At 41.4% G+C, this 50,585-nt stretch overlaps 1 long non-coding RNA gene across 1 annotated transcript; it reads right to left on the reverse strand.

The window, feature by feature from the left end:
- Window positions 1-13,814: 13,814 nt before the first annotated feature.
- LOC129528577 (uncharacterized) lies at window positions 13,815-47,590 on the reverse strand. Its single transcript, XR_008673860.2, has 3 exons — window positions 47,070-47,590; window positions 18,581-18,734; window positions 13,815-15,726 (listed from the first exon to the last, which is right to left on the reverse strand). It is a non-coding gene; the product is annotated as an uncharacterized lncRNA (long non-coding RNA).
- Window positions 47,591-50,585: the final 2,995 nt, after the last annotated feature.

The following is a 50,585-nucleotide window of genomic DNA, read 5'->3' on the forward strand; positions in this document are numbered from 1 at the left end:
AGTGGAGCTATCACAGCTCAATGTAGCCTCAACCTCTGGGGCCAGGTGATCCTCCCACCTCACCCTCCCAGGTAGCTTGGACCATAGGTGCACACCACTACTCCTGGCTAATTTTTGGTATTTTTTGTAGAGATAGGATTTCTCCATGTTCCCCAAGCTGGTCTCAAACTCCTCAGCTCAAGCAATCCTCTTGCCTCAGCCTCCCAAAGTGCTGGGATTACAGGCATGAGCCACCATGCCCGGCCAGGTCCTGAATTTAGTTGCATGTGTTTTAGTGTCCTGTTATCTGGAACATGTCTACAACTCATCTTTATCTTTTACAGCATTGACATTTTTCTAAGATTGTGGTTCACCCACCCTTTCTTTGTATTCCTCATTTTGCATTTGTCTGATATTTCCTCATGATTATACTGAGGTTTTGCATTTTCTCCCAGAATACTCCAGGAAATGCTCTGTCTTTTTCTGCCTAACACATCTGGAAGCACATAATGGCCACCAGTCTCCCATAGGTGAAATTAATTTTGATTACTCAGTCGGGGGTATTGCCCGATTTCTCCACTGTATGATTACTGGGGTTGTTTTTTTTCTCCCTTGCAACTTATAGTTTGTGAGGACACACTTTAAGACCATGCAAATATTCTGCTGCTCATTAAAATTTCCCCTAGGTTAAGTATCCATTGACAATTCTTGTCTGATCCTATCAATACTACGATGATTGCAAAATGATGATTCTCCAATCCCAGCACACCCTCTACATTTACCAGTCCTAATAGGCATCCTACTATAACTAAGAACACTCGCTTCTCGCCTTTTTCTACAATTTCCTCAAAATTGTATATGAATGTTTGTGTGCCTGTTTATGTGCACATGTATATGTATGAATATGTATATATGTGTGTATGTACATTTGTATGTACGGGTATGTAGCCCTGGGCCACATAACAATGTTTCAGTCAATGACAATCGCATATACAATGGGATCCCATAAGGTTATAACACTGTATTTTTATTGTACTTTTTGCTGTGTTTAGATACACAAATACTTAGCATTGTATTATAGTATGCAGTACAGTAACATGCTGTACAGGCTTCTAGCCTTGGAGCAATAGGCTACACCATGTAGTCAAGGTGTATAGTAGGCTATACCATCTAGGTTTGTGTAAGTACACTCTATGAGGTTCACACAATGACAAAATCACCTAAAGAGACTTTTCTCAGAATGTGTCTCCATTGTTAAGCAATGCATGAAGAGGGCCCTAACTAGACATCGAATCTGCCAGCAACTTGATCCTGGACTTCCCAGCCTCCAGAACAATGGTGTGTACATGGATATATTTCCTAGTGCTGACTGCTGAAAGTTCCAAGAAGTAATGACACCCAGTAAAAAGGAACAAATCTAGTACCCAGATTTCAGCTTCTAACACCATTCCTTTCTAAAAGGAGACAGAACTTCTTAAAAGAAATGGTTGATTCCAAGGCGGGGATAGGATTGGATACAAGATAAGTCTGGAACATATTTTTATACCAGAAAGCAAGGAATTGTTCCAAAAAATTGATGGGAGTATGTCACAAGGTCACAGGAACCAGATCAAAGTGGTCTCTACGCGCAATTTAAGCACCAAAATAATTAAATACAAGGATGAATTTTAAACCATTAAAAACAAGAATTGAGCTCATACCAACGATGATGAGAGAGAGAGAGAATTAGAAAGGCTTTCTAGTTGCTAGAGACTGTGTGTGTTGCCCCAAAATTCATATGTTGAAATCCTAACCCCCAAGGTGATGGTATTAAGGGCTTTTGGGAAGTGATTAGGTCATGAGGGTAGAGTCCTCATGAATGGGATTAGTGCCCTTATAAAAGAGACCCAGAGATATCTCACCCTCTGCCATGTGAGGTTACAGTGAAATGACAGCTATCTATGGACGAGGAAGAGGACTCTCACCAACATCAAATCTGCCAGCACCTTGATCTTGGAATTCCCAACATCCTTGGTTTCCCTTGATGTTGTCATCCCAACATCTGAGTTCTGGAAAGGTGTAGTGGCTACTGGCCCCCAGAGGAGGGCACACTGCAGAAGTGTCATGACAATGTGAGGAGTTCCACTGACCAGCTCCCCTGTGAAACTGGTGAAAATTACTAAAATAAAATAAAATAAAATAAAGCCTCGAGAAATAGTCCCAAGGGCAAACAGCAAATGAAGAAACATCTATTCAAGAAAACCTATGAAAATTTAATAAGAAAGCAAAAGCTATAAGCCTAAAACATCTTTATGTTAGCCCCAAAGTACATCTATAATAGCCCCCAAGTACATCTTTATGTTCTAGGTGAGGATGAACCCTACAAGATATAGAGGAAGGTCAGTCCTTACTGCGGATAACTGAAACTGTGGGTTTCACTTTCCACAGTTTCAGTTACCCGCAGTCAACCCTGGTCTGAAAAATATTAAATGGAAAATTTCAGAAATACACAATTCATAAGTTTAAAATTCATGCTGTTCTGGGTAGCATGATGAAATCTTGCACCATCCTGCTGTAGTTCTGCCTGGAATGTGAATCACCCCTTTGTCCAGCATATCCATGCTTATACACTATGTGCTCATTAGTCACTGAGTAGCATCTCAGTTATCAAATTAACTGTCACGGTATCACAGTGCTTGTGTTCAAGTAACCCCTATTTTACTTAGTAATAGCTCCAAAATAGGCCAGGCATAGTGGCTCATGCCTGTAATCCCAGCACTTTGGGAGGCCGAGGCAGGCGGATCATAAGGGCAAGAGATCAAGACCATCCTGGCCAACATGGTGAAACCTGGTCTCTACTAAAAATACAAAAATAGCTGGGCGTGGTGGTGCACGGCTGTAGTCCCAGCTACTCAGGAGGCTGAGGCAGGAGAATTGCTTGAACCCAGGAGGCGGAGGTTGCGGTGAGCCCAGATCGCGCCACTGCACTCTAGCCCGGTGACAGAAGGAGACTACATCTCAAATAATAATAATAATAATTAATAATAACAACCCCAAAGTACAAGCATTGTGATGCTGGTATATTGTTATAATGGGTCTATTTTATTATTAGTCGTTAATATATTACTATGCCTAATTTGTAAATTAAACTTTATCATAGGTATGTATAATATGTACAGCAAAAAGGCCAGGCACGGTGGCTCACGCCTGTAATCCCAGCACCTTGGGAGGCTGAGGTGGGTGGATCACGAGATTGGGAGATCGAGACCATGCTGGCTAACACGGTGAAAACCCATCTCTACTAAAAATACAAAAAAAAAAAAAAAATTAGCCAGGCATGGTGGCGGGTACCTGTAGTCCCAGCTACTCGGGAGGCTGAGGCAGGAGAATGGCGTGAACCTGGGAGATGCAGCTTGCAGTGAGCCGAGATCACGCCAGTGCACTCCAGCCTGGGCGACAGAGCGAGACTCCGTCTCAAAAAAATATGTATGTACATATATATATGTGTATATATATATATATATATGCAGCAAAAAAATACTATAAACAAGGTTTTGTACTATACAAGGTTTCAGGCATCTATTGGGGGTAGATGGAATATGTCACCCACAGATAAGTGGGGGACCACTGTAGGTTTTTTTAATTTAAGAATATGGTATTTCTTCCCATTTGTTTAAGTCTTCTTTTGATAATTTCAGAAGTGTTTCCATATACCTCTTACACACTTCTTTTTTTTGGAGACAGAATCTCGCTCTGTCGCCCAGGCTGGGGTGCAGTGGTGTGATCTCGGCTCACTGCAATCTCCATATCCCAGGTTCAAGCGATTCTCCTCTCTCAGCCTTCCGGAGTAGCTGGGACTACAGGCATGCACCACCATACCCAGCTAATTTTTGTATTTTTAGTAGAGACTGGGGTTTCATTATATTGGGCAAGCTGGTCTCGAACTCCTGACCTCAAGTGATCTGCCCGCCTCAGCCTCCCAAAGTGTTGGGATTACAGGCGTGAGCCACCATGCCCAGCCAGCACTTACACATGTCTTAAGTTTAACCCTAAATATTTTTTACTGCCTTTATAAATGGAATTTCTTTTATTGTATTTTCTAACTGGTTGTTGTTGTTTACATACATAAAGGCTATCAATTATTAATTGTGCATCCAGACTACTTACTGAATTCTCTTACAATGTTAGTAGTTTTGCTTTTGATTGCTTCAGCTTTTTCAGCTATACATTCTGTCTGCAAATAATTATAATTGTACCTCCTTTCCAAATTTTATACCTATAATTTTTTCTCTTATCTAGTTGCCTTGACTAGTACCTGCAAAACAATGTTAAATAATAGTGAAGACAGTAGACATTCTTTATTATTACTATACATTAAGTTCTGGGGTACATGTGCACAAAGTGCAGGGTTGTTACATAGGTATACATGTGCCATGTTGGTTGGCTGCCCCCATCAATTCGTCATTTATATTAGGTAGTTCTCCTAATGCTATCCCTCCCCCACCCCCCACCCCCCGACAGGCCCTGGTGTGTGATGTTCCCCTCCCTGTGTCCATGTGTTCTCATTGTTCAATTCCCACTTATGAGTGAGAACATGCAGTGTTTGGTTTTCTGTCCTTGTGATAGTTTGCTGAGAATGACGGTTTCCAGCTTCATCCATATCCCTACAAAGGACATGAACTCATCCTTTTTTATGGCTGCATAGTATTCCATGGTGTATATGTGCCACATTTTCTTTATCCACTATATTATTATGGACATTTGGGTTGGTTCCAAGTCTTTGCTATTGTGAATAGTGCCACAATAAACATGCATGTGCATATGTCTTTATAGCAGCATGATTTATAATCCTTTGGGTATATACCCAGTAATGGGATTGCTGGGTCAAATGATGTTTCTAGTTCTACATCCTTGAGGAATCGCCACACTGTATTCCACAATGGTTGAACTAATTTACACTCCCACCAACAGTGTAAAAGCTTTTCTATTTCTCCACATCCTTTCCAGCATCTGTTGTTTCCTGACTTTTTAATGATCGCCATTCTAACGGGCATGATGGTATCTCATTGTGGTTTTGATTTGCATTTCTCTAATGACCAGTGATGATGAGCGTTTTTTCATATGTCTGTTGGATGCATAAATGTCTTCTTTTGAGAAGTGTCTGTTCATATCCTTTGCCCACTTTTTGATGGGGTTGTTTGTTTGTTTAAGTTCTTTGTAGATTCTGGATATTAGACCTTTGTCAGATGGATAGATTGCAAAAATTTTCTCCCATTCTGTAGGTTGCCTGTTCGCTCTGCTGATAGTTTCTTTTGCATGCAAAATCCCTTAGTTTAATTAGATCCCATTTATCTATTTTGGCTTTTGTTGCCATTGCTTTTGGTGTTTTAGTCATGAAGTCTTTTTCCATGCCTACATCCTGAATAGTATTGCCTAGGTTTTCTTCTAGGGTTTTTATGGTTTTAGGTCTTACATTTAAGTCTTTAACCCATCTTGAGTTAATTTTTGTATAAGGTGTAAGGAAGGGATCCAGTTTCAGCTTTCTACATATGGCTAGCCAGTTTTCCCAGCACCATTTATTAAATAGAGAATCCTTTCCCAGTGCTTGCTTTTGTCAGGTTTGTCAAAGATCAGATGGTTGTAGATGTGTGGTGTTGTTTCTGAGGCCTCTGTTCTGTTCCATTGGTCTATATATCTGTTTTGGTACCAATACCATGCAGTTTTGGTTACTGCAGCCTTGAAGTATAGTTTGAAGTCAGGTAGCATGATGCCTCAAACTTTGTTCCTTTTGCTTAGGATTGTTTTGGCTATGCAGGCCCTTTTTTGGCTCCATATGAACTTTAAAGTAGTTTTTTCCAATTCTGTGAAGATAGTCAGTGGTAGCTTGATGGGGATAGCACTGAATCTATAAATTACTTTGGGCAGTATGGCCATTTTCACAATAATGATTCTTCCTATCCATGAGCATGGAATGTTCTTCCACTTGTTTGTGTCCTCTTTTATTTCATTGAGCAATGGTTTGTAGTTCTCCTTGAAGAGTTCCTTCACATCCCTCGTAAGTTGGATTCCTAGGTATTTTATTATCTTTGTAGCAATTGTGAATGAGAGTTCACTCATGATTTGGCTGTTTGTCTGCTATTGGTGTATAGGAATGCTTGTGATTTTTGCACATTGACTTTGTATCCTGAGACTTTGCTGAAGTTGCTTATCAGCTTAAAGGAGATTTTGGGCTGAGACAACGTGGTTTTCTAAATATAAAATCATGTCGTCTGCAAAGAGAGACAATTTGACTTCCTCTTTTCCTAATTGAATACCTTTTATTTCTTTCTCCTGCCTGATTGCCCTGGCCAGAACTTCCAACATTATGTTGAATAGGAGTGGTGAGAGAGGGCATCCTTGTCGTGTGCCGGTTTTCAAAGGGAATGCTTCCAGTTTTTGCCCATTCACTATGATATTGACTGTGGGTTTGTCATAAATAGCTCTTATTATTTTGAGATACATCCATCAATACCTAGTTTATTGAGAGTTTTTAGCATGCAGGGCTGTTGAATTTTGTCAAAGGCCTTTCCTACATCTATTGAGATAATCATGTGGTTTTTGTCATTGGTTCTGTTTATGTGATGGATTACATTTATTGATTTGGGTATGCTGAACCAGTCTTGCATCCCAGGGATGAAGCTGACTTGATCCTGGTGGATAAGCTTTTTGAAGTGCTGCTGGATTCGGTTTGCCAGTATTTTATTGAGGATTTTCACATTGATGTTCATCAGGGATATTGACCCAAAATTCTCTTTTTTTGTTGTGTCTCTGCCAGGCTTTGGTATCAGGATGATGCTGGCCTCATAAAACGAGTTAGGGAGGATTCCCTCTTTTTCTCTTCATTGGAACAATTTCAGAAGGAATGGTACCAGCTCCTCTTTGTACCTCTGGTAGAATTCAGCTGTGAATCCATCTAGTCCTGGACTTTTTTTGGTTGGTAGGCTATTAATTATTGCCTCAATTTCAGAACCTGTTATTGGTCTATTCAGAGATTTGACTTCTTCCTGGTTTAGCCTTGGGAGGGTGTATGTGTCCAGGAATTTATCCATTTCTTCTAGATTTTCTAATTTATTTGCATAGAGATGTTTATAGTATTCTCTGATGGTAGTTTGTATTTCTGTGGGATTGGTGGTGATATCCCATTTATCATTTTTTATTGCATCTATTTGAGTCTTCTCTCTTTTCTTCTTTATTAGTCTTGCTAGCATTCTATCTATTTTGTTCCCTTTTCAAAAAACCAGCTCCTGGATTCATTGATTTTTTGAAGGGATTTTTGTGTCTCTATCTCCTTCAGTTCTGCTCTGATCTTAGTTATTTCTTGTCTTCCGCTAGCTTTTGAATGTGTTTGCTCTTGCTTCTCCAGTTCTTTTAATTGTGATGCTAGGGTGTCAATTTTAGATCTTTCCTGCTTTCTCTTGTGGGCATTTAGTGCTATAAATTTCCCTCTACACGCTGTCTTAAATGTGTCCCAGAGATTCTGGTACATTGTGTCTTTGTTCTCATTGGTTTCAAAGAACATCTTCATTTCTGCCTTCATTTCATTATTTACCCAGTAGTCATTCAGGAGCAAGTTGTTCAGTTTCCATGTAGTTGTGTGGTTTAGAGTGAGTTTCTTAATCCTGAGTTCTAATTTGATTGCACTGTGGTCTAAGAGACAGTTTGTTGTGATTTCTATTATTTTACATTTGCTGATGAGTGTTTTACTTCCAATTATGTGGTCAATTTTAGAATAAGTGTGAGGTGATGCTGAGAAGAATGTATATTCTGTTGATTTGGGGTGGAGAGTTCTGTAGATGTCTATTAGGTCTACTTGGTCCAGAGCTGAGTTCAAGTACTGGATATCCTTGTTAATTTTCTGTCTTGTTGATCTGTCTAATATTGACAGTGGAGTGTTAAAGTCTTCCATTATTATTGTGTGGGAGTCTAAGTCTCTTTGTAGGTCTCTAAGAACTTGCTTTATGAATCTGGGTGCTTCTGTATTGGGTGCATATATATTTAGGATAGTTAGCTCTTCTTGTTGAATTGATCCCTTTACCATTATGTAATGGTCCCCTTTGTCTCTTTTGATCTTTGTTGGTGTAAAGTCTGTTTTATCAGAGACTAGGATTGCAACTTCTGCTTTTATTTTTTCTTTTCTTTTGCTTGGCAGATCTTCCTCCATCCCTTTATTTTGAACCTACATGTGTCTTTGCACATGAGATGAGTCTCCTGAATACAGCACATCAATGGGTCTTGACACTTTATCCAATTTGCCAGCCTGTGTCTTTTAATTGGGGCATTTAACCCATTTACATTTAAGGTTAATATTGTTATGTGTGAATTTGATCCTGTCATTATGATGCTAGCTGGTTATTTTGCCCGTTAATTGATGCAGTTTCTTCATAGCATTGATGGTCTTTATAATTTGGCATGTTTTTGCAGTGACTGGTACCAGTTGCTCCTTTCCATGTTTAGTGCTTCCTTCAAGAGCTCTTGTAAGGCAGGCCTGGTGGTGACAAAAGCTCTCAGCATTTGCTTGTCTTTAAAGGATTTTATTTCTCCTTCACTTATGAAGCTTAGTTTGGCTGGATATGAAATTCTGGGTTGAAAATTCTTTTTTTTTATTATACTTTAAGTTTTAGGGTACATGTGCACAACGTGCAGGTTAGTTACATATGAGAACGTTGAATATTGGCCCCCACTCTCTTCTGGCTTGAAGGGTTTCTGCAGAGAGATCCGCTGTTAGTCTGATGGGCTCCGCTTTGTGGGTAACCCAACCTTTCTCTCTGGCAGCCCTTAACATTTTTTCTTTCATTTCAACCTTGGTGAATCTGACTATTATGTGCCTTGGGGTTGCTCTTCTCAAGGAATATCTTTGTGATGTTCTCATATTTCCTGAATTTGAATGTTGGCCTGCCTTGCTAGGTTGGGGAAGTTCTCCTGGATAATATCATGAAGAGTGTTTTCTCACTTGGTTCCATTCTCCCCATCACTTTCAGGTACACCAATCAAATGTAGATTTGATCTTTTCACATAGTCCCATATTTCTTGGAGGCTTTCTTTCTTTTTACTCTTTTTTCTGTAATCTTGTCTTCCCACTTTATTTCATTAATTTGATCTTCAGTCACTTTCTTCCCTTTCTTCCGCTTGATCAAATCAGCTATTGAAGTTTGTGTATGCCTCATGAAGTTCTCGTGCTGTGTTTTTCAGTTCCATCAGGTCATTTATGCTCTTCTCTACACTGGTTATTCTAGTTAGCCATTCCTCTAACCTTTTTTCAAGGTTTTTAGATTCCTTGTGATGGGTTGGAACATGCTCCTTTAGCTCAGAGAAGTTTGTTATTACCCACCTTCTGAAGCCTACTTCTATCAACTCATCAAACTCATTCTCCATCCAGTTTTGTTACCTTGCTGGCAAGGAGTTGTAATCCTCTGGAGGAGAAGAGGTGTTCTGGTTTTTGGAATTTTCAGCCTCTCTGTTCTGGTTTCCCCTCATCTTTGTGGTTTTATCTACCTTTGGTTTTTGATGTTGCTGACCTACGGATGGGGTTTTGGTGTGGATGTCCTTTTTGTTGATGTTGATGCTATTCCTTTCTGTTTGTTAGTTTTCCTTCTAACAGTCAGGTCCCTCAGCTGCAGGTCTGTTGGAGTTTGCTGGAGGTCCACTCCAGACTCTGTTTTTCTGGGTATCACCAGAGGAGCCTGCAAAACAGCAAGTATTGCTGCCTGATACTTCCTCTGGAAGCTTCGTCCCAGGGGGGCCCACCAGATGCCAGCCAGAGCTCTCCTGTATGAGGTGTCTGTTGGCCCCTACTGGGAGATGTCTCCCAGTCAGGCTACACAGCGGTCAGGGACCCACTTGAGGAGGCCGTCTGTCCCAGAGCTTGAATGCCATGCTGGGAGAACCACTGCTCTCTTCAGAGCTGTCAGGCAGGGACATTGAAGTCTGGAGAAGCTGTGCCCACAGCTGCCCCTTTCCCCAGGTGCTCTGTCCCAGGGGGATGAGGGTTTTAACTATAAGTCCCTGACTAGGGCTGCTGCCTTTTGTTCAGATATGCCCTGCCCACAGAGGTGGAATCTAGAGAGGTAGTTGACCTTGCTGAGCTGTGGTGGGCTCTGCCCAGTTCAAGCTTCCTGGCAGCTTTGTTTATGCTGTGAGCATAAAACTGCCTACTCAAGCCTCAGCAATGGCAGACATCCCTCCCCCCACCAAACTCCAGTGTCCCAGGTCAATCCCAGACTGCTGCACTAGCAGCAAGAATATCAAGCCAATGGATCATAGATTGCTGGGCTCTGTGGTCATGGGACCTGCCAAGCCAGGCACCAGAGGGAATCTCCTGGTCTGCCAATAGTGAAGACCATGGGAAATGTGCAGCATTTGGGCAGAAGTGTACCGTTCCTCCTGGTACAGTCTCTCACCACTTCCCTTGATTAGGAAAGGGAAATCCCCTGACCCCTTGCACTTCCTGGGTGAGGCGACGCCACGCCCTGCTTCGCTCTCTCTCTGTGGGCTGCACCCACTGTTCAACCAGTCCCAGTGAGATGAACCAGGTACCTCGGTTGGAAATGCAGAAATCACCCATCTTCTGTGTCGATCTCGCTGGGAGCTGCAGACAAGAGCTGTTCCTATTCAGCCATCTTGGAAGAGTTGACAGTAGACATTCTTATACCGTTTCCAACTTTATTATAAATGTATCTAGTTTTTCTGTGATTAAACATGATTCTTGTTTTGCATTGGGAAAAATATATATATTGTTATTTTGAGATTTTTATCAAGAATGGATGGACAGAGATCAACAACTGGCATGACAATGTGAGGAGTTCCACTGACCAGCTCCCCAGTGAAACTGGTGAAAATTATTAAAAAAAACACACACACACACATTTAGGCCAGGTGTGGTGGCTCGTGCCTGTAATCCCACACTTTGGGAGGCTGAGGGGGGGTGGATCACTTGAGGTCAGGAGTTCGAGACCAGCCTGTGCAACATAATGAAACCTCTTCTCTACTAAAAATACAAAAATTGGCTGGGTGCAGTGGCTCACATCTGTAATCCCAACATTTTGGGAGGCTGAAGCAGGCAGATCACCTGAGGTCAGGAGTTCGAGACCAGCCTGACCAACATGGAGAAACCCCATCTCTACTAAAAATACAAAATTAGCCAGGCATGGTGGCACATGCCTGTAATCCCAGCAACTCGGGAGGCTGAGGCAGGAGAATCACTTGAACCTGGAAGGCAGAGTTGCAGTGAGCCAAGATTGCACCATTGCACTCCAGCCTGGGCAACAAAGTGAGACTCTGTCTGAAAAAGAAAAGAAAAGAAAACACACACACACACACACACACACACACACACACACACACACACACACACACACACACAAAACCTCTAGGAATGGTCCTAAGGGTAAACAGCAAGTGAAGAAACTTCTATTCAAGAAAATCAATGAAAATTTAGTAAGAAAGCAAAAGCTATTAACCTTTTAGAAGAAAACACAGAGGTATCTTCGTGATCTTAAATTTGGCAAAGAATTCCTAGATATAACTCCAAAAGCGTGAGCAACAAAAGAAAAAAATAGGCAAATTGGACTTCATCAAAATTTAAAACTTTTGAGCAAGATGGCTGACTAGAGATGCCTGGTGCTAGTCTTCCCCACAAGAAAGGACCATGGCAATAAATAAATAGCTAAGACTTGACTAGATTGTTGAAGGAAGAGCACTGGCATACAGTGAGGAAGTGGAGATGCACATGTGGTGATTGGAAGTACAGGAGGGCAACATGGAGGCACCTGCCCTTTGTAGCCCCATTTCCCTCACCAGGATCAGATCAGCCCAGATATGGGAAGGATTTCCCACTGCAAGGAATAGGTAAGCAGAAGATTCCCACTAGATACATGGCCACCACAAATACCTACCGTCCGTACTATAGGAGAATCTCACAGTCCTCACAAGTCCTAAGCCCAGTTTGGAGAGTTACCAGGAATTCACGTAGCTGCCTTGCCCTGGATTAGGAGCACAAAGTATACACTCCCCACACTCCACCCACTCCCTGTGAGCCAAGCTGCTGTGGCATGGTGCAATATTGAGACCATAGCCACTTCTGCAGTGTGCCCTTCTCTGGGGGCCAGTAGCCACTACACCCTTCCAGTACACAGATGGCTGAAGGCTCCAACCCCAGAGAGCCAGACCCCATGTTGGCTGACCCACTGTGCACACACACATGCTTCCAACCTGAGAAACAGAAACAGCCAAGTGAGCTCACCCCTCGCAAAGCCACGCCATCATCACCACAAATTCTCTCAGCTTAGGCTACTGGGAAACTTGTAGACACCACTAGTGTGGACTATAACTGAAGAAACTACATAGAGATTGCACTACTGCATCCACCTAGAACCAAGGCAAATGCACCCCACTGTACTGACATCCCAAGACTCATTCATACAAATAAACTTTTCTCCTGAAAACCTATTCCATAAAAATAGAAAAGATGACTTTTCCACCAGATATGTAGAAACCAATGTAGAAATACATCAACCATGAAAATGAAAGGAAACATGTCACCTTCAACAGAAAACAGTAATTCTCCAGTAACAGTAATCATAAGAAATATAAGAAATGCCAGAAAGAAAAACAATTAAAAATAAAAATCTTAAAGAAACTTGACGAGGCCAGGCACAGTAGCTCATGCCTCTAATCCCAGTACTTTGAGAAGCCAGGATGGAAGGATGACTTGAGGGCAGGGATTTGAGATCAGCCTGGGCAACACAGGAAGGCCATATCGCTACAAAAATAAATAAATAACTAGCTGGGCATGGTGACACACAGCTATATTCCTAGCTACTGTGGAGGCTGAGGCAGGAGGATTGCTTGAGCCCAAGAGTTTGAGGTTATAGTGGGCTACAATCACACCACTGAATTCTAGCCTGGGCAAGAAGGTGAGGCCCTGTCTCAAAAACAACAATGACAAAAAAAATTCAGTGAGATACAAAAGAACACAAATAGACAATTCAACAAAATCAGAAAAACATTTCATAATTTGAATGAGAAATTCAACAACAACAAAAAAGATAGTATTAAAAAAAGCAGAAATCTCAGAGCTGAAGAATTTAATGAATTAAATAAAAATTTAGTCATACACTAGACCAAGCATATAAAATAATTTCTGAACTGGAAGACATGTGTTTTGAAATAAGACAGGAAAGAAGGAAGGAAGAAAGGAAGGAAGGAAGGAAAGAAGGAAGGAAGGAAGGGAGGGGAGGGGAGGGGAAGGGAGGGGAGGGAAGGAGGGAAGGAGGAAGGAAAGAAGAAAGAGAGAGAAAGAAAGAAAAAGAAAGAAAGAAAGGAAGAAAGGGAGAAAAAGAAACAAAAAAAGAAGAGAGGGAGGGAGGAAGGAAAGAAAAAAGGAAGGAAGGAAGGAAGGAAGAAATACTCCAGGGATGGCCAGGTGTAGTGTTTCATGCCTGTAATCTCAGCACTTTGGAAGGCCAAGGCAGGAAGATGATGAGTGCAGGAATGTGAGACCAGCTGGGCAACATAGTGAGACTCTGTTTCTAAGGGAAAAAAAATTAAAGTAGCCAGACATGGTGGCACAGGCCTGTGGTCCTAGCTATTCAGGAGGCTGAGATGGGAGGATTATTGAGCCTGGGAGATCAAGACTGCAGCAAGCCATGAATACACTACAGCACACCAGCCTGGATGAAAGAGCAATATCCTATCAAAAAAGAAAAAAAAAAAACCTCTAGGGAGGCCTATATCCAGAAGTGAGAAGTGCAAAGACCAGCTCGGTCGGGGAGACCCTAACCCAGTGGTGCTAAAGGAATTAAAGACACACACACAGAAATACAGAGGTGTGAAGTGGGAAATCAGGGGTCTCACAGCCTTCAGAGCTGAGAGCCTCCAACAGAGATTTACCCACGTTATTTATTAACAGCAAGCCAGTCATTAGCATTCTTTCTATAGATATTAGATTAATTAAAAGTATCCCTTATGGGAAACGAAGGGATGGGCTGAAATAAAGGGATGGGTTGGGCTAGTTATCTGCAGCAGTAGCATGGCCTTAAGGCACAGATCACTCATGCTATTGTTTGTGGTTTAAGAATGCCTTTAAGCAGTTTTCCACCCTGGGTGGGCCAGGTGTTCCTTGCCCTCATTCTGGTAAACCCACAACCTTCCAGCGTGGGCATTAAGACCATCATGAACATGTCACAGTGCTGCAGAGATTTTGTTTATGGCCAGTTTTGGGACCAGTTTATGGCCAGATTTTGGAGGGGGGGCCTGTTCCCAACATGTCCCCCTTATTTGATTTGCAAATCAATAAAAGCAAAGGCAGCTTTGACACTGTGAGCTACTTCTCACAGATCCACATCTGCACACTATACAAAGACAAACAATACAGATTAAAAGCACAATCATCATTGAAATCACAGAGCTTCCAAGTGTTTTTATCCATTTTAATGGGTTACTAGCTGCTAATCTGTCTGCAGCTCCTTCAAGCACTCCAGTTTCTGTCATTAAGGTCAGGTGTACCTGGGATGCTTTAAATATTTGTTCTTTTAATTTTGTAATATCCAAAGACAAGTTTGTAGAGTGTCTTTCTAGATGCTTTTTTTATTCTTTCCCAAATTTTGATCTTATAAAGAGCTATTAATAGTTTCCACAAATCCTTATGTTTAGCTCCTACAACGAGCCATATCATTTGAGTTTGAGGTGACACTATACTGCCATGGTTCCAGACAATAGGAACTTTTGCCATACTTCTTATCATTTCTGCCATCTGACCACTTTGTTCAGACCATCTGAACTAGTGTGGCCACGGCATGCAGACTGAGAGGTGCAATTTAAGCTAAACATCCCCTTAGGGGACCAATCAATGATCCCATAGGAATCGTTGCATAGCATCTCTGCCTGTTCTGCAATGCAATCTTACTAAACAAGTTGTTCATTATTTCTGGCCAGGTTCTATTTTGTTTACAAATAGGTTTTTGAGGGTGGTATGCCTCGATTATAGGAGTAGATTTATTATGGTAAATACTGAGATCAGAAAGCATGTGTAACTGTGCCATAGAGTGAAATCATCTAGGCATTATTGCCAGACAAGATTGATAAATATGCCCAATAAGTATAATTGTTCTCTGTGTCAGCCCTTGTTGAAGGAATACTCATGGCAATGGTGATCATCACTGTGATAGTTCACCAAATTACTCATTGTGATTGGTTGTCCCACTTTCCTCAGGTTTTCTTCCATCATCTGTGACAGCTTCTTGATTTGTCCTCAGGTGGATGGCTGTGTTCGACGGGTGTTGCTCATGACAGTTGGGGTCCTCCTCAGTGTCAACCTCAACATGGCTGCAACCAGGGGGTCCTCAGGATCCTCCTGGAATCTCTTCCTCAGCATCTGGCTCATGATAAGGTTTCAGGTGTCTTTATGGTATCCAAATTGGTTATTGATTTTGGCCTGGAGAAACACAAACATAACCTCTACCCCAAGTTATTATTTTACCTATTTCCCAACTTTTTGTTATCGGATCTCTCCACCAAACCAGTTGTTTTGCTTCTGTCTTTGCAGCTGGTTTCTGTAAATGCTGTTCAGCTGCTGATAACATCTGGCCTTTAGGCAGACTCAAAAAATTTAAAGTTATTAATGCTAGATTCAATTGTATATGGGCTGTCCCATAATCCCTCTTTCTCCCCCTTTGTTGTTTTTGTCTTCAGTTGTTCATCTGTATGAAATCGTAACTGAGCATTTTCAATTAACTGTGTGGAATGAACCACATATGAAGAATCAGAAATCACATTAACAGGCATATCAAAAGCAGTCAATACCTCAATTACAGCTACAAGCTCCGCTTTTTGAGCTGAAGTATAGGGCATCTGGAAAACTTTACTTTTTGAGCCAGAATAAGAAGTTTTACCATTACTAGACCCATCTGTAAAACAATGAAAATGCTTAGCAGGCTGCAGGTTGTTTACTGCAAGAATTGTAAATGCAAACCATTCACAGTCTTGCTCATCCAAAGGGATAGTAAAGAAACAGTCTTTCAAATCTATGACTATTAAAGGCCAATTTTTTGGAATTATAGCAGGAGAAGGCAATCCTGGCTGTAATGCTCCCATAGGTTGTATAACTGAATTGATGGCTCTTAAGTCAGTTAACATTTTCTATTTACCTGAATTTTTCTTAATTATGAAAACTGGAGAATCCCAAGCAGAAAATGTTGGGGCTATGTGCCCATTTTCTAATTGAACTAATTTCTCTAAAGCCTCCAGTTTCTCTTTACTTAGCAGCCATTGTTCTATCCAAATTGGCTTATCTGTTAACCATTTTAAAGGTATAGGTTCTGGAGGCTTAACAATGGCTGCCATCAAAAATGATATCCTAAGCCTTGGCAGGAATTTTGTCTTTCTGCTTGAAGTGGTTCTTTCAAAACTTGCAAATTTTTTCCTAGTCCAATACCAGGAACATACCCCATTATATGCACCATATGTTGACTTTGAGGGCTATATAATTGTTCTGGAATTAGAACTTGTACTCCCCATTGTTGTAATAAATCCCTTCCCCAGAAATTTATGGGTACAGAAGTTATAATTGGTTGAATAGTCCCAGGTTGTTCATCAGGCCCTTCACAATGCAAAATGTAGCTACTTTGATATACTTCAGGGACTTTACCAACTCCAACTATTGGAGTTGAATTGAGTGGGTTGAATTGGCCATGCAGACGGCCAGTGCTGTAGAGAAAATGTCCACTCCTGTATCTACCAAACCTTTAAATTTATTTCCCTGAATAGTTATTTCACAGGTAGGATGTTTATCAGCAATTTGATTTACCCAATAAGCTGCTTTGCCTTGTTTATTTGTGCTTCCAAATCCTCCTGTTCATTTAATTTCACTTTTTCCCATTCCCACATATGACACAATCAGGAGCTGTGCTGTGCACTCTCCTGGCTCTGCTTTCCAGGGAACAGAAGTAGATATAACAATTTGAATTTCCCCATTGTAATCTGAATCAATGACTCCTGTATGTATTTGTACCCCTTTTAAATTTAAACTAGAACTGCCTAGAACTAATCCTATTGTCCCTGCTGGCAAGGGACCACAGACTCCTGTTGGGACCTTTTGCAGGGGTTCCCCAGGCAGAAGACTCACAGCTTTTGTGCAGCATAAATCTACTGTGGCACTACCAGCTGTGGTGGGGGACAGGCATTGTACAGGGGTGAGGGAATGACCCAAGCTGGAAATGCCCCAGTTTGGAATGGGGCCCAGGATGGGCCCCTCATGGCTTTTCCTGAAATCAGGTTCCCATCTTTATCAAACTTAGAGTGATTAGCCCAGTGTTTTCCTTTTTTACATTTTGGACATATTTCAGGCTCAGCAGTTTTCTTTTTTCCCCTATCTGGTGGCCCGACTTGCTGATTTTTTTCTACATTTTTTTTTTTAGTATGACCATGCTTCCCACAGTTAAAACAAGCTCCAGGAAATGGAGTATTTTCTTTATCCACTCTCAGTCCTGCCATTGCCCGTGCTAGCAGGTGGCCTGTTGCAGATTACCTCTGATACCACCACAGGCCTTGATATAATCAACTAAATGTGCTTTCCCTCTGATAGGTCACAGAGCAGCCTGGCAATCAGGATTAGCATTGTTGAAAGCTAATAATTGCAACACTATATCCTGAGCAGCCAAATCTGCAATCATCTTTTTAAGAGACTCCTGTAACCGAGCTATAAAATCCACATATGATTCTTCTGATCCCTGTTTTATAGCACTAAAGGAAGGGTATTGTTCTCCACTTGAAGTGATTTTTTTTCCCTAAGCTCTAATGCACGCTCCTCTAAGCTGTTCTATGGCATCATCCTGCATGACCACTTGTGCATCTAAACCAGCCCAGCTGCCAACCCCCAAAAGTTGGTCTGCAGTTATATTAATTTGAGGTTGGGCCTGCGTGTTGTGAGCAGCCTGAATGGAAGCTTCATCTGCCCACCAAGTTTTAAATGGTAAGAACTAAGCAGGAGTTAGACAAGCTTGAGTAAGAGCGTCCCAGTCAGTAGGAATCATCTGACTGGAAACAGCAATGTTCTTTAATAGTCCCATTACAAAAGGAGAACCTGGTCCATACTGATTAATAGCTTGTTTAAATTCTTTGAGTAATTTAAAACAAAAAAGCTCAAATGTAGCTATAATATTTCCCTGTTGAGCTGGGCAGTGTAGTCTAACAGGGAACTGCCAAGCCTCTTAATCACCCTCTCATCTAGCTTGCTGAATTCCTGACTGAATAGAACTAAGAGCGGTCGCTCGAGGTGCTGCTTGAACAGTCACTGGAGCAACTAATTTTTGCCCACTGTCCTCTGGAAAAGAAAGATCTGGAGGGTCAGGCCACTCTTTTTCTTCAAAATAATAATGAGGGGGTGCAGAAGGGTAGGGATGAACCTCTCCCTCCTTTGCCACTTTAGCTTTAGCTGGCAAATAAACCTGCTCTATAACCTCTTCTGTTGCTTCATTAAACTCTCCTTCTTCCTCATCATCAGTGTGAAAAAGTTCCAAGATGGAACGAACCAGACCCCACACCTGTCCCATTGTTACCCTGATGCTTCTGAGCTCCCCTTCTTACTCACCACGGGGTTTGCTTTTAGAGTACTCAGGTGTCCTCCAACTAGTTCCATGTTCTCCAACCATCACTCCGGTGACCCTTCGACCTGGATTCGAGCCCCCATGATGGAGACCACTTGCTGAGACCAGCTTGGTTGGGGAGACTCTAACCCAGTGGCACTAGAGGAATTAAAGACACAGAAATATAGAGGAGTGAAGTGGGAAATCAGGGGTCTCACAGCCTTCAGAGCTGAGAGCCTCCAACAGAGGTTTACCCATGTATTTATTAACAGCAAGCTAGTCATTAGCATTCTTTCTATAGATATTAGATTAACTAAAATTATTCTTTATGGGAAATGAAGGGATGGGCTGAAATAAAGGGATGGGTTGGACTAGCTATCTGCAGCAGGAGCATGACCTTAAGGCACAGATCACTCATGCTATTGTTTGTGGTTTAAGAATGCCTTTAAGCGGTTTTCCACCCTGGGTGGGCCAGGTGTTCCTTGCCCTCATTCTGGTAAACCCACAACCTTCCAGCGTGGGCATTAAGACCATCATGAACATGTCACAGTGCTGCAGAGATTTTGTTTATGGCCAGTTTTGGGACCAGTTTATGGCCAGGTTTTGGGGGGCCTGTTCCCCACAGAGAAGATGATAATCAGCATCATAAAAATATGTGAAACTATAAAACTCACTGGTAAAGCTAATACATAGGGAGAAAGAGATAAGACTCAAATCTTATCCCTACAGAAAACTGCCCAACCGCAAAAGTAAACAGTAAGAGAGTAAGGAACAAAGGATATACAAAACAAGCAGAAAATAATAGAATGCTAGGTGTAAGTACTCACCTATCAAGAATAAAGTTGCATGTAAATAGATTGAATTTTCCCATTTAAAAGATATAGACTGGGCTGACTCTTTTTGGACTCAACCCATCTGCACCCAAGTGAAATAAACAGCCTTGTTGCTCACACAAAGCCTGTTTGGTGGTCTCTTCACATGGACGCATGACACATTTGGTGCCAAAGACCCAGGTCAGCAGGACTCCTTCAGGAGACCGTCCCCTGTCCTCACCCTCACTCCATGAAGAGATCCACCTATGACCTTGGGTCCTCAGACCAACCAGCCCAAGGAACATCTCACCAATTTTAAATCGGGTAAGTGGCCTCTTTTTACTCTCTTCTCCAACCTTTCTCACTATCCCTCAACCTCTTTCTCCTTTCAATCTTGGTGTCACCCTTCACTCCCTCTCTTCTCTTAATTTCAATTCCTTTCATTTTCTAGTAGAGACAAAGGAGACACATTTTATCCATGGACCCAAAACTCTGGTGCTGGTCATGTACTCAGGAAGGCAGCCTTCCCTTGGTGTTTAATCATTCTGGGGATGCCTGCCTGATTATTCACCCACATTCCATTGGTGTCTGATATCTGCAGGGATGCCTGCCTTGGTCATTCAGCCACATTCCCTTGGTGGCAAGTCAATTGCGGGGATGCCTGCTTTGGCTGCTCACCCACATTGCAGCCCAGGGCTGCTCCCCAACCCTTTCTCCATGTCTCTATCTTTCTCTTTAAACTTGCCTCCTTCACTATGGGCAAACTTCCACCCTCCATTCCTCCTTCTTCTCCCTTAGCCTGTGTTCTCAAGAACTTAAAATTTCTTCAACTATCACCTGAACTAAAATCTAAATGTCTTATTTTCTTCTGCAACACTGCTTGGCCCCAATACAAACTCGACAATTCTTCTAAATGGCCAGAAAATGGCACTTTTGATTTCTCCATCCTACAAGACCTAGATAATTTTTGTCAAAAAATGGGCAAATGGTCTGAGGTGCCTGATGTCCAGGCCTTCTAATACACATTGGTCCCTCCCTAGTCTCTGTGCCCAATGCAACTCATCCCAAATCTTTCTTCTTTAGCTCCTGTCTGTTCCTTCAGTCTCCACCCCAAGCTCTGAGTCCTTTGAATCCTTCTTTTCTACAGACTGATCTGACCTCTCCCTTTCTCCCCAGGCTGCTCCTCGCCAGGCCAAGCCAGGTCCCAATTCTTCCTCAGCCTCTGCTCCCCCACCCTATAATCTTTCTATCACCTCCCCTCCTCACACCCAGTCTGGCTTACAGTTTCATTCTGCAACTAGCCCTCCCCCACCTGCCCAACAATTTCCTCTTAAAGAGGTGGCTGGAGCTAAAGGCATAGTCAAGGTTAATGCTCCTTTTTTCTTTATCTGACCTCTCCCAAATCAGTGTTTAACATCAAATATAAAAACTCAGCCCAGTTCATGGCCCGTTTGGCAACAACCCTTAGACACTTTACTGCCCTAGACCCAGAGGGGCCAGAAGGCCAGCTTATTCTCTATGCATTTTATTACCCAATCTGCTCCTGACATTAGAAAAAGCTCCAAAAATTAGATTCTGGCCCTCAAACCCCACAACAGGACTTAATTAACTGCACCTTCAAGGTGTATGATAATAGAGAAGAGTTGCAATTACTTGCTTCTGCTGTGAGAGAAACCCCAGCCATATCTCCAGCACACAAAAACTTCAAAATGCCTAAGCCACAGCAGTCAGGCATCCCCTCAGGACTTCCTCCCCCAGGATCTTGCTTTAAGTGCTGGAAATCTGGCCACTGGGCCAAGGAATGCCCACAGCCTGGGATTCCTCCTAAGCCGTGTCCCATCGGTGTGGGACCCCACTGGAAATTGGACTGTCCAACTGGCCCAAGGCTCTGACTGACTCCTTCCCAGGTCTTCTTGGCTTAGCAGCTGAACACTGACACTGCCAATCACCTCAGAAGCCCCCTGAACTGTCACGGATGCCGAGCTTTGGGTAACTTACAGTGGAGGGTAAGTCCATCCCCTTCTTAATCAATACAGAGGCTACCAACTCCACATTACCTTCTTTTCAAGGGCCTGTTCCCTTGCCTCCATAACCGTTGTGTGTATTGATGGCCAGGCTTCTAAACATCTTAAAACTCCCCAACTCTGGTGCCAACTCGGACAATATTCTTTAATGCACTCCTTTTTAGTTATCCCCACCTGCCCAGCTCCCTTATTAGGTCAAGACATTTTAACTAAATTGTCTGCTTCCCTGACTATTCCTAGGCTACAGCCACACCTCATTGCTGCCCTTTTCCCCAGTTCAAAACCTCCTTCACATCCTCCCTTGTTATCTCCCCACCTTAATCCACAAGTGTGGGATACCTCTACTCCCTCCCTGGCAACTAATCACACACCCATTACTATCCCATTAAACATAATCACCCTTATCATGCCAATATCCCATCCCACAGCACACTTAAAGGATTAAAGCCTGTTATCACTCACCTGTTACAGCATGGCCTTTTAAAGCCTATAAACTCTCCTTACAATTCCCTCATTTTACCTGTCCAAAAACCAGACAAGCCTTACAGGTTAGTTCAGGATCTGCACCTTATCAACCAAATTGTCTTGCCTATCCACTCCATGGTGCAAAACCATATACTCTCCTATCCTCAATGCCTCCCTCCACAACTCCTCCATAACCCATTATTCTGTTCTAGATCTCAAATATGCTTTCTTTCCTATTCCTTTGCACCTTTCATTCCAGCCTCTCTTCACTTTCACTTGGACTGACCCTGACACCCATCAGCCTCAGCAACTTACCAGGGCTGTACTGCTGCAAGGCTTCATGGACAGTCCCCATTACTTCAGTCAAGCCCAAATTTCTTCCTCATCCATTACCTATCTCAGCATAATTCTTCCTGAAAACAACGTGCTCCCCCAGCTGATCATGTCCGGCCAATCTCCCAAACCCCAACCCCTTCTACAAAATAACAACTTCTTCCCATCCTAGGCATGGTTAGGTACTTCCACCTTTGGATACCTAGTTTTACCATCCTGACTAAACCATTATATAAACTCACAAAAGGAAACCTAGCTGACCCCATAGATCCTAAATCCTTTTGCCACTTCTCTTTCCGTTCCTTAAAAACAGCCCTAGAAGCTGCCCCCACACTAGCTCTCTCTAACTCATCCCAACTCTTTTCGTTACACACAGCCAAAGTACAGGGCTGTGCGGTCAAAATTCTTACACAAGAGCCAGGACCACACCCTGTAGGCTTTTTGTCCAAACAACCTGACCTTACTGTTTTAGGCTGGCCATCATGTCTCCATGCAGCAGCTGCTGGTGCCCTAATACTTTTAGAGGCCCTCAAAATCACAAACTATGCTCAACTCACCCTCTACAGTTCTCATAACTTCCAAAATCTATTTTCTTCCTCACACCTGACACATATACTTTCTGCTCCCTGGCCCCTTCAGCTGTACTCACTGTTTGTTGAGTCCCCAACAGTTACCATTGTTCCTGGCCTGGACTTCAGTCTGGCCTCCCACATTATTCCTGATACCACACCTGTCCCCCATGACTGTATCTCTCTGATCCACCTGACATTCACTCCATTTCCCCGTATTTCCTTCTTTCGTGTTCCTCACCCTGATCACACTTGGTTTATTGATGGCAGTTCCACCAGGCCTAATCTCCACTCACCAGCAAAGGCAGGCTATGCTAGAGTATCTTCCACATCTATCATTGAGGCTACCGCTCTGCACCCCTCCACTACCTCTCAGCAAGCTGAACTCATTGCCTTAACTTGAGCCCTCACTCTTGCAAAGGAATTTTGCGTCAATATTTATAGTGACTCTGAATATGCCTTCCATATCCTGCACCACCATGCTGTTATATGGGCTGAAAGAGGTTTCCTCACTATGCAAGGGTCCTCCATCATTAACGCCTCTTTAATAAAAACTCTTCTCAAGGCCGCTTTACTTCCAAAGGAAGCTGGAGTCATTCACTGCAAGCACCATCAAAAGACATCAGATCCCATCGCTCAGGGCAATGCTTATGCTGATAAGGTAGCTAAAAAAGTAGCTAGCGTTCCATCATCTATCCCTCACAGCAGCTTTTCTCCTTCTTATCTGGTCACTCCCACCTGCTCCCCACTGAAACTTCCACCTATCAATCTCTTCCCACACAAGGCAAATGGTTCTTGGATCAAGGAAAATATCTCCTTCCAGCCTCACAGGCCCATTCTATTCTGTCGTCATTTCATAGCCTCTCCCATGTAGGTTACAAGCTACTAGCCTGCCTCTTAGAACCTCTCATTTCCTTTCCACCATGGAAATCTATCCTTAAGCAAATCACTTCTCAGTGTTCCATCTGCTATTCTACTACTCCTCAGGGATTGTTCAGGCCCCCTCCTTTCCCTACACATCAATCTCAGGGATTTGCCCCCAACCAGGACTGGCAAATTGACTTTACTCACATGCCTCAAGTCAGGAAACTAACATACCTCTTGGTCTGGGTAGACACTTTCACTGGATGGGTAGAGGCCTTTCCCACAGGGTCTGAGGAGGCCACCATGGTCATTTCTTCCCTTCTGTCAGACATAATTCCTTGGTTTGGCCTTCCCACCTCTATACAGTCCAATAACGGACCGGCCTTTACTAGTCCAATCACCCAAGCAGTTTCTCAGGCTCTTGGTATTCGGTAGTGCCTGGTTTTACCTCAAACTGCCACCCTTAAGTCTCTGTTTAAGTGGATAGAAGATCTTCATTGACAAAGTACACTCCAATACTTTCACCCTGATGAAGTCCTATTCTTTACTTTTATACTCACTCTTATTCTGGTTCCTATTCTTATGCCACCCTCTACCTCTCCCCAGCTATCTCCACCACACTATCAATCTCACTCTCTCCTAGCCATTTCTAATCCTTTTGGACAAACAATTGCTGGCTTTGCATTTCTCTTTCCTCCAAAATCACCAAGGCCCTGACTTACTCACTGCTAAAAAAAGAAGGGGAGGGGGACTCTGTATATTTTTAAATGAATAGTGTTGTTTTTATCTAAATCAATCTGGCCTGGTATAAAAAAACTCAAGGATAGAGCCAAAAAACTCACCAATCAAGCAAACAATAACATTGAATCCCCTTGGACACTCTAATTGGACATCCTGGGTACTCCCAATTCCTAGTCCTTTAATACCTATTTTTCTCCTTCTTTTCTTCAGACCTTGTGTCTTTCATTTAGTTTCTCAATTCATACAAAACCACATCCAGGCCATTACCAATTCTATACAACAAATGCTCCTTCTAACAACTCCACAATATCACCCCTTACCACAAAATCTTCCTTCAGCTTAATCTCTCCCACTCTAGGTTCCCATGTTGCCCCAATCCTGCTTGAAGCAGCCCTGAGAAACATCGCCCATTATCTCTCCATGCCACCCCCAAAATTTTTCACCATTCCAACACTTCACTATTTTGTTTTGCTTTTCTTATTAATATAAGAAGGCAGGAATGTCAGGCCTCTGAGCCCAAGCAAAGCCATCATATCCCCTGTGACCTGCGTGTATACATCCAGATGGCCTAAAGCAACTGAAGATCCACAAAAGAAGTGAAAATAGCCTTAACTGATGACATTCCATCATTGTGATTTGTTTCTGCCCCACCCTAACTGATCAATGTACTTTGAAATTTCCCCCACCCTTAAGAAGATTCTTTGTAACCTCCCCTACCCTTAAGAAGGTTCTTTGTAATTCTCCTCACCCTTGAGAATGTACTTTGTGAAATCCACCCCCTGCCTGCAAAACATTGCTCCTAACTCCACCACCTATCCCCAAACCAATAAGAACTAATGATAATCCCACGACCCTTGCTGACTGTTTTTTTGGACTTAGCCTGCTTGCACCCAGGTGAAATAAACAGCCTTGTTGCTCACACACACACACAAAAATATATATATATATATATATATATATATATACACACACACACTGGCTGAATGGATAAAAACACAAGACCCAGTCATATGCTGCTTACAAGAACACCACCTTACCTTTAAAGACACACATAGACTGAAAGAGGACAGATAGAAAAAGATACTCCATGCAAAAGGAAACCATATTTGAGCAGGAGTAGCTATACTTATATCAGACAAAACAGACTTCAAGTTAAAAGCTGTAAAGAGCTAAAGAAGAACATTATATAACAGCAAAGGTGTCAATTCAGTGGGAGAATATAACTTGTAAATATATGGGCACCCAACACTGGAGCACTCAAATACAAATTAAGCAAATATTATTAGATCTAAGGGAAGAGACAGGTCCTAATATAATAACAGTTGGGGACTGCAACACCCCACTCTTGTCCCTGGACAGATCATCTAGACAGAAAATCAACAAAGAAACATCAGATTTAAACTGCACCATAGACCTAGTGGACCTAAGAGATATTTACAGAATCTTTCACCCAATTGCTACAGAATACACATTATTTTCATCAGAACACGGAACATTCTCCAGGATGGACCATATATTAGGCCACAAAACAGTCTCAACAAGTTTTAAAGAATCAAAATTATATTAAGTATCTTCTCAGACCACAGTGGAATAAAACTAGTTATCAACACCAACAGGAACTTTGGAAACTATACAAATGGATGGAAATTAAACAACATGCTCCTGAATGACCAATCGGTGAAGAAATAAGAGTAAAATTTTAAAATTCCTGGAAAAAATGAAATACAAATACACATACCAAAACCTGTAGGATACAGCAAAAGCAGTATTAAGAAGCAAGTATATAGCAATAAATGCCTACATCAAAAAACTAAAAAGGTCTCAAACAACCTAACAATGTGCCTCAAAAAACTAAAAAAGCAGGAACAAACCATACCCAAAATTAATAGAAAAAAATAAATAAGGGCAAAAATAAATGAAACTGAGACTAGAAAAACAATAACAATACAAATGATCAATGAAACAAAAGTTGATTTTTTGAAAAGATAAACAAAACTAACAAATCATTTAATAGACTAAGAGAAAAGAGAGAGAACCCATGTAAATGAAATCAGAAACAAAAAAGAAGACATTACAATGTATACCATAGAAATACAAAAGATCATTACAGAATATTGTGAACAATCATATGCTGACAAACTGGAAAATCTGAAGGAAATGGATAAATTCCTGGAAACATACAACTTACCAAGACTGAACCAAGAAGAAACAGAAAACACAAACAGATCAGTAACAAGCAACAAAATCAAATAGTAATAAAAATCCTTCCAACAGAGAAAAGTCCAGGACCAATTGCTCCATTGCTTAATTCTACTGAACCTTTAAAGAATTATTACCAATTATTCTCAACCTATTCCAAAATATTAGATCAGAAGGAATTCTTCCTAACTCATTCTATGAGGCCAGCATAACCCTGATACCAACACCAGACAAGGACACAACAGGGCAATACCTCTAGTGAACATAAATGCAAAAATCCTCAGCAAATACTAGAAAACCAAATCTAACAGCACATCAGAAACATAATACCCCATGATTGAGTGGGATTTATACCAGAAATGCAAAGATGATTCAAAATATGCATATCAATACATGTCACCCATCACATCAATAGAATGGAGGATAAAACACTATGATAATCTCAATAGATGCAGAAAAAGCTTTTTACAAAATTCAACATTTCTTTATTATAAAAACCCTTAATAAATTAGGTATAAAAGGAAAGTACCTCAACCTAATAAAGACCATATATGATAAATCCACAACTAATATCTTACTGAACTGAGAAAAGCTTAAAGATTTTCCTCTAAGAAGTATAACTGGGCAAAGATACCTACCTTCACCATTTGTAGTCAACATAGTGCTGGAAGTGCTAGTCAGAGCAGTCAGGCAAGAAAAAGAAATAAAAGGTATTGAAATTGGAAAGGAGGAAATCAAATTATTCCTGTTTGCAGATGACATAATCTTATATATAGAAAAACCTAAAGGGTTTTTTTTTCTTAGAACCGATAAATGAATTCAGTAAAATTGCAGGATACAAACTTAATATATAAAAATCAGTAGCAGCTCTATATACAAACAGCAAACCAGCTGAAAAAGAAATCAAGAGGGCAATCCCATTTACAATAGCAAAAAATATATAAAATACCTAGGAATAAATTTAACCAAGAAGGTGAAAGACCTCCTCAAGAAAACTACAAAACACTGATTTAAAATAAAGAAAATGAAGATGATACAAACAAATGGAAAAACATCCCATCCTCATGGAATGGAATAATTTATATAATTAAAATGACAATCCTAACCAATGCAATCTGCAGATTCAATCCAATCCCTATGAAAATACCAATGACATTTTTCAGAGAAATAGAAAAAAAAATCCTAAAATTTGTGTGGAACCACAAAAGACTACAAATGGCCAAAGCAACCCTGAGCAAAAAGAACAATGCTAGAGATATCACAATACCAGACCTCAACATATACTACAGAGCTATAGTAACCAAAAAACATGGTATTGCATAAAAACAGACACATAGACCAATAGAACAGAGTAGAGAACCCAGAAATTAATCCACATATTTACAGCCAACTGATTTTTGACAAAGATGTCAAGAACATTCACTGGGACACCTCCTCAATAAATGATGCTGGGGGCTGGGTCCAGTGGTTCACATCTATAATCCCAGCACTTTGGGAGGCTGAGGTGACCTCTCACCTCTTCCCTTGCTTGAGCCTGGGAAGTCAAGGCTGCAGTGTGCTGTGACTGCACCACTGCTCTCCAGCCTGGGCAACAGAGTGAGATTCTGTCTCAAAAAAATTAACGTGATGCTAGGAAAACTGGATCCCAACATGCAGAATGAAACTAAGCTCCCACCACGCACCCTATACAAAAATTAACTGAAAATGGATCTAAGACCTAAATGTAAGACACACAACAATTAAACTACTAGAAGAAAACATAGGGGAAACCCTTCAGGACATTGGTCTGGAAAAAGATTTTATGGATAATACCTTATAAGCACAGGCAACAAAAGCAAAAACAAGCAAATGGGATTACCAAACCAAAAAGCTTTTGCACAACAACAGAAACCATCAACAGAGGGAAAAAACAACTTACAGAACGGGTGAAAATATTTTCAAACTACTTATCCAACAGGAAATTTATATCCAGAATATATAAAGAACTCAAACTTCTCAACAGTCAAAAAACAATCTGATTAAAAAATGGGCAAGTGACCTGAACAGACACTTCTCAAGAGAAGACATATAAATGGCCAACACGTATAATTTTAAAATGCTAAACATCACTAATCATCCAGGAAATGCAAATCAAAACCACAGTGAGGTATCATCTCACCCCAGTTAGGATGGCTATTATCAAAAAGACAAAAAATAACAAATTCTGACAAGGATGTGGAGAAAAGGGAATTCCTATACACTGCTGGTGGAAATATAAACTAGTACAGCCACTATGAAGAGCACTATGGAGTTTCCTCAAAAAAAAAAAAACTACAAATAGAATTCCCATATGATCCAGCAATCTCACTAATAGGAATTTATCCAATAGAAAGGATATAATTATATCAGAGAGACATCTGCACCCTGATGTTTATTACAGCACTATTCACAATAGCCAAGATATAAAATCAACCTGGGTGTCCAACAAGATATAACTGGATGAAGAAAATGTAGTGTGTATACACAATGGTTTACTATTCAGCTATATAAAAGAATGAAATCCTGTCATTTGCAGCAACATGGATGAAACTGGCAAACATTACATTAAGTGAAATAAGCCAGAAACAGAAAGTTAAACCCTGCATGTTCTCATTCATATATGGAAGCTAAAAAAAAAAGTTGATCTCATAGAAATAAAAAGTAGAACAGAGGATACTAGAGATTAGGAAGGGTAGGGGGAAGGAAGGGATAGAGAGATTTGTTAAATGATACAAAATTACAGCAAGCAAGGGTTCAATTTAGCTGACTAGATGCAGCTAGAACACACCTCTTCTCTGGAGATGAGCCAAAATAACAAGTAGATATTCATACTTCAAATAGATTATCTATGAGAGAACAATGTAATTCAAAAGAGAAGTGACAGGAAGCACCAAAAGCAAAGAAAGAGAGGGAAGCAAGGCAGCCTGCTCAGCCAGTATCAGCTAGGAGCTGAGATAAGCTCCCACACACTAGAGAAAGGGTGAGAGGCCCTCAGGGCTCCACATTCCTCTGAGAACTAGAGAAATGTTCACAGCCACCACTGCCCCTACCTGAGGATTCTGCTGGTGGCCTGCAGACCTCCCCACCCCTGTCTATCACAGCTGGCCCCTGAATGCAATACTCAGGGACTTGAGGACAAGTCTACTAGCCCAATCCAGTCCCCGCAGTACTCGAGCATGCCATTCAGGGGCCTGGAGATCTCCTGGCCCAGTCTACCATCATTGGCACTTGAACACTCCTCCCAGGATCTGAAGTCAGGCCAACCCAATCTGTCAATACTACCAAAGACAGTACCTACCTGTACATGCCACCACAGGGCTATGGAACTGGCCCACTTAACCTGTCACAGCCACCACCAACACCAGCACAGACTACTTGGGTTTCAGTGAGTTGTTCCTCTACTGCTACTGCCACCACCCCCATTAGCCTCTCTGCCCAGGGGCCCAAAAACCTATCAACATGCCCAGCCCACCACTGTCTCTACTGGCATCACAGCAAGCCACCTGGAGGCCCAGTAATCAGCCTCCCTGGACCCACTAACACTAATGCTAGCATAAGCTGCCTTGGGAACAATTGACAGCATGCTCAGCCCCCTGCTGCCAAAACTGGGGCCCAAAGGCTAGCCCACCTGGCATCCTAGTTCCTAGCAAAAACTTCACCACAGCCTCCACTAATAACTGCACCCTAAATCACTGAGGAAATCACAGATACCACTGATTGTATTTACAACTGAAAAAACCATAGAAAGATTATACTAGCGCACTCACCCAAAATCAAAGCCAAAGTGCCCTACCCGCCAAAAACACATATACATCCTGAATAAGTACTCCTCTATGAAAGCAAATACAAAAAATTGGAATAAGCAACTGTTACACTAGGTGCAGATATGTCAATGTAAAGGCACAGGAAACATGAAAAAGTAAAGGAATCTAAATGTTTTCTTGGACTGTTTGTTTTTACATAAAAAAAGAAAAAGTAAAGGAATCTGACACTTCCAACGGAACACAATAAATCTCCAACAGCAGATCCCAATAAAAGAAATTATGAAATCCCAGATAAATAATTCAAAATACAGAGTTTAAGGGAGCTCAGAGAGATGTGAGATAATTCTGAAAAACAATACATAGAAATAAGAAAAACAATTCAGGATATGAATGAGAACTTTACTGAAGAGATAGTTTTTTTTTATTCTGGAACTGAATAATTCATTGAATTAAATACAAAATACATTCGAAAGCTTCCATAGTCTAGATCAAACAGAAAAAAGAATCTCAGAACTTGAAGACAAGTCTTTTGAACTAATCCAGGCAGATTAAAATAAATAAAAAATTAGAAAGAATGAGCAGAGCTTTTGTAACCTTTGGTACAACATAAAGTGAACAAATATTCAAATCACCACTGTCCCTGAGAGTGAAGAGAAAACATAGGGTTAGAAAACCTATTTAACAAAATATTAGTTGAAAACTTCCCAAATCTAGCAAGAGATCTAGATATCCAGATAGAGGAGGCCCAAAGATTCCCTAACAAATATAATGGAAAAAGATCTTCTCCATGGCATATTATAATCAAACTGTCTAAAGTCAAAGCAAAGTATAGAATACTAAAAACAGCAAGAGAAAAGCGTCTAGTCACCTATAAAGAAACCCATATCAAAACCTTGCAGGCCAGGAGAGAATGGGATAACATATTGAAAGTGCTGGGAGAAAAAACCTGCCACCCAAGGATACTACATCCAGCAAAATTCATAAATGAAGGAGAAACAGTTTTTCCCAGACAAGTAAATTCTGAGGGAACACACCACAAGATCAGCCCTACAAGAAATGCCCAAAGGAGTCCTGAACTTGGAAGTGAAAGGATATTTACCATAATAAAAACACACAAAAGTATAAAACTCACTGGTAAACCAAACACATAAATGAGGAAGAGAAAGGACTTAAGTGGTACCACTACAGTAAACCACCAAACCACAATTACTATCAATAAGAGGGAAGAAAAGAACAAAGAATATACAAAACAACCAGAAAATAATTAACAATATGACAGTAATAAAACCTCCATGTCAATAATAACGTTGAATGTGAATGAATTAAATTCTCCACTTAAAAAATATAGACTGGCTGAATGGATAAAGAAACAAAATCCAACAAAATGGTGCCTACAAGAAAGAAACATCTACACTCAAAGGAATGGAAAAAGATATTCCATGCAAATGGAAACCAAAAGCAAGCAGGAGTAGCTATACTTACATCAGATAAAATAAACTTTAAGTCAAAAAGAGTAAAAAGGGCTGGGTGTGGTGGCTCACGCCTGTAATCCCAGCACTTTGGGAGGCTGAGGTGGGCAGATCACTTGAGGTCAGGAGTTCAAGACAAGCCTGGCCAACATGGCAAAACCCCATCTCTACTAAAAATACAAAAAAAAAAAAAAAAGTGCCAGGCATAATGGCAGGCATTTGTAATCCCAGCTACTTGGGAGGTTGAGGCACTGGTATAAAAACAGACACATAGACCAATGGAACAGAATAGACAGTCCAGAAATAAATCCACACATTCACAGCTAACTGATTTGCAATAAAAGCTTCAAGAACATACACTGGGGGAAAGATACCCTCTTCAATGAATGATGCTGGGAAAATTGGATATCTGTATGAAGAAGAATGAAACTGGACCCTTTTCTCTCCCCATACACAAAAATCACGGAAGATGGATTAAAACTGTAAACATAAGACCCAAAACTATAAAACTGCTAGGAAAAAACATAGAGAAAATATTTTAAGACATAAGTCTAGGCAAAGATTTTACGGCTAAGACCTCAAAAGCACAGAAACTATAACAAAAATAGACAAATGGGACTATATTGAACTAAAAAGCTTCTACACATCAAAGGAAACAATCAACAGAGTGAAGAGACAACTTACTGAATGGGAGAAAATATTTGCAAACTATTCATCCGACAAGGGACTAACAGCCAGAATATACAGGAATATCAAACAACTCGGCAATAATAAAAAAAAAATAATCTCATTTAAAAGTGGGCAAACGACATGAATACATATTTCTCAAAAGAAGACATACAGGCTGGGCATGGCGGCTCACATCTGTAATCCCAGCATTTTGGGATGCCAAGGCAGGAGGATTACTTGAGGTCAGGAGTTCGAGACCAGTCCGAGAAATATACTGAGACCCTGTCCCCACAAAAATTTAAAAAATTAGCCAGGCATGGTGGTGTGCACCTGTAGTCCCACCTACTCAGGAGGCTGAGACAGGAGGATCACTTGAGCACAGCAGTTTGAGGTTACAGTGGGCTATGATCCTGCCACTGCACTCCAGCCTGGGTTACAGAAAGAGACTCTGTCTCAAAAATAAATTAAATTAAATTAAATTAAAAAATAAAAAGACTACAAATGGCCAGCATGTATATGAAAAAATGCTCAACATCACTAAGCATCAGGGAAATGGAAATCAAAGCCACAATGAAATATCATCTTACCCCCATGAGAATGGCTATTAATAAAATTACAAAAAATAACAGATGCTGGTGAGGATGTGGAGAAAAGGGAAATCTTACACACTGTTAGTGGGAATGTAAATTAGTACAACCACAATGGAAAACAGCATCAGGATTTCTCACAAAACTAAAAGTAGAAGTACCATATGATCTGGCAATCCCACTACTGGATATTTGTCCAAAGGAAAATCTGTATATCAAAGGAATGCCTGCACTTGCATGTTTATGACCGTGCTATTCACAATAGCAAAGATATAGAATCAATCTGTGTCATTGATAGACGAATGGATATAGAAAATGTGACATACGTGTATGCATATATATATAAATATACACACACACACACACACACACACACATACACACATATACAAGTCAAATGTGATTTGGACATAAGAAAGAATGAAATTATGTCATTTGCAGCAACATGGATGGAACTAGAGGTCATTACTTTAAATGAAATAACTTAGACACAGAAAGACTGATACCTCATGTTCTCACTCATATATGGGAATTTAAAAAAATTGATCTCCTGGAGACAGAGAAAAGAATGATAGATAACAAAGGCTAAGAAGAATGTGTGGGCGGGAGGGAGGATAAATGGAGATTTGTTAACTGGTACAAACATATAGTTAGATAGAACAAATAAACCCCAGTATTCTCTTGCACAGTAGGGTGCCTATAGTTGGCAACAATGCATTGTACATTTCAAAGTAGCTAGAAGAGAGGATTTGAAATGTTACCAATACATAGAAATGATAAATACTGAAGGTGATAGGTACCCCAAATACCCTGACTTGATCATTATACAGTCTATGCATGTAAAAAATACATGCACAGAACAAAGACCCACCCATAACATTTGGTGGCAACCATACAGGGATTCTCCAAAGCAGTGAGTAATATTGTACCACTTTTGCTTGCTATTCTGTCCTATCCTTCCTTAGAACTGGAGGAAAATACTGGGCACCTGTTGGCCAGTTAAAAATGATTAGTGTGGCTGCTGGACTTAAGACTCAAGTGTGAGGCTTCCTGGGAAAAGGCTTTCTAACAACACCCAACCCTTCTGGGTTGGGAGCACTGGTCTGCCTGGAACCAACTTCTGCTTTCACAATTTCCTGGGGGAAGCCAAGGGCCGACTAGGGGCAGAAAGCTGTCATCCTGAACTCCTGGCATTGGCCGGTCGAGATCATGGCATAGCCAGAAGTCTCTACTCAACAGTTGCCCATGCGTGCACCCCTACCTCTCCTTCTGACCCATACCTCCTGGGTCCTGACCACGACTTTCTTGAAAGTGTAGCCCCAAAATTCTCCTTACCTCTGAATCTACTTCTTCTGATCCCTGTCTCCTAGGTACTAATGCTTCAGACTTTCATTTCCTCTCCAAGTATTAGAGCAAGTTATGTCTCCAAAGGGATCTAAGGAAGCTCCACACTGCATCCTTAGGCATATAGGCTATGAACCCAGGGAGTCTTACCCCTGGTGTCCCTCCCAATTTAGGCATACAGCTCTTGACATGGGCAGTTACATGGGAACCATTCCCCACCACCCTTGCCAGAGCCCCAAGTTTGTAATGGCTAGTGTCTCACATGTCCGTGTAAAGAAACCACCAAACAGGCTTTGTGTGAGCGACAAGGCTGTTTATTTCACCTGGGTGCAGGCAGACTGAGTCCAAAAAAGGAGTCAGTAAATGGTGGTGGGATTATCATTAGTTCTTACTGGTTTGGGATAGGTGTACAAAGTACCTTCTTAAGGGCGGGAGGAGAATATTACAAAGTACCTTCTTAAGGGTGAGGAAGAATGTTACAAAGTACCTTCTTAAGGGTGGGGGAGAATATATCTTTTCAGTTAGGGTAGGGCAGGAACAAATCACAATGGTGGAATGTCTTCAGTTAAGGCTATTTTCACTTCTTTTGTGGATCTTCAGTTGCTTCAAGCCATCTGGATGTATACACGCAGGTCACAGGGGATATGATGACTTAGCTTGTGCTCAGAGGCCTGACATTTCTGTCTTCATATATTAATAAGAAAAACAAAACAAAATAGTGGTGAAGTGTTGGGGCAGCAAAAATTTTGGGGGGTGGTATGGAGAGATAATAGGTGATGTTTCTCAGGGCTGCTTCAAGTGAGATTAGGGGCGGTGTGGGAACCTAGAGTAGGAGAGATTAAACTGAAGAAAGATTTTGGGGTAAGGAGTGATATTGTGGGGTTGTCAGAAGAAGCATTTGTTGTATAGAATTATTGGTGATGGCCTGGATGCGGTTTTGTATGAATTGAGAAACTAAACGAAAGACACAAGGTCTGAATAAGAGAAGAAGAAAAACAGGTATTAAAGGACTAAGAATTGGGAGGACCCAGGACATCCAATTAGAGAGTGCCCAAGGGTGTTCAGCATAATTATTTGCTTGGTTGGTGAGTTTTGGGGGGTTTTTTGGTGAGTTTTTCTATCCCCAAGGATAGAAAACTTTATGTTGTCATATGCCAGGCCAGATTGATTTAGGTAAAAACAACGTTCTTCATTTAAAAATATACAGAGTCCTCCTTTTGCAGCAGTGAGTAAATTGAGGCCTCAGTGATTTTGGAGGAAAGAGAAATGCAAACCCAGCAATTGTTTGTTAAAGAAGGATTAGAAATGGCTAGGAGAGAGTGAGTGAGATTGATAGTGTGGTGGAGATAGCTGGGGAGAGGTAGAGGGTGGCATAAGAATGGGAATGAGAATAAGAGTGAGTATAAAAGTAAAGAATAGGACTTCATCAGGGTGAAAGTGTTGGAGTGTGTCCTGTCAGCAAAGATCATCTATCCACTTCAAGAGGGAGTCAAGAGTGGAGGACTGGGGATAGATATTCATGATGGAAAGGAAATGAGAGGTTTTAAGAGGTGAGCTAACAGCTTGTAACCTACATGGAAGAGGTTATGAAATGATGACAGAATAGAATGGGCCTGTGAGGCTGGAAGGAGATATTTTCCTTGGTCCAAGAACCATTTGCCTTGTGTGGGAAGAGACTGATAGGTGGAAACTTCAGTAGGAAAGTAAATAGGAGTGACCAATTAGAAGGAGAAAAACTGGCCATGAGGGATGGAAGTTGGAATGCTGGCTGCTTCTTTAGCTACCTTATCAGCATAAGCGTTGCCCTCAGCAATAGGATCTGATGCCTTTTGGTGGCCCTTGCAGTGTATGACTCCAGCTTCCTTTGGAAGTAAAGCGGCCTTGAGAAGGGTTTTTGTTAAAGAGGCGTTAATGTTGGAGGACCCTTGCATAGTGAGGAAACCTCTTTCAGCCCTAACAGCATGGAAACCTCTAACAGCATGGTGGTGCAGGATATGGAAGGCATATTTAGAGTCACTATAAATATTGACGCAAAATTCCTTTGCAAGAGTGAGGGCTCAAGTTAAGGCAATGAGTTCGGCTTGCTGAGAGGTAGTGGAGGGGGGCAGAGCAGTAGCCTCAATGATAGATGTGGAAGATACTCTAGCATAGCCTGCCTTTGCTGGTGAGTGGAGATTAGGCCTGGTGGAACTGCCGTCAATAAACCAAGTGTGATCAGGGTGAGGAACAGGAAAGAAGGAACTACAGGGAAATGGAGTGAATGTCAGATGGATCAGAGAGATACAGTCATGGGGGTGGGGGCCAGCCTAAAACAGTAAGGTCAAGTTGTATGAACAGAAAGCCTACAGGGCATGGTCCTGGCTCTTGTGTAAGAATTTTGACCACACAGCCCTGTACCTTGCCTGTGTGTAATGAAAAGGGCTGGGATGAGTTAGGGAAAGCCAGCGTGGAGGCAGCTTCTGGGGCTGTTTTTAAGGAACAGAAAGAGGAGTGGCAAAAGGATTTAGGATCTATGGGGTCAGCTAGGTTTGCTTTTGTGAGTTTACATAATGGTTTAGTCAGGATGGTAAAACTAGGTATCCAAAGGCGGAAGTACCTCACCATGCCTAGGAAGGAAAAGAGTTGTTGTTTTGTAGAAGGGGTTGGGGTTTGGGAGATTAGCCAGACACAATCAACAGGGAGAGCACATGTGTTTTCATGAGGAATTATGCCGAGATAGGTAACAGATGAGGAAGAAATTTGGGTTTGACTGAAGTAATGGGGGCTGTCCACGAAGCCTTGCAGCAGTACAGCCCAGGTAAGTTGCTGAGGCTGATGGGTGTCAGGGTCAGTCCAAGTGAAAGCAAAGAGAGGCTGGGATAAAAGGTGCAATGGAATAATAAAGAAAGCATGTTTGAGATCCAGAACAGAATAATGGGTTATGGAGGGGTTGTGGAAGGAGGCATTGAGGATAGGAGAGTATATGGTTTTGGCACCATGGAGTGGATAGGCAAGACAATTTGGTTGATAAGGCACAGATCCTGAACTAACCTATAAGGCTTGTCTGGTTTTTGGACAGGTAAAATGAGGGAATTGTAAGGAGAGTTTATAGGCTTTAAAAGGCCATGCAGTAACAGGCAAGTGCTTTAATCCTTTTAAAGCATGCTGTGGGATGGGATGTTGGCATTGAGTGGGGTAAGGGTGATTAGGTTTTAATGGGATGGTAAGGGGTGCATCATCCATTGCCAAGGAGGGAGTAGAGGTATCCTATACTTGTGGATTAAGGTGGGGAGATACAAGGAGAGGATGTGAAGGCTTTGAACTGGGACAAAAGGCAGCAATGAGGTGTGGCTATAGCCCAGGAATAGTCAGGGCAGCAGATAATTTAGTTAAAATGTCTCCACCTGATAAGGGAGCTGGGCAGGTGAGGATAACTAAAAAGGAGTGCATTGAATGTTGTCAAAGTTGGCACCAGAGTTGGGGAGTTTTAAGAGATTTAGAAGCCTGGCCGTCAATACCCACAACAGTTATGGAGGCAAGGGAAACAGGCCCTTGAAAAGAAGGTAATATGGAGTTGGTAGCCTCTGTATTGATTAAGAAGGGGATGGACTTACCCTCCACTGTAAGTTACCCAAAGCTATGAGTAACTTAGCTTTGAGTCACTATGTCACTATCTGAGGGGTCTTAGAACAGGCAATCTCCAGGCCTTGGCTCCTTGTCCAGGGCCTTAGAACTGATGACCCAGTACTTCAACAACTGGAACTGGGTCTATGACAACAGATCAGGATGAAAGCAAATGGAGTAAATAAAAGGGAGGCACATATTCCTATAGTGGCAAATGGAGCCAATGAGTGAACATTCTTCTGTTGTGTTCCCAAAATCCATCTATAAAAAGAGAAAGAGAGAGAGGAAGAGACAGAGAGACAAAGAGGGAGTCAGAGAGAGGAGAGACAGAGAGACAGAGACAAAGAGGGAGTCAGAGAGAGAAAGAGAGAGACAGAAAGTCAAAGAGAGAGAGAAAGATATACAGGTAAAGAAAAAACAGTGTACCCTATTGCTTTAAAAGCCAGGGTAAATTTAAAACCTATAATTGATCATTGAAGGTCTTCTCCAGGACCCTATAACACTCCAATACCAACTTGTCAGTGTAAACAAGGGTGTAGCCCGAAAACACTGAGACCACTGACAACCTGTAGCCTTCCTATCAAAAATCCTTTAACCCAGTAACCCGCGGATGGCTGAAATGCATTCAATCAGTAGCCTCTACTGCTTTGCTAACAGAAGAAAGCAGAAAAATGCTTTTAGAGGAAACCTCACTGTGAGCACACCTCACCAGTTCAGAACTATCCTAAGTAAGAAAAGCAGAAAGGTAGCTTACTAACTAAAAATCTTAAATTATGGGGCTATTCTGTTAGAAAAAGATGACTTAACATTAACCACTGAAAATTTCCTTAACCCAGTGGATTTCCTAACAGGGGATTTAAATCTTAATTACCATACAAAGGTCCGACCAGACCTAGGAGGAACTCCCTTCAGGACAGGAGGATAGATGATTCCTCCCAGGTGACTGAAAAAAAAACACACATGCACAATGGGTATTCAGTAATTGATAGGGAAACTCTTGTAGAAGCAGAGTTAGGAAAATTGCCTAATAATTGGTCTGCTCAAACATGCGAGCTGTTTGAACTCAGCCAAGCCTTAAAGTACTTACAGAATCAAAAAACTCTATCTCAATCCTGACTCAAAAGGTTACCTACACCCGCTCTGAAACAAATTTGCATAAGAACTGTTGTTTATGGGAATGCCTCTTGATGGGGCAGCTGGGTTGTTAGGAAATAGGAACCCAGCCCAGCTCTAGAACTCGCCCCTGAGCATAAAGGCAATGTTGGGCACACTGGTAAAGGGCCACTAGAATCCAGCAGCCCAGACCTCTTTCTTTGCAGTCAAGAAAGGCAGGAAAACAGGTGTAGGACTGCTACATCAGTGAGCATAACTAATCTGATAAGCAGAGGTCCATGGGTGGTTATGCACCCTGGAAAGGAATAAGCATTAGGCCCTTAGAGGATGCTCTCGGACTAATGCTCATTGGAAAATGACTAGGGGTGCTGGCATCCCTATGTTCTTTTTTCAGGTGGGAAATGTTCCCCACAAGGCAAAAATGCCCCTAATATGTATTCTGGAGAATTTGGCCCAGTCAGAGTGTATGTACCTTTTTCCCTCTCAGACTTGAAGCAAATTAAAATAGACCTAGGTAAATTCTCAGATAACCCTGATGGCTGTATTGATGTTTTACAAGGGTTAAGACAACCCTTTGATCTGACATGGAGATATATATATATAATGTTACTGCTAGATCAGACACTAACCCCAAATGAGAGAATTGCCACCATAACTGCAACCCCAGAGTTTGGCAATTGGTGCTGCAGACATTTGCTAACTTGTGTGCTAGAAGGACTAAGGAAAACTAGGAAGAAGACTATAAATTATTCAGTGATGTCCACTATAACACTGGGAAAGGAAGAAAATCCTACCGCCTTTCTGGAGAGACTCAGGAAGGTATTGAGGAATCACATCCTGTGTCACCTGACTCTATTGAAGGCCAGCTAATCTTAAAAGATAAGTTTATCACTCAGTCAGTTGCAGACATTAGAAAAAACTTCAAAAGGCCACCTTAGGCCTGGAGCAAAACTTAAAAACCCTAATGAACTTGGCAAACTCGGTTTTTTATAATAGAGATCAGGAGGAGCAGGTGGAATGGGACAAACGGGATAAAAAAAAAAAAAGGCCACGGCTTTAGTCAGGGCCCTCAGGCAAGCAGACTTTGGAGGCTCTGAAAAAGGGAAAGTCTGGGCAAATTGAATGCCTAATAGGGCTTGCTTCCAGTGCGGTCTACAAGGACACTTTTAAATGATTGTCTGAATAGAAATAAGCCACCCCTTTGTCCATGCCCCTTATGTCAAGGGAATCACTGGAAGACCCACTGCCCCAGGGGACCAAGGTCCTCTGAGTCAGAAGCCACTAACCAGATGATCCAGCAGCAGGACCGAGGGTGCCCAGGGCAAGCACCAGCCCATGCTATCACCATCACAGAGCCCTGGGTATGCTTGACCATTGAGGGCCAGGGGGTTAACTGTCTCTTGGACACTGGTGCAGCCTTCTCAGTCTTACTCTTCTGTCCCAGACAACTGTCCTCCAGATCTGTCACTATCTGAGGGGTCCTAGAACAGGCAGTCACTAAATACTTCTCCCAGACACTAAGTCGTGACTGGGGAAATTTACTTTTCTCTTATGCCTTTCTAATTTTGCCTGAAAGCCCCACTCCTTTGTTAGGGAGAGACATCCTAGCAAAAGCAGTGGCCATTATACACTAGAATTAAGAGAAGGAAAAGGGGTAAATATATACATAGAGTCTAAGTATGCTTACCTAGTCCTCCATGCCCATGCAGCAATATGGAGACAAAGGGAATTCCTAACTTCTGAGGGAACACCTATCAAACATCAGGAAGCCATTAGGAGATTAGTATTGGCTGTACAGAAACCTAAAGAGGTGGCAGTCTTACACTGCCGGGGTCATCAGAAAGGAAAGGAAAGGGAAACAGAAGGGAACTGCCAAGCTGATATTGAAGCCAAAAGAGCCACAAGGTGGGATCCTCCATTAGAAATGCTTATAGAAGGACCCCTAGTATAGGGTAATCCCCTCCAGGAAACCAAGCCCCAGTACTCAGCAGAAGAAATAGAATGGGGAACCTCACGAAAACATAGTTTCCTCCCCTCAGGATGGCTAGCCACCGAAGAAGGAAAAATACTTTTGCCTGCAGCTAACCAATGGAAATTACTTAAAATGCTTCATGAGACCTTTCACTTAGGCACTGATAGCACCCATCAGATGGCCAAATCATTATTTACTGGACCAGGCCTTTTCAAAACTATCAAGCAGATAGTCAGGGCCTGTGAAGTGTTCCCTGCCTTATCACCAAGCTCCTTCAGGAGAACAAATAGCAGGCCATTACCCAAGAGAAGACTGGCAACTAGATTTTACCCACATGCCCAAATCTCAGGGATTTCAGTATCTACTAGTCTGGGTAGATACTTTCACTGGTTGGGTGGACGCTTTTCCTTGTAGAACAGAAAAGACCCAAGAGGTAATGAAGGCACTAGTTCATGAAATAATTCCCAGATTCAGACTTCCCTGGGGCTTACAGAGTGACAATGGCCCTGCTTTCAAGGCTACAGTAACCCAGGGAGTATCCCAGGCATTAGGCATACAATATCACTTACACTATGACTGGAGGCCACGATCCTCAGGAAAAGTTGAGAAAATGAATGAAACCTAATGCTAAATGATGAGTTAATGGGTGCAGCACACCAGCATGGCACATGTATACATATGTAACTAACCTGCACATTATGCACGTGTACCCTAAAACTTAAAGTATAATAATAATAAAATTTTAAAAAATAAAAATAAAACATAAAAAATATAAAAAAAAAACAAACAGAAAAAAAAGAAAACGAATGAAACACTCGAATGACATCTAAAAACACTAACCCAAGAAACCCACCTTGCATGGCCTGCTGTGTTGCCTATAGCCTTACTAAGAATCCGAAACTTTCCCCAGAAAGCAGGACTTAGCCCATACGAGATGCTGTATGGACAGCCTTTCCTAACCAATGACCTTGTGCTTTACCGAGAGACTGCCAACTTAGTTGCAGACATCACCTCCTTAGCCAAATACCAACAAGTTCTTAAAACACTACAGGGAACCTGTCCCCGAGAGGAGGGAAAGGAATTATTCCACCCCGGTGACATGGTATTAGTCAAGTCCCTTCCTTCTAATTCCCCATCCCTAGACACATCCTGGGATGGACACTACCCAGTCATTTTATCTACCCCAACCGCAGTTAAAGTGGTTGGAGTGGAGTCTTGGATACATCACACTTGAGTCAAACCCTGGATACTGCCAAAGGAACCTGAAAATCCAGGAGACAATGCTAGCTATTCCTGTGAACCTCTAGAGGATCTGCGCCTGCTCTTCAAGCAACAACCGTGAGGAAAGTAACTAGAATCATAGATCCCCATGACCCTCCCTTGTCATATTTTTCTTTTTACTGTTCTCTTACCCTCTTTCACACTCACTGCACCTCCTCTATGCCACTGTACTACCAGTAGTTCCCCTTACCAAGAGCTTCTATGGAGAATGCGGCTTCCCGGAAATATTGATGCCCCATTGTATAGGAGTTTTTCTAAAGGAAACCCCACTTTCACCACCCACACCCATATGCCCCTGCACTTCAGGCCATACATTTCAATCCGTGTATCTTTAACCTCCTTTTTAAGTTTGTCTCTTCCAGAATCGAAGCTGTAAAACTACAAATGGTTCTTCAAATGGAGCCCCAGATACAGTCCATGACTAAGATCTACTGCAGACCCCTGGACCAGCCTGCTAGCCCATGCTCCAATGTTGATGACATCAAAGGCACCCCTCCTGAGGAACTCTCAACTGCACGACCCCTACTACACCCAAATTCAGCAGGAAGCAGAGCAGTCGTCAGCCAACCTCCCCAACAGCACTTGGGTTTTCCTGTTGAGAGGGGGACTGAGAGACAGGACTAGCTGGACTTCCTAGGCCAACTAAGAATTCCTAAGCCTAGCTGGAGAAGGTGATCGCACCCACCTTTAAGCACTGGGCTTGTAACTCAGCTCACACCTGACCAATCAGGTAGTAAAGAGGGCTCACTAAAATACAAATTAGACTAAAAGCAGGAGGTAAAGAAATAGTCAAATCATCTATCATCTGAGAGCACAGGGGGAGCAAAAATGATTTGGATATAAACCCCAGGTATTCGAGCCAGGAGTGGGCAACCCCCTTTGGGTCCCCTCCCTTTGTATGGGAGCTCTGTTTTCACTCTATTAAATCTTGCAACTGCAAAATAAAAAATTTTAAAAAGTGCACCGAAAATATGTAAAATATCTTATATCAATAAAAAATAAAATAAAATAAAAACTTTTGGAAAGCAAAATTATGGCTAGATAAGAGGAAAAAGTACTAGTATTTGATACCAAGGATCCCCAACCCCTGGGCCACAGACTGGTACTGGTATGTGGCCTGTTAGGAACCAGACCACACAGCAGGAGGTGAGCAGCAGGTGAGTGAGCAGCCCCCTGTCAGATCAGTGGGGTCATGAGATTCTCGTAGGAGTGTGAACCCTATAGTGAACTGTGCATGCAAGAGATCTAGGTTGCATGCTGCTTGTAAGAATCTAACTGATGATCTAAGGTGAAACCGTTTCACCCCGAAACCATTCCCCCTCCCCCGCCCATTTTTGTCTTCCACCAGACTGGTCCCTGGTGCCAACAAGGTTGGAGACCACTGTTCTATAGCACTGTAGGAAGACTATAGTTAACAATAACGCGTTATAAAGTTTCAAGTAACTAAAAGGAGGGTATTGAATGTTCCCTACACTAAGAAATGACAAATGTTTGAGATTATTGATATGCTAATATCCCTGATCTGATCACTATATATTATATGTATCAAAACATCACTATGTGGCCGGGCACGGTGGCTCACGCCTATAAACCCAGCACTTTGGGAGGCCAAGGCAGGCGGATCACTTGAGGTCAGGAGTTCAAGGCCAGCCTAGGCAACTTTGTGAAAATCTCTGCTGAAAACACAAAAGTTAGCCAGGTGTGGTGGTGTGTGCCTGTAGTCCCAGCCACTTGGGAGAATGAGGCAGGAGAATCGCTTGAACCTGGGAGGCAGAGGTTGCTGTGAGCTGAGATTGCACCACTGCACTCCAGCCTGGGTAACAGAGGGAGACTCTGTCTCAAAAAAAAAAAAAAAGAAGAATATTCTCCAACTCCATCCAGGTTGCTGCTAATGCCATTATTTTGTTCCTTTTTATGCCTAAGTAGTATTCCATGGTGTGTGTGTGTGGGTATATATATATATATTACATTTTCTTTATCCACTCATTGCTTGATGGGCATTTAGACTGGTTCCATATTTTTGCAATTGCGAATTGTGCCACTATAAACATGCGTGTGCAAATGCCTTTTTCATATAATGACTTATTTTCCTCTGGGTAGATACCCAGGAGTGGGATTGCTGGATAGAATGGTAGATCTACTTTTCATTCTTTAAGTAATCTCCATACTGATTTCCATAGTGGTTGAACTAGTTTACATTCCTACCAGCCATATAAAAGTGATCCCTTTTCACCACTTCTATGCCAACATCTGTGTTTTTAAATTATGGCCATTCTTGCAAAAGTAAAATAGTATCTCCTTGTGGTTTAGATTTGCATTCCCCTAATAATTAGTGATGTTGAGCATTTTCTCATATGTTTGTTGGCCATTTGTATATCTTCTTATGAATTGTCTGTTCATGTCCTTTACCCACTTTTTAATGAAATTATGTGATTTTTTTCTTGCTGATTTACAGAACAAACACAATACAAGTGTTTTTTCTTGCTAATTTGTTTGAATTCCTTGTAGATTCTGGATATTAGTCCATTGTCAGATACATAGTTTGCAAATATTTTCTCCCACTCTGTGGGTTGTCTGTTTGCTCTGCTGATTATTTCTTTTGCTATGCAGAAGCTTTTCAGTTTAATTAGGTCCCATCTATTTATCTTCCTTTTTATTGCATTTGCTTTTGTGTTCTTGGTCATGAACTTTTTGCCTAAACCAATGTCTAGAAGAGTTTTTCCACTGTTATTTTCTAGAATTGTTATGGTTTCAGGTCTTAGAGTTAAGAATTTGACCCATTTTGAGTTGATTTTTGTATAAAGTGAGAGACGAGGATCCAGCTTCATTTTTCTACATGTGGCTTGCCAATTATCCCTGCACTATTTGTGGAATAGGGTGTCCTTTCCCCACTTTATGTTTTTGTTTGCTTTGTCAGAGATCAGTTGGCTGTAAATATTTGGCTTTGTTTCTGGGTTCTCTATTCTGTTCCATTGGAACAGAACACACGCCTATTTTAATACCAGTACCATGCTTTATTGGTAACTATAGCTGGGCGCTTGTCTCCCTTTTCTTTTTTGCAAAACCACCACAGCTATCATTGCTTGCTCTCAGTGGTGGCTTTCTCTCCAGAGGTGGCTTCCGCATCTACAGACTATATAAAGACAAACAACACAGATTAAAAGCACAATCATTGAAATCACAGAGCCTCCAAGTGTCTTGATCCATTTTAGCAGGTTAATAGCTGCTAATCTGTCTGTAGCTCCTTCAAGCACTTCAGTTCCTGGCATTAGTGTCAGATGTATCTGAGAGGCTTGAAATATTTGTTCCTTTAGCTTTGCAATATCCAAAGATAAATTTCTAGTATGACCTTCTAAATATCTCTTAACTTTTTCCCACTCATGCTCTGTTTCATTACACAGATGAGGAGTAATGCAAAAATCAGAGGTATTTCAATCACATTGTAACTGCATTCTATATTCTAAACTAACTATATGATCTCCTAGCCACATTACAGTTTGTTGGAGATCATTAATTTGATCAGCTAGTTTCTGGTCTATATTATTTTGGTAATTCCACAGCAGAGTAGAATTTTTCTGCCAATTATTTACATAGTCTGCTGTTTGTACTGTGGAATGCAAAGCAACTCCAGCTACTGCAGCAGTAGCTGTGACAGCAATCAATCCCATGATAATGAAAATTAAAGTAGCAATGAAATGCCGTGAGTGCCTCAAAATCTTTTGAAGAATTTCAGTAATAATATGCACAGAAGGAGAGGCTTCCCAGGGATGGGAAAGCTTCTCAGGTATCCATACTCCTTCTTGGGCTCTTACCACTAAAATAGAATGATCAGTGTTATATAAGGAAGAATTCACACAAGAAGACAATCTACATTATTGACAAGTCACATGATGATTAAAGAGATCAAGTTTTAAATCACCCACTACAAACAGGAAAGGTGATGGACACAACTCTGTATCCAGACTGAATCATTGTGAGCCAATTCTAACATGTAATTAGGATTATATTGGGTCGGCTTAGTATATTTCCCTTTCCAAATCTTTATCATTTTTTAGTGCTGTTAATATTTTCCATAATTCCTTATGTTTTGCCCCTAAAGCAGGTCATATCATTTGGGGCTGAGGTACCACTATACCACCATATGCCCAAATAATAGGATCTCTTGCTGTAGTTCTTATAGTGTCCACCATCTGATTATTTTGTTTAGATGCAGGGTGACCATTACTTACAGATTGAGAGGTGAGCCTCATAAATGCCCCTTTAGGGGACCAATCAATAATGACTTCATATGAATCATTAGGCAACACCTCTGCTTTCCATGTGACACAATCTTCCCAAGCAAATGCCTTCATTTTTTCTGACCATGTCCAGTCCTCTTTACAGATAGGTTTTTGAGGGTGGTAAACTTCAGTTACAGAAGCATAATCATGGTGATAAATACTAAGACCAGAAAGCATATGTAATTGTGCTATGGAGATGTTACGTTCAGGCACTATTGCCAGCCAAGATTGATGACTGGGAGGTGAACACCCATTAGCTTTTCCTAAGCAAATAGGTAAATGCTTAAATCCCAATGAGACGTTCATAATTGTTCCTTCCTCTTGGGGGTGAGATGGGCTTCTATCATCAGTAGAACCAGGCATCCAAAAACTATCATTAGTGTATACCTCCATTGGTCTTCTCCTTTGTCTCTGAGATGTTCATTTGTACCATCACTCATATCAGGAGCTCTGGCTCTTCCCAGAGTCCTCTCTTCCTGGTGTGGCTCATGATAGATCTTCAGATGTTTGGTGGGCACCCACACAGGTGCCTGATTGTTACCTGGAGAGACACAAGCAAATCCTTCCCCATATAATTATCCGCCTTTTGATTAAATTTAGTTAAAGGGCCAGGGAAGTTAGTATGTGCTCTCATATGAGTGCATAGAAAGGGGAATGCCTTTGTTGTACTGCTTGCTGTAAAGAATGAAATAAAACATTAAGTTGGTCTTTAGTCACATTTTGAATTAAGGCACGTTCAATATTTTGTGTGGCTTGCACTACATAGGCTGAATCAGAAACAATGTTTACAGGCTATTTAAAAGTTTTTAACACTGTTATCACAGCCATAAGTTCAGCCCTTTGAGCAGAAGCAAAGTCAGTTTGAAAAACTTGTTGTTGAGGTCCCACAAATGAGGCCTTTCCATTACTAGATCCATCAGTAAAAACAGTAATGGCCCTTTCAATAGGGGTTTTTTGAGTAATGGAAGGCAATATCCATGATGTTAATTTATGAAATTGGAATATTTTGGATTTAGGATAATGATTATCAAGAACACCAGTAAAACCTGCCATATTAATTTGCCATTCCTGGGAATTAATATAAGCCTGCTGAATTTGTTGTTTGTCTAATGGAACTATAATTTGATTTGGATTATATCCCATTAACTTCGTTGTGCGCAGCCTTGCTTGTCCTACTAGTACAGCAATTGAAGTACAGAGTGAGCATTTTAGTTGTATTGTGAGGTAGAAAAAGCCACTCAACCAAATCATTCTGTTGAACAATAACACCTGTTGGTGAATGTTTAGTAGGAAAAACTAAAAACTGTAATGGCTGCATAGGGTTAATTAGAGTCACCTGTGCCTATTGAATTTTTTCTTCAATTAATTGAAGTTCTTCTAATGCCTCTTTGGACAGGGACCATTTGCTGTTAAGATCAGGATCACCTCGTAAGGTAAAGAGGTGAGACATAGCATAAGTAGGAATGCCTAAAGTGGGATGAATCCAATTAATGTCTTCTAATAATTTTTGAAAATCATTTAGAGTTTTTAAATTATCTCTTCTAATTTGAACTTTTTGAGGCTTAATAGTACTTTATTCTACTTTCATTCCTAAATATTGAAAGGGAGTAGAAGTTTGGATTTTATCGGGGGCTGTGATTAACCCTGCTGCAGTCACAGCCTTTTCTAACTGTTTGTAACATAGCATTAACTCCTCTCTAGTTTCAGCTGCACATAAAATATTATCCATGTAATGTATGATATAACATTTTTAAAATTGTTCTCTAACTGGCTTAATAGCTTTTCCAACATAAGTTTGACAAATAGTCGGGCTATTTAACATGCCTTGTGGCAGTACTTTCCAACGGTATCTGTCCACTGGTTCCTTGTTATTTATGGCAGGAACAGTAAAATCAAATTTTTCATAATCTTGGGCAGCTAAAGGAATGGTAAAGAAGTGATCTTTTAAATCTGTCACTATGAGAGGCCAGTATTTTGGGATCATTGTTGGAGAAGGCAGCCCTGGTTGCAGTGCACCCATGGGTTGAATTACAGCATTGACAGTCCTCAAATCTATTAACATTCTCCATTCCCCTGATTTTTTCTTAATAACAAACACAGGAGAATTCCAAGGGGAGAGAGCAGGCTCTATGTGTCCCTTTTGCAATTGTTCCTGTATCAATTCTTTTAAAGCCTCCAGTTTTTCCTGTTTCAGTGGCCATTGCTCCACCCCAACCAGTTTGGCAGTTAACCAAACAAGAGGAATGGGATCCGGAGGCTCAGCAATGGCCACCCCTAAAAATGATACCCTAATCCAGTTGTATCTGTTTGCCCTTTTAGTTCTAAAGGTTCTGTTTGGCCATTTTCATTTTTTCCCAGTCCCTTCCCTGGGAGATATCCCATTTTTCTCATCATTTGGTTACTGTTATTACTATACTGATCCATAGGAATAGATATTTCAGCACCCCATTGTTGTAATAAGTTTCTACCCCATAGATTGACAGGAATAGGTGTAATAATAGGTTGAATTGTCCCTTCTTGGCCATCTGGCCCCTGGCATGGCAAAATTAAAGAACTTTGAAAAACTTCTGAGGCAGCCCCTACTCCAACAATACCAATGGATGCCTTTTGTTTTGGTCAGTGTTGGGGCCATTGATTTAAACCAATAATAGAAACATCAGCTCCAGTATGTACTAGCCCCTCAAAATCTTTTCCTTGAATGGTTACTGTACAAATAGGTCTTTTGTCAGACACTTGATTAACCCAATATATAGCTTTTCCTGCTGGGTTAGTACTACCAAAGCCTCCTGTTCCTTTTACTGTACTACTTCCTAGCTTTGTATAAGGTAACAGTAACAACTGAGCAATTCTTTCCCCTGGGGAAGCAGACCATGGAATTGAGGAACTAATAACTAACTGAATCTCTCAGGTATAATCAGAATCAATTATTCCTGTATGTACAGTGACACTTCTTAAATTTAAACTATACCTTCCAAGCAATAGACCAACTGTTCCTGAGGGTAAAGGGCCCCTAACTCCCATGAGAACCTTCTTTGGTGGCTCCCCAGGAAGTAAGGAAATGGGAACTGTGCTACAAAGATCTACGCAGTACTGCCTGCTGTGGTGGGATACAATTGTTGTACTTTTGTAAGGGCACTGGCTGTGCCAGATATGCCTCAGTTTGTTGAGGGGCCCGAGGTGGGCCCCTCTTCCCGTTTCCCAAAAGAGGTTGCCCATCTTTGCTAAATTTAGGATGACACTGATTTGCCCAGTGATTGCCTTTCTTACACCAGGCGCATACACTGGAACTTTTCTGTTGATTGATAGTAATAGTTTTTGCCTTTTGATTTCCTTTTCTACATTCCTTTTTTTGTGTGTCCAAATTGCCCACAGTTAAAACAAGAGCCTGAGAAATGGGGCATATTTTTTCCCACCTTTAATCCAGCCATAGCTTGAGCTAAAAGAGTAGCCTTATGTAAATTACCCGCAATGCCATCACAAGCCTTAATATATTCAGCCAAATGAGGCTTCCCTTGCATAGGTCTAATGGCAGCTTGACACTCTGCATTAGCATTATCATATGCAAGAAGTTGTATTACCATGTCTTGAGCTGTTTTATCAGTTACAGCTTTACGCACAGCCTCTTGGAGCTGAGCAATAAAGTCAGTATATGGTTCTTTAGGTCCTTGTCGGACAGAACATCCCGATGGCAACATCCTCCATTACTGCTTAATTGTCTAATCATCCCCAATTAGGGCCCAACTCCATTAACCATTCAAAGGAAACAGGCACAGGTGGCTGTGTTTGTGTGTTTTCTCTTGCCTGAGTTTGAGCTTCATCAGCCCACCAGGTTTTAAACTGCAGGTACTGAGATGGAGTGAGAACAGACTTTGTTAAAGTATCCCAGTCATATGGTATTAATCT

Source organism: Gorilla gorilla, chromosome 1, assembly GCF_029281585.2.
Source record: "Gorilla gorilla gorilla isolate KB3781 chromosome 1, NHGRI_mGorGor1-v2.1_pri, whole genome shotgun sequence".
Lineage (NCBI taxonomy): Eukaryota > Metazoa > Chordata > Mammalia > Primates > Hominidae > Gorilla > Gorilla gorilla.